The 72,089-nt window shown below is 35.6% G+C and overlaps 1 protein-coding gene and 3 long non-coding RNA genes across 4 annotated transcripts; all 4 read right to left on the bottom strand.

The window, feature by feature from the left end:
- Positions 1-20,889: 20,889 nt before the first annotated feature.
- Positions 20,890-28,424, bottom strand: LOC140888767 (uncharacterized). Its single transcript, XM_073296465.1, has 8 exons — positions 28,327-28,424; positions 28,029-28,269; positions 27,676-27,857; positions 27,566-27,621; positions 26,891-27,009; positions 26,710-26,803; positions 26,167-26,628; positions 20,890-21,179 (listed from the first exon to the last, which is right to left on the bottom strand). The coding sequence occupies exons 1-8, from the start codon at positions 28,422-28,424 to the stop codon at positions 20,890-20,892; spliced, it is 1,542 nt and encodes a 513-aa protein (XP_073152566.1).
- A 1,400-nt stretch (positions 28,425-29,824) lies between these two features.
- On the bottom strand, positions 29,825-30,541 carry LOC140886548 (uncharacterized). The gene is made up of 3 exons (XR_012151601.1): positions 30,459-30,541; positions 30,254-30,290; positions 29,825-30,087 (listed from the first exon to the last, which is right to left on the bottom strand). It is a non-coding gene; the product is annotated as an uncharacterized lncRNA (long non-coding RNA).
- Positions 30,542-36,462: 5,921 nt separating this feature from the next.
- On the bottom strand, positions 36,463-37,263 carry LOC140886328 (uncharacterized). The gene is made up of 3 exons (XR_012151523.1): positions 37,137-37,263; positions 36,924-36,960; positions 36,463-36,754 (listed from the first exon to the last, which is right to left on the bottom strand). It is a non-coding gene; the product is annotated as an uncharacterized lncRNA (long non-coding RNA).
- A 32,691-nt stretch (positions 37,264-69,954) lies between these two features.
- Positions 69,955-71,340, bottom strand: LOC140886429 (uncharacterized). The gene is made up of 3 exons (XR_012151553.1): positions 71,207-71,340; positions 70,487-70,523; positions 69,955-70,210 (listed from the first exon to the last, which is right to left on the bottom strand). It is a non-coding gene; the product is annotated as an uncharacterized lncRNA (long non-coding RNA).
- Between the last annotated feature and the right edge of the window lie 749 nt (positions 71,341-72,089).

Below are 72,089 nucleotides of genomic sequence, written 5' to 3'. Positions count from 1 at the left end.
GTAAATGCTAGCATGGTTTACTTTCAAGTATTTACTTATATGATGTTGTATTTATTTTATTTGAAAGTATGATATGATGGTTAAAGACACATGTTTCTTGGAATATCTGACATGATTCAAGCATGTGTTATGTGGTTTATGACATGTTACCCGACTATCTGAATTGATTGGCAGCATGTTTTGGTATTCTTACCTTGATTATTTATTTAAGATTGAATCAGAACTGATTCTTGATCAGAGGTAAGATGATCAAAGGAGGACTGAGATAGATTTGTTGATTATGGTATCCTAACCATGTTGATAATCAGATATGTCTCGACGACAAGGACGACCAACTACTAGACAGACAGTGGCAGTTCCTCAGCCTGAACAGGCAAATGAAACACAGACATTTCCAGAACAGGTGAATGTAGCCCCGACAGTGCCAGAACAGGTGAATGTAGCCCCGACAGTGCCACAAGCACCAGAAGCACCGAGAATAGAACAGGGCATTATATCCGATGATTTGATGAATGTTACAGCTTCACCTATGGAAATACTGTTGAAACGGTTTCAGTCTTTTAAACCGCCAACGTTGAAGGGGACAGAAAATTCATTAGCTTGTGAGAGTTGGCTTGATGATATAGAAATGCTGTTTGAATCTCTTGATTACAGTGATGAACGGAGAGTCAGACTGATAGGCCATCAATTGCATGAAGTTGCAAAGAGTTGGTGGTTTACAACCTGTTGAAAAACTGGCGTTCAGATCAATCACGATTGATACCCGGTGCAGCGGAAGTTTAAAATTTTTATTATGGAACAATTCCATAGTGTGGGTATCAACCGTTCAACGATTAAATTATAAGTGTGTGTAAAATTTAAATAACAATTATTAAATTTTACCTTCAATCTCGAATCGAGATTATTGGACTCCAACAGATTTCTCTGCTCTTGTTGTCTCTCCCTGGAACCGATGAACTCCTTCAATCAGGTCCACGAATAGAGGTTTAAACCCTCTGATAGATTGCACTAGAAAATCTATCAGAAGTTTTCTACGAAGAGAATAAACGAATTTGATTCGCTATTCCAGACTGCAATTCAAAATCACAGACCGGAATTTCTCACGCAGAGAAGGGAGGGGCGGCCGAATTTGAGAGAGAGGAGACTAGGGTTTTCGAAATTTTGCTCTCAAAATTATGACCAATTGTGTGTAATTTCTGTACTGCAATAACTTATTTATAATGCAGGCCACTAACAGCTTAGGGCCCATTAGTCATAAGTTGAGGCCCGACAAGCAAAGCCCGCACGTTCAGAAATTAATATAAAATTCATCGTGACTCCGATTGATGAACCGATTTCACCAATGTGCACAGAAACCATTTCTGCACATTATAAAGTCAAGATAAATTTTCCTGAATCCGAATTCAGTGGTTTCCAAAAATGTCCATCCCTATGTCATTTTAGAAAATCCTACTCCCTTACTCTTATTTAAGAAGTCCAACTTCTTTATTCATTAAATTTAACTCTTTAAATTTAATTATCTCAACGGGGATTAAAACTCCATTACACTGTGTGACCCTCAATGGTTCAGGGATACAGCTAGCCGTGGGCTCACAACTCCTTGTGACTCGGAACAACACTTTTCGACTTGCCCAACGAATCATGGTAAAGCGCCTAGCAACATCGCCCCATGATTCCCTAGGTATCACTGATAGTGCCTACAAGAACCAGTAGATTTTGGTTAGCGTACAGTACGGTCCCTTCATCCATATATCCCGATCGAATCAACAACCATTGGTATATCGAGAGTCGCTCAAGATTCGATAACTATGCAATACATCTTGAAGATCAAATTAGTGACATCGCATGTGCTACTAAGAAACCATTTCTTAAATCACATCAAGTACTCTGGCCAGAGATTCGTCACACTAATATCTCCTCAGATCGCATAGGATATCCACACTCGCAAGTATGTGGTGAATCCTTGACAACAATGCATCGACTCCTATATGTGTTGTAACTGTACCCAATCCCGACACCTGATGACCCCCATAGAGTCGGTAAACGAGTCAAAGCACAGTACTAGCATATAGAGTCTCCATGATGTTTCAAGTAGTAAGGACTAATGGTGTACAACCAAAACCGCGGACTTTATCCACTCGATAAGTGATAACCACTTGGAAAGTCCGGATAGGGTAGTTCGATTATTCATCCTATGAATATCCATTTGCATGCTTCGAACATCTCCATGTTCCCTACCAATGAAACGTGGTACTCCGCATCGCAAATGCTAGTCTCAAACTCGAGCGATCCTTATCCTTATTCTCGGACGGCTCAATCGACTAGGAACATTTAGAATATACAGTGACTATAAGATGTATTTCATGATAGACATCCCCATGTTCTACCACATCTTACATACACTATAGTATATTCAAGGTCTTTATCAAAAAAACAATTGTATATCACAATATAACAATATGAAGAAAGATAAAGTCATTGCCATTAATAAAAGTGTAAATTACATTAAACAAAAGATCGTTTGTACAAAGAGTCATCAAAGCCCATAGCCACAAGTTGGCTCACTGGGCACCCACTCTTTCAATCTCCCACTTGCCCTATAGCCAACTAGTCATACTACGTAGACCCATTGCTTCGCGATGTTTGTCAAACAATGGTCCTGGCAAGGGCTTAGTAAGCGGATCAGCGATATTGTCTGCAGAGGCCACTCGTTCGACAGTGATGTCTCCTCTTTCCACAATCTCCCGGATGATGTGGTATTTCCTCAGTACGTGTTTGGATCTTTGATGAGACCTTGGTTCCTTTGCTTGAGCAACGGCACCCGTGTTGTCACAGTACACCGGGACTGGACCAACAAATTCAGGAATGACGCCCAACTCTTGGACGAACTTCCTCATCCAAACGGCCTCTTTAGCAGCAGCTGATGCTGCAATGTATTCAGCCTCAGTGGTGGAATCCGCTGTGGTGTCCTGCTTGGAACTCTTCCAAGAGACAGCACCGCCATTGAGCATGAACACAAATCCAGAGGTTGACTTCGAGTCATCCACGTCACTTTGGAAGCTAGAGTCGGTATAGCCTTCCAATTTCAGATCTCGTCCTCCATATACCATGAACATATTCTTAGTCCTTCGTAAGTACTTAAGAATGTCCTTCACGGCTTTCCAATGCATTTGACCAGGATTAGCCTGATATCTGCTCGTGACACTCAGAGCAAATGCTACATCCGGTCTGGTAGATATCATCCCATACATGATACTACCTAAAGCTGACGCGTATGGTACATGTGTCATATTCTCTATCTCTGCATCAGTCTTGGGACACATAGACTTGGATAAAGAAACTCCATGACACATGGGTAGATGTCCTCTCTTGGACCCATCCATTGAAAACCGTTTCAATATGGTGTCGATGTAGGTTGATTGAGTGAGTCCTATCATTCTCTTAGATCTATCTCTATAGATCTGTATCCCAAGAATGTAGGATGCCTCACCCAAATCCTTCATCGAGAATCTACCTGATAACCATATCTTTGTTGACTGCAACATCCCTACATCATTCCCAATGAGTAGGATGTCATCAACATAAAGTACTAAGAATGTCACAGCATCCTTAACTACTTTCTTGTACACGCACGGTTCCTCCGGGTTCTTGATGAAACCAAAATCTTTTATTGTTTCATCAAATTTCTGGTTCCAACTTCTTGATGCTTGTTTTAGACCATAAATTGATCTCTGAAGCTTGCATACCTTATGCTCGCTTCCCATGGATGTGAACCCCTCAGGCTGCTTCATATAGATTTCTTCCTTAATGTCTCCATTAAGAAAGGCAGTCTTCACATCCATTTGCCATATCTCATAGTCATACCATGCAGCTATGGCAATAAGGATTCTTATGGACTTGAACATTGCAACTGGTGAAAAGGTTTCATCATAGTCAACTCCTTGCCTTTGAGTATAACCTTTTGCCACCAATCGTGCCTTGTAGGTCAATACCTTACCATCAGGCCCAAGCTTTCTTTTGTAGATCCATTTACACCCTATTGGAACAATTCCATCAGGAGGATCTACTAAAAACCAAACTTGGTTTGTATGCATCGAATCCAATTCAGACTGCATAGCTTCAAGCCATAAATTTGAATCCGCATCAGAAATTGCTTCCTTGAAGTTTCTTGGATCACATCCAATGTCGGGTTCATCTTGATCCCCTTCAAGAAGAAGACCATATCGAACAGGAGGTCTAGAAGTCCTCTCGGATCTTCTAGGTTCAGGCGTGTCCGGTAATGGTTCCTGAGGCGTAGGATCGTTATTTTGTATTTCGGGTTCTTCTCGAACTTCTTCGAGTTCCATCATCTCGCCTTTCTTATCCAATAAGAACTCCTTCTCCAAGAAGGTGGCATTCCTAGAAACAAACACCTTTGTTTCAGCAGGATAATAGAAATAATATCCGATTGAATTCTTCGGATACCCTACAAAATAACATAAGCTGGATCGACTATCCAACTTATCTCCCACTGTCCGCTTCACGTAAGCAGGACATCCCCAAATCCTCAAGTACGAATACTTAGGAGCTTTGCCATTCCATAACTCGTATGGTGTTTTGTCCACTGCTTTAGTGTGGACGTTGTTCAACAACAATACCGCCGTTTCAAGCGCATAGCCCCAAAACGAAGGTGAAAGCTCAGTGAAGCTCATCATGGATCGAACCATGTCCAACAAAGTTCGATTACGACGCTCCGATACACCATTCAGCTGTGGTGTCATAGGAGGAGTCCACTGAGGGAGAATCCCATTCTCTTTCAGATAGTCCAAAAACTCGGTACTCAAGTATTCTCCACCTCGATCCGATCGAAGTGCTTTAATACTTTTACCTAGCTTGTTTTCTACTTCAGCCTTGAATTCTTTGAACTTTTCAAATGCTTCAGACTTATATTTCATTAAATATAAATACCCATACCTTGAATAATCATCAGTAAAGGTAATGAAGTAGGTGTGGCCATATTGAGTCCCAACTCTAAATGGACCACAAACATCTGTATGGATCAAATCCAACAGATTTTGACTACGCTCAGGTTTCCCCTTAAAAGGAGATTTAGTCATTTTTCCTTTTAGGCAGGATTCACAAGTAGGTAGAGAGTTAATATCAGACATATCAAACATGCCCTCTCCCACTAGCTTGTTCATCCTCCTTGAGGAAATATGACCTAGCCTAGCGTGCCAAAGGTTTGCCGGGTTTTGACTATCGATTTTTCTTTTGTTTGTTGTCGCCGGTTTATCAATATAATTTATTGGAACGTCTTTTAGTTTTAAGTTGTATAGATCGTTTTTAAGTTGTCCATTTCCAATCAAACATTCATTCTTGTAAATATTGCAAATCCCATTCACAAAATTGCAAGAATAACCATCTCTATCTAGCATAGAAACAGAAATAATGTTTTTAATTAAATCCGGAACAAATAAAACATCTCTTAAAAATAACTTAAAACCGTTCTGCAAAATTAAACAAACATCTCCAATGGCTGTAGCTTCAACTCTGGAACCATTCCCGAGCCTCAGCTGGGTCTCACCCATTCTAAGCCTGCGACTTCTTGTCATCACCTGCAAATCATTGCAAATGTGAGATCCACATCCGGTATCCAATACCCAAGAAGTAGTATTAAGTGAAATGTTTATTTCAATATAGAACATACCCTTTGCAGTTCCCAACTGCTCTAGATATTCCTTGCAGTTGCGCTTCCAATGACCGGGCTTCTTGCAGTAATGGCAAACATCCTTGGATTTTCCATTGTTTGAAGCCTTTGTCTTGTGCTTCTTCTTGGGTTCGACTTTCTTGGGTGGGGCAGAACGTTTCTTACCCTTCGTACTTGGCCCCTTCTTAGCAGAAGATGAGGAGCCCACCAAGAAAGCTGGTTTATCCTTCTTTAGTGTGGATTCATATGTCACAAGCATATTGACCATCTCTTCAAGGGTGGCCTCTATCTTGTTCATATTAAAATTTACCACAAATCCGTCAAACGAAGAAGGAAGAGACAGAAGCAGTAAATCCACGTTGAGTTCATGCTCCAACACCAAATCAAGGGTCGCTAACTTTTGTATGAGCCAAATCACTCGTACCCCATGATCACGGACCGAAGTCCCTTCACGCATGCGACACGTCATCAGCTCCTTAACAGTAGCGAACCTTTCAGCCCTCGATTGAGCCCCAAAAAGTTCCTTGAGTTGAGCGTGAATGTCAGCAGCATTCACGGTGTCCTCAAATCGCCTCTGGAGTTCATCAGACATCGAGGCTGCATATAGCATTTGGTCTTGATGTCATGGTCCCACCATGCATCAAGTTTGGCCAATTCCTCCGGACTTACGTCAGCTGGTGCTTCCTTCGGAGGTGATTTCTCTAACACGTAGAGCATCTTCTCCGAAGTCAAGACAATCTTCAACTTCCGAAACCATTCCGTATAGTTTGCGCCAGTTAACTTGTTTTGTTCGAGGATCGAGAATAATGGATTACGCGAATTCATTGTATGAAATACTGAAAAGAAAAACAGACATATATCAATGATTGTTTAAGCAATTTACTAAGACATAAAATAGGCGAATTTAATTTTATGAATCTCACTCCCACTATTTTAACGATTTCACTACCCTCTAGTGAAAACGGGAAACTTTTTCCTTAGTGAGAACATGAAGTCCAATTGACAAACTTATGGTCCCGAATAATATCAGCCAACCATAATTCTCAAAAGGTAGAGCCCAATTGCTTCCAAAGCAACCCCCATGTTTTTACCTCATGTCCAATAAGGGCCCAATAATATGACGCCGTTTATAGTGACATGTCAAGATGACCCATCAATATTAAGTTGTGATGGACGGTCGCCATGTGGATCCCCCAATAATATGAGCCGATCCCATGGGAGTTCCACCCAACTTACAACATTTGTCGATCCAATGTACAGCTTTCCGACGGACGGGCCCCCCCAATAATATGAGCCGGACCGTATCCGCGGGTAGCATCACATACATTGACCGTTGATGGAAGGTAGGAACATTTAAACAAATTTAAATTTCCTTTATTTATCTTGATATCAATTTTAAATCATATTTAAAATGAGGGATTTTTAATTATAAAAATTTGTCTCATCAATTTCAAATTATTGCATGCTTGCCGGATTCACGCAATTATGTCTAAAACATGCATACAATCATAATATCATATATTATATATAGGATGATCGATTCCATTTCTAATTGACTCGTGGTTGCCAATCACGAGTCTTAGTCCAATCCTAGGTAATATGCAGTATGCAATGCAATCCTATTACATTAGCTTCCAATTTACATTTCTTCGTCTTTATTGTCTGCTGGGCCCACCATCTTCAAATCTTGATCTCCCACTAAATCTAATGTATTTACAATAAATAGCAATGACAAGTAGGGGATACATTTTAGGGGTGGGAACGGGCCATAAACCAAGCCCACTTTTATTACATATGACATTCATATTGGGCCATAAACCAGGCCCATTAATAAAACCAACAACAATAAAAACAAATGTAAATTCCTAACATACACCTACAAAATTGGTCATGGCAATCGATCATCCTTATCCAATAACATTTAATTCAAAATTAATTTATTGGATAACATGCAGTGGCAATTCAAATTTAAACAGGATAAAATCATATTTTATATATAAAATCTCATTTTACATATAAAATCATATTTTATCTCTTTATCAAATAAAATCATATTTTATCTACAAAATCCAATTTTATGGATAAAATCATATTTTACTCAATATATTCATAAGATCAAATCTTATCATCAATTGTACCAAAAATAATTGATTTCAAAATTCAATTTAAGGATAAAATATTAAAATTTTCCAAAAATTCAAATTTATCCAAAAATCAATTTTAAAGTTTACGGACTCGAACAATTCGATCCGAAATCTCGTGAACCAATCAAAAACAATTTTTGACCGGACCAAAAATAAAATTTTAACACATTAAAATTAATTTTAAATAAAAATTTAATTTTTCCCGCGGGCCGCCCGAGACACTCCCGGGCCGGCCCGCACCCGTGGGCGCGGGCCGGGGCAGCCCGGCTGCCCCTTTAGGGCAGCAACAGTACGGCGCCGCCCTGGGCGGTGCCGAGCGTCGCCCATGGGCGGCGCCGTGCGCCCCCTTTGGGCGGCACCGTGCGCCGCCCGGGGCAGCAACAATTGCTGCCCCACCGGGCAGCGATCCAATCGCTGCCCGGGTTTTGCCCCGAAAAAAAAAATTTTTTATTTAAAAATATTTATTTTGTTTCAAAAACCGAGACTCAAAAATTTTGTACAATCGATTAATTTAATCGTTTGATCTGAGCAACCTGGCTCTGATACCACTGTTGGAAAACTGGCGTTCAGATCAATCACGATTGATACCCGGTGCAGCGAAAGTTTAAAATTTTTATTATGGAACAATTCCATAGTGTGGGTATCAACCGTTCAACGATTAAATTATAAGTGTGTGTAAAATTTAAATAACAATTATTAAATTTTACCTTCAATCTCGAATCGAGATTATTGGACTCCAACAGATTTCTCTGCTCTTGTTGTCTCTCCCTGGAACCGATGAACTCCTTCAATCAGGTCCACGAATAGAGGTTTAAACCCTCTGATAGATTGCACTAGAAAATCTATCAGAAGTTTTCTACGAAGAGAATAAACGAATTTGATTCGCTATTCCAGACTGCAATTCAAAATCACAGACCGGAATTTCTCACGCAGAGAAGGGAGGGGCGGCCGAATTTGAGAGAGAGGAGACTAGGGTTTTCGAAATTTTGCTCTCAAAATTATGACCAATTGTGTGTAATTTCTGTACTGCAATAACTTATTTATAATGCAGGCCACTAACAGCTTAGGGCCCATTAGTCATAAGTTGAGGCCCGACAAGCAAAGCCCGCACGTTCAGAAATTAATATAAAATTCATCGTGACTCCGATTGATGAACCGATTTCACCAATGTGCACAGAAACCATTTCTGCACATTATAAAGTCAAGATAAATTTTCCTGAATCCGAATTCAGTGGTTTCCAAAAATGTCCATCCCTATGTCATTTTAGGAAATCCTACTCCCTTACTCTTATTTAAGAAGTCCAACTTCTTTATTCATTAAATTTAACTCTTTAAATTTAACTATCTCAACGGGGATTAAAACTCCATTACACTGTGTGACCCTCAATGGTTCAGGGATACAGCTAGCCGTGGGCTCACAACTACTTGTGACTCGGAACAACACTTTTCGACTTGCCCAACGAATCATGGTAAAGCGCCTAGCAACATCGCCCCATGATTCCCTAGGTATCACTGATAGTGCCTACAAGAACCAGTAGATTTTGGTTAGCGTACAGTACGGTCCCTTCATCCATATATCCCGATCGAATCAACAACCATTGGTATATCGAGAGTCGCTCAAGATTCGATAACTATGCAATACATCTTGAAGATCAAATTAGTGACATCGCATGTGCTACTAAGAAACCATTTCTTAAATCACATCAAGTACTCTGGCCAGAGATTCGTCACACTAATATCTCCTCAGATCGCATAGGATATCCACACTCGCAAGTATGTGGTGAATCCTTGACAACAATGCATCGACTCCTATATGTGTTGTAACTGTACCCAATCCCGACACCTGATGACCCCCATAGAGTCGGTAAACGAGTCAAAGCACAGTACTAGCATATAGAGTCTCCATGATGTTTCAAGTAGTAAGGACTAATGGTGTACAACCAAAACCGCGGACTTTATCCACTCGATAAGTGATAACCACTTGGAAAGTCCGGATAGGGTAGTTCGATTATTCATCCTATGAATATCCATTTGCATGCTTCGAACATCTCCATGTTCCCTACCAATGAAACGTGGTACTCCGCATCGCAAATGCTAGTCTCAAACTCGAGCGATCCTTATCCTTATTCTCGGACGGCTCAATCGACTAGGAACAGTTTAGAATATACAGTGACTATAAGATGTATTTCATGATAGACATCCCCATGTTCTACCACATCTTACATACACTATAGTATATTCAAGGTCTTTATCAAAACAACAATAGTATATCACAATATAACAATATGAAGAAAGATAAAGTCATTGCCATTAATAAAAGTGTAAATTACATTAAACAAAAGATCGTTTGTACAAAGAGTCATCAAAGCCCATAGCCACAAGTTGGCTCACTGGGCACCCACTCTTTCACAACCAAGAGAGCCTTGGAGCATCGAGGTACAGTGATCACCTGGAAAGTCTTCAAAACTGAGTTTTACCAACGTTTCTTTCCAGTATCTTATCGCAAAGACAAGGGTGCTGAATTTGCCAATCTGAACCAGGGGAATTCAAATGTTGAAGAATATGTTGCAAAGTTTTCTACCTTGCTACGCTTTGCTCCACATGTTGCTGATAGTGATGAGGCAATGGCTGACCATTTCATTAATGGACTGAATTCTGATGTGTTTACTTTGGTGAGCACGGGGAGACCGAATACTTTTGCTGATGCGATTGATCAAGCAAAGGGAGCAGAGGCTGGATTACTTAGACAGCGAAGAACATCGATTGTCTCACAGCCACCACTACAGCCACAACAATCAGCTCAGTTTCAATCTCCATTCCCCAAATATGAGAGCGGTAGCAGCAACAATGGGAGGAAAAAATTTCTGAAAGCTCAAGGGAAACAGTTCAAGAAAACAGAGAGTAGTTTCCCCAGTTCTAGTGGAAGACAGGTGAGTTCCAATTATACCGGTATGTATTGTAATCGATGTGGAGGAAGACATCAGACTGAGCAATGCCAAGGAGTCTCTGGTAATTGCAACATATTTCGTCAGCCAGGCCATTTCGCAAGAGTGTGTCCCCAACGAGACTCTCGAAGATCACAAGGTATGGAGTCTTCGAAATCTGAGACTCAGTCAGAAATACAAACCTCAGATGATGTTTAGCAGGTAATTGTTCTATTGCCTAGTTTTATATTGCAAGATACCTATCCTTCTCATATGTTCTGTTTGAGCACTTTGTCATGTTGCCTGCATTACCTCTGAGCCATTATGTTCTGTAGTTGTGATCTCTTTACTTAGGAGGGGAGGTTTTATTTCTGTCAGAGTTGTCAGGAAATGTATACTACAGTTTGAAGGTAATGTGAGAGATAGAGACTGTATTGTGCTTGATTTGTCAGATTATGACTGAATTATCAGTTTAGATATGTTAACCAAGTACAAGGATGTCGTATATTGATTCAGAAAGTATGAGATTTAGAACTGAATTGATAAAAGGATGGGAATTCTACGATAAGAGTTTGAAATTTTGAATTTCTTTGATATCTATCTATCTATTTGTGAATCGATGATTGCAGAAAGAGCAAGGGAATTCTTTATTATGCAACAGATATGATGAAAGCTAGTCCAAAATTGACTAATATGTCAATGGTTAGGTAATTACTGATATGTTTCAGATGAAATTCTTGGATTACTTTCAGTCTGTGAGATGGACTTCGATATGTAACTGATGTCAGGTATCTTATTTACTTTGAAAGTACCTTTTAGAATGGCACCAATAGAACTGCAAGAATTGAAAGAAATACAGACCAGTGAGATTTTGGGCTAATGATCAGAAATTGAATAAGGCCACAATGATGACTTGCTATTGTTTGCCTTGACTAGCTGATTGATTTGAGCAGTTACAGAATTTATCGATTCTAACAGATGAAAAATGAATGCAGATTGGATAGAATTCTTGGTTCTAAAGCCTAGACTGTCAATTAATTAGACTGAGCAAGATCAATTGAATGCTTTATGAACATATTTGTAGTTCAGAATCGAAAGAAGATTAAATGCCGTTGAATTTTATTCTGAAAACTATCTATATTGGTATGAGATTGTGGTATCGTATTTGATAGTTCTTACAGATAAACGAATATGCAATATTGGTTATGCTACGGATAGGAGAGGATAGCTGTAAAGAAGTTAATGACATGATGAGATGACAGGAAGTATTAAAAATCTATTGTCGAGTTAGAGACTTTAGATTTATTTGATAGACTGTGACATCGATTGTCAGATATTTTTGAGTAATTGGTTGTATGTAATTTCATTCTACCATCCTCTTATCGATGGATTGTCTGAATTGACTATCCAAAAGTTGAGGAGATGCTCAGAATCCTAATACCTGATTTGGTATTAGCTGACTAATATTGCCACTTGGAGATGATAATTTCTGGAACAGCTATCAGATTTTTTTTTATGTGTCGCAATGAAGGTAGAGAACGAGAAGCTTTTTCAAAACAGAATGAAGATAGTTGATGATCGAGAAGCAAAACATACGCAGATTAGACACCGATTTTGTGCTTTGAACAGGGAGATTGAGTATGTTTGCAAATTTTTTGATTTCGAATGTATTGTTTGATTTAACAAGCAATGACTATTATCTCCGAGAATTGTTGAATCCGATGACACTTCTGAAGAAGTAGGAAATCTTGTCTGTTGACTTTTATTTCCTCCATTTCTATCTGATATTCGCGACATATTAGAATGAGACTGCTTATGTACTTCAGTCAGATGGAATTGAGTTTGACGAGACATTAATCTATGTCGAGCAAATGATATGACTATTTGATGAGGAAGAAAAGCAACTTAGATTTGAATCAGTAGATTCGTCGTAGAACTGAAGAAGTTATTGAGAAGATGAATATGATATGAGACAGTGTTATTCTGAGTTATTCTCCTGATCTGAGTTCTTATTCAGTATTTCTCCTATTCCTTATCTTATGTGCGTATCGATTGCAAGAGATTTCGAGGACGAAATCCGATCTTAGAGGGGGAGAATTGTAAGGCCCGGGATTATTTGATTTAATCCGAAATTAATTAATTTTAATCCGAGTATATTTAATTTGAGAATTTTGGAGTTTTGAATTAAATTCTAATATTCTTAAATTATTTAGGATTGAAATTGAATTAAAAAGATTTGGCGAGGACCGATTTGCAAATAAGCAAGAATTGAGGGGTCAAAGTGCAATTTCAGATTTTACTTGGACACTTGGCTTGAATATGTAGTGAACGTGTATACACATGTTTTATCATCAATTATGATCAGAATTATCATCTTCCTCAATAGCCAAAACCGAGACCTTCAATTCTTTGTTCAAATTTGATCTTTTAAATTCGATAACTTTCGCTCCGGTTGTTCGATTTCAATTCCGAAGATAGTTCTGAAATCCTTGCAAGAAGGGCTATCTATTGATGTAAGTATTGATGGGATTTAGCATGTTTCGAAATTATGTTTTTGGGCAGAAATCATAATTGGTCATGGTGTTGTGTTCTTGAGCTTATATTGTTTGTTATATCGAAACCGGTTTGAAGATTTGATACCATTTGTATTTGCTATGAATTTCCAGCTTATACTCGAGATTTGTAGGCTTTTAATATGCTGGTTATTCAGAGTTTATTGCTGATATGGTATGGTGATGAAGTTGATATGAATGTTAGAATTGATAGAAGTTAGTTTCGGTTACCGAGTTTGTACCGTTACTCCGCCGGTTTAGAATTTGAAACTGTTTTGATGGCTTATGATGGAACTGTGGATGAAGTGAGTTATTTTTGCTGTGTTTTCAGTTTTGAAAACAGGGGGATCGAACTCGAACCTTCAGCTTCGAACCGGGATCGAATGGGGCCAAGATTTATGACGTTGAGCCTTGAAAATCAAGTAGTGTTTGAGCATATTTTTTATACAAGGTTGTGTTGTATGGCTTGACCAGATTTGGGAGCAGATTTTGATAGCCTTGAAGAGCTTGAAACCAAGACAAGAAAGGTATAAACCAACATCGAACCATGGGATATATAACTCGAGTTAGATTGACTTGAGTTTCCCTAAACCACATACTTATTTGTTTCTTGTTGGAATTGATTTATTTTCAAGTCCATAGATATATGCTCTTGATTGTTTAATTGATAGATGAATTGTATGAGATAGATGATGGCATAGATAGATAAGTCTATTGCCTTTCCTTGCTAGATTATCTTGTCTCTTGTAGGTGGCTTAGATTAATGCTTCTAGAATTGGTTGCATCTTGATAAGCCACTAGATCTTAAAGATTTGAAGGCGGATGTGCCATGTCTAAGGAAGGCAGATGTGCCAAATTACCGAATGTTTGGACTTGTATCGATATGCGTAGGAGTAGATCGACTCCTATGACCGAAGATCGATATAGTAGACCAAAGTTTGGGAATAAGAACGTACCGCCACCTCGAATGGGAGAGTAGGTGGGAGATTTGTTACGTTCTTATTCAAACCGGGATCCCTAGATGAGAGTTGAGAAAATAGTCAAGTCTTGGTCTAGAGTTAAGACTAAGAGTCAAGATCAAGAAGTCATACAAAAACAAAAGTAGAGTCAAGACTAAGACACTACTTAGATTTGATAGATGACTTTGTGTGGCTGAATATGTTATGCTTTGAATATAGCATGTTTTTGTGCTACGCTTTGATTTATAGCATGCCTTTGTTATATGCTTTGAATTATAGCATGTATTGTGGTTCATGAATATTTTTATGAATTAATTATGATAGTAATTACACTTGAAATTAATAGCATGCTATATGTTGCTTATACTGGGAAATGTATTTCTCATCGGAGATATCCGGCTGTTGTTGTGTTTGTATGTGTGCATGACAACAGGTAGTTTGGGATCAGGACAGAGGCGAGCATGAAGAACAGAGATTGAGAGTTAGAGTAGAGATCCGAGTTTAGATGTTCATTGTGCTGTCAATGTTTAGTGTAAACACTAGAAGCATGATTATGTTGTAGCTACTATTACCAAGACTTATTGTCTGTCATGTTGTTGTGTTGTTGATGTTCATAGGATATAAATGATGATTGTAAATTCTTAAGACAACATGTTGTAGCCTCATGATTCTAGTATGAGACTTTATTCTAGTATATGGTGATCTTGTTCCTCTTTAACTATATCATGTTATAATGCATGTTAGCCTATGATTATGTATAGATTATACATGAGATGATGCTAAATGGAAAAGAATAGAAGGGACTCACTTTGGACAGCAAAAGATCTTCTGTTTATTTTCTGCACATTGAGCCTGCTCGATCGGTGAAGATTGACCGATCGATCAAGGCCCTTATTTCTGAGGCAGCGAGTTGAGAATTTTGGGCTCGCTCGATCGGTGAAGATTAACCGATTGAGCGAGGCCAAAATATTCCCAACCCGAGAAGTTGGCTTCAGGGCTCGCTCGATCGGGTGTTTTTCACCGATCGAGCGAGGTGCTCTATTTAAAAAAAAAAAAACTTTATTTTATTTAGTCTTTGATTCTTGACTAATTATTATGATTATTTGGTTATTTGTATTGAAATAAGATATTAGTACTCGGATCCTCACATGCTTCAAGTTGAATTACTTGAGTTTATGCATGTTTATGTTGTTTTATACTGGGATTAAATTCTCACCGGAGTCTCTACGGCTATTGTCTTGTTTGTATGTGTGCATGACAATAGGTGGGACTGGAACGAGTCCGAGAAGACCGTGAAGAAATGAGATCGAGCAAGAGTAGAGTGGTGATCCGGTATAGAATTGAAGTTGCTGCCATTTATGTTAAGAATAAGAGTTGAAGTTATGAACTATTAGACTTGAACCTTAATCTAGAGTGTTGTTAAGTGATCTTGTAATCACACTTGAACTACATGTTTTACTCTTGTCTTGAGATGCTAATGTATATGTTGGTTGAATGAATGACTTGGTAGAATGGTTAAGAAGGACCTTGGTGAGTATTTGTCAGCAGCAGAGTTTTAATTTTTTTTTCTGGCTGCTTGCTTGCGCGCGCGCAGGCCAAGCCCAAGGGGTCGCTGCCCCATTCAACAGCGCACACGCGAGGGGGAGCCCTGCGCGCGCGCAGGTCACTATTTATAAAAAAAAAAAAAAAATCTTTGAGGCTTTGATGCTTGGCCTTAATTTATGTTTTAGAGATTAGTATTTGATTTGAGAGATTAAGAACCGGGTCGTCACATCTCCCCCTGAATTTTAAAGTCTCCCCCTGAAGTGTTGTCCCTCGTGTCGTAACACGGTGGATAACATGGACAATAACATATGAGATTCTTTAATTCATATATCAGAGCATAAGTGGGGTAGAAGACGTTAGTCTAGTTAAAGTATGTAAGAGCACTTAAAGCACATAACTAGAACGAACAAAAACAATTATATTATAATCAAAATGAAACAAATAAGCAAAGATGAGAGAAGAAGCAAAATCTAAATTTGATCACTATCGGATCCCTCTTGATCAGTAGCTTCATCCTCATCATCTTTAGTCTCAGATGGACCAGCTTCAGCTTGTGCACTATTATCTCCCCCTGTTTGGCCAGAAAGTCCAAGTTGTCTCCGACAATTAGCCAAGATCATGCTGTAGAACGCAATATCTTCCTATGCTTGCGCAATTTTCTCTTCAGCACGAGTAATCAGCAGCTGAATAGTGACAGTGGTGAATTCCAGGGTAGTAGGAGTAGGCACTGTTTCTTCAGTGTTGTCACCCGTGTTGGCAACACCAGGTGCAACACCAGCAGCTTCAGCAGCAGGAGTAGGAGTAGCAGTCCAGGGCAAATCCAGAACTCGATTTCCCTTGAGAAGTCCAGCTGCTAACTTCAAAATCTCAGGTTGATCAGTGAGATCTTCTGTAATATTACGGATGAAAGCCTGAGATTCCAAAATGTCGTAGATCAAGGATGGGAATGGCAGCTTTGTAGATTTGAGTCCTCCATCAGCAAACTGGAGCACTGTCTTGAATACCATCTTCCCAAAATTGAAGGGACTCCCAGTCCCAATGGCATACAAAATGACCGCCTGTGGTCTTGTGATAACTGTTGAGTTGGATGAAGGAGTCCAATTCCTTACAACTATCTTATGCAACACAGAATAAAATGAGGTGAGCTTAGCTGCAGAAAAATGGTCAGAGAATTTTTTGACCATACCACCAGTGAAAACAGTAATCACTTCATTGATCTCTGGAGGATTGCCTTCATCAACGTCTGGGGTGGAATAGAGAGAGTTGATCAGGGCTAGAGTGAATTCGAACAGCCGACCCCGTAGATACACCAAGCCATATTTTGCAGATTCTGGATCTTCAATGCTAGCAGTCAGGTTGGCATAGAATTTCAGAATCACCATTTTACAATAGGGTATCACGGCAACAACAGTAGAATAGAGCTGTCGAAGCTTCAAAAAATCAATCAAATTGTACCTATCATAGGAGAGTACATCAATGTTCCTCTCATCCAGTTGTCCTCTATGAGCGAAAAGAGTCCAAACAGCACCAGCATCACCAGAATAAAACATGAGGGAATGAGCAGCATCCATGTCATAGTCCTCATCAATAGTGTTGTCCATGGTGTTGACGACACCAACAGCAACACTGGCATCAGTAGCAGAAACATCCTCTGTCTCTAAAGGCTCTTCATCAGCATCCATGCTGGAAATATCTTCAGAGTCTTCTTCATCTCCAATATCAGCACTCTTATCAGAAGAGTCAGCATCAGTGTCGGCAGAAGAAGAAGAGGAAGAAGGATCATTAGCTTGATGGGCTTTGCTTGCAGCAAACTCCTCCATCATCTCAGCATCAGGCTCATCATCGGAGAGATGAGCAGAGGGAGGAATAGACGAGGAAGCCTTTCCTTGCTTCAGGCTTTCCAAAATTTGAGCCAGAGTGGCATCTTCATCAGAACCAGCAGGTTCCTGAGGTACAATTTTTTCAGGAGCATCCTTAGGCAGAGCATCACCAGAGGTGTTTGAATCATCACTCTCAGATGCAGATTCAACAATAGGAGCTGAGGCAGAGGTAGCAGCAGAACCAGAGGGTTTCTTCCTCGCCACAAATTCGTAGTTGGCATCATCAGAATCGTCACCGGAGCTGCGATCTTCTTCAGCCATGGAGATGCGAGGACCCTTGTAAAACCTTTTAGACTGGGTGAAATCAGGGTTGTAACCTGCCTGCCTTTTTGATCGGCGAGCCATTGGTGGAGGAGGATTAACCCTATTCAAAATGGAGAAATCAGGAGGATTCTCCAAATCAATCGCGTTCCCTGGTTCTCCAGGCATGAGAACAGCAAGAGGAACGGGTTCCATGGGTACTGGAACGATCGACAGAGAAGGGTTGGAAGTTGGGTTCTCCGGTGTTGCAACATTGGCGGCAACATCGGGTTCTTTATGACCCATCTCGCTTCGAATGTCTTGAGGATCAAGGCCTGCCATTACAATAAAATTTGAAAGTGAGAGAAGGGTAGGGTTTGCAGAAAACTCAATCGGGTAATGAAAAAAATTAGGAGAATGATAACACCTGATTAAAAAGGGAACCAAATATATAAGAATCCCATCACAAAACGGTAACAATTTCCCTCTAATAAACTCTTAATTGCCCTGATCCCTGATCTCCCTCAAGTTACAATGGTAACTTTCCTAAACGGCCAAAATTTTAAAAGCCGAGATTTAAGAGATAAAATTCCATAAATAAGGCAATAATCCGAGATAAATATTTCAGCCCAAATCTTCCAGAATTACCTTCACATCAGCCTAACTCCACTGAAACAAAAGACAATCACAAAAATTCAATTTTTAGTAAATAGTGTAAATCATCAAAAATTCGTCTATTTAGAACCTTACCCAAAAACAGAACCATATTAACAAAATTGCATATGCATGGCCTATTTTATGTCTAAACAGAATGTAACATAAAGTAAGAATGCAATCACAAGCAAACAATATGTTGACAAGTGTAGTGTTGCCTCTCATGTTGCCAACATCATCAACAACACCATAGTTTTTCAAAAAGAATTTGAGACTTACACACTTGATTACCCTTGTTTTCAGAAAAAATTCCAGAAGTGGTAGCATGCACACTAAAAGAACAGTCTTCATTGGACTCAATTAGGTAGCTTTTTCCATTTTCTTCCGATTATTTATAAAGCTTGTATATATGACATTGGTCATCAAACTTTAAAAAACTGAACACTGAATTTGCGAAACCACCTTTCACATGGGACAAGAACATGGAATACACGTACATCCCTCAACTACTTAGTGGTTTAGTTAGAGTTCGATTTGCAAGGGCCAGTGTGTTTCAATAAAATTTTGCAGAAAAACTTGGCATCGATTGAATCAATGACACAGAGATTTAAACATTACACATAACAGAGTGAGTGCAGAATGCCTAAAATCCTAAATATGCATGACAAGAAAAACAATAGTATTATCGGTAGTGTTGTAACACCGCATACAACACATGCAATGAATTATAATGCACACATGATGAGTGACCTCCGAAGAGTTGAGAATCTCTCATGATCTAATGCTTTAGTAAAAATGTCTGCCAATTGGTTATTGGTTCCAACAAACTCCATTCGAATCATACCTTTTTCTACTAAATCTCGAATAAAGTGATGACGAATGCCAATGTGTTTTGTGCGTGAGTGTTGAACTGGATTTTTTGATATATCAATAGCACTCGAATTATCACAATAAACAATGGGGGGTTCACTCTTAAAACCATAATCTTTAATCATTTGGTTCATCCAAAGAAGTTATGAACAACAACTTCCGGCTGCCACATATTCAGATTCAGTAGTCGAAAGTGACATACAATTTTGCTTACGACTATACCATGAAACCAAATTATTTCCAAGGTAAAAACACCCACCCGTAGTTCTCTTTCTATCATTCACATCACCAGCCCAATCAGCATCACTAAAACCTACAAGGTTAGTGTTGGTTTCCCTCGTATACCACAATCCCAAATCCAATGTACCCGAAACATATTTCAAAATTCTCATAACGGCTTTTAAATGGGTTACCTTTGGATCAGATTGGTACCTAGCACATAAACACACACTGAACATGATATCAGAACGAATAGCAGTCAAATACAAAAGACTCCCTATCATGTTGCGATACATGGTGTTGTCAACACCAGCCGCAACACTGTCTTTTCCCAATTTTTCACTCGAACCCATTGGAGTTTTCATGTTCTTAACATTCTCTTTGCAAAACGTTTTTACCAAATTCTTTGCATACTTACTTTGACAAAGAAAAATCCCATCATTTGATTTCTTAACTTGCAGTCCAAGGAAAAAATTTAACTCTCCTACCATGCTCATTTCAAAAGTAGAAGACATGCATTCAACAAAACTATCAACATGCTTTTGAGAAGAGACACCAAATATAATGTCATCCACATAAACTTGACAAATAAGAATTTCACCTTTGGTCTTTTGAATAAAAAGGGTTTTGTCAACCTCACCTCGTTTGAAGCCAATTTCGAGCAAATACTCGGTCAACCTACCATACCATGCTCGTGGAGCTTGCTTCAAGCCATAGAGTGCCTTCTTTAACTTGTAAACATGATCCAAGTGGTGTGGATCCTCAAAGCCTTTGGGTTGCTTCACATACACTTCCTCATTTAAAATACCATTCAAAAACGCACTCTTCACATCCATTTGGTAAAGTTTTATGCCCATATGACATGCAATAGCTAGCAAAAGTTGGACTGACTCAATGCGGGCAACAGGAGCGAAGGTCTCATCAAACTCAACCCCCTCAACCTGTGTATACCCTTGAGCAACCAACCTTGCTTTGTTCCTAATGATGTTTCCTGATTCATCGGTTTTATTTTTGAAAATCCATTTTGTACCAATGACATTACCATGATCAGGAGGTGGAACCAAAAACCAAACATTATTTCGAACAAATTGCTCAAGTTCTTCATGCATGGCATTTACCCAATATTCATCATTCAAAGCATCATTGACATTCTTGGGTTCAATATTGGAAACAAAACAGGAATGCATTACCTGTGAGTACACGAAACTCATGCATACTAACCCAACCATCTTGCGGTAGTCAATTTTGTCCTTAGCACAGGTTTGCCTTGTTCCATGAACATCTCCAATAATATGTGATGATGGATGATTCTTCTGTATCTTGCTTGGAATGTCCTTTCAGTAATCATCTCAGCTTCCTCAATATTTTGGGAATTTTCCTCATGAACAGTTTCTGGAGAAACCAGTGTTGTGTTTGGTGCTGCAACATCAGGAACAACACTGTGTTCTTCGTGAGGAATTTCCAGCAAGCCTTCAATATCATTTTCAGCAGTTTTTCCTTTGAGATCTGCACCATCATCAAAAACAATATTAATAGATTCCATAATTGTTTTGGTCCTAAGGTTATACATCCTATATGCACGACTATTTGTAGAATAACCTAGGAACAAACACTTATCACTTTTGGAATCAAATTTTGATAGGTGATTTCTATCAATCAAAACATAGCATACACAGCCAAAGATATGAAAATACGTGAGATTTGGCTTCTTTCCCATGAGAATTTCATAGGAAGTCATCGAAGAACCACTTCTCAAATACACACGATTGGAAATATGACATGTTGTGTTTAATTTTTCTATCAAAAATCTCTTGGAGATATTTTTTGAGCTCATCATCACCCTAGCCATCTCCTGCAACGTCCTATTCTTCCTTTCGGCAATTCCATTTTGTTGAGGAGTTTTTGGGGCAGAGAACTTGTGAGAACCCAACATTCCAACAGCAATGTTGAGCCATAACCGAAGGAATGTTGAGCAGATTTTTCAGATTCAAAACTTTATGTGCATGAGTTGTAACAGCCAAGAATTGTAACATCCAAATTAAAGAAGAATGATGGATGTTAATGGGTATTATTGGCCATGAATAGGAGGCTTTTCAGCTGCATTTACAGCCTATAAATGGTGGCCAGAAGCTGAGTGAAGATCACACCCAAATCAGTCATTCTCGAGCATCAAGTTGCTGTCATTTTCAGTTTTCTCAAACACCAAGTTGCTGCTGTTTTGGTTGCGTAGCAGCTGCTGAAATTGAAAGATTTCAGTGGGGATAGAAAGAATCTGATAAGATAAAATAGCTGACTGGTGGAATAGATTTGTTGAGACTAATCGGATTCTAGAATGAACTTCAGTTTTGTCCTTGAATGTGTTATGGACATACTAAGCTTATCACTGAAAGGATGAATTTTAATTCATAGATCTATCACACAATATCTTGTGTGTTTAGTTAAGGGTATACCAATTAAGAATGATTCTAGATAAGAAAAACTCAGTTAAAGGAATTTAGGTTTGAACTATTGAAAAATATGGTTCGTGCTATATTTAGAGAGGAATTCAACTATTAGTGATTCATCTAGTAGGAATTTGGTACGTAATCCTCAAAGATAGAATTAAGAAAAGTCTGGCTAAAAGAAACATGCCGAGAGGATGATTATTTTTTTTTGGGAACTTGATAGAACCAAGTAAGATAATTAAGTAAATTGGGTTCAACTAGTTGAGATATGCCAATAAGAAATTTTTTTTTATGGAGATCAATTTTATCAAAAATTATTTTTGGGTTTAAATTAGATTGAATACAAAATAGTTTATTAATATTTAAAAAAAATGTGTATTAATCTTTATGAAGTTATTTTTCCTCTATCAATTAATCTATTAAATTGATTTCTCCTTTCATCTTGCCCAAAGGTTTAGACATGGAATCTGTCTATACCATATTTTGTATATATTTTTTTTTCTTTCGCCTCCGATTATACACTTTGAGTAACACTTCTATTTTGCCAAGCCATCATTCATCTTGATCCAATAAGTCCGTTTGACAATATATTTTTTTTAGTTTTCTTGTTTCAGTCTACATAAATCATTTCAGTTTTATCTCTGATATTCATATCGAAATTTGTTACTTTCCGACTTGCATTTTTTTTAGAATATATCCTGTTTGCTTGTTATTATTTTACTCAACCATGTTATCCAGTCATATGATAAGCTTTATATGATTATCAGTCTCACCTATTTGCTAATATTTTTTACTCATAGTCTAGATAACCCAATATTTTTTCTTATTATTAAATATATTTATCATCATAATTTTATTTGTTTGATTGAGTTATTCTGACATTTTGTTTGAGCTACAAGGTTTTGTAGATCGTTATTCAACTAGATTTATCTCCTCACAATTGACTACGTTTTTGACTTAGCTAATTCAGTTGTTTAACTGATATGGTTAATTTTTTTGATAATTCACTTGTCCGAGCTTTTCAGAGTCACTGCCCGTCTACATGATAAAATCCATAACACACTTCTATAATCCAAATCATTTTACTTAGTTTCCATAGTCATATTGGTTATACTAAGTAAATTATTTTTTATTTCTTTTCTATCGCTAATTTGTTTCAGATATCAAAATCCTTGGTTTATGATGAAATAATCATAAATACAATAAATATTCTATTTCATTATTTCATGATGAAAAATCTATTCAATTCTCTTCCATCATTGTCACTTCTGAAAACTAAGATTTGAAATTTTAGAATACGATCCATTAATATTTTAAGTGGATATTAGGAAACAAGTCTATATATTAGGATTATAGTTGTTTACGCAAATGACAATTCAGAATTTACAAAATAGGTAAATCATGTTCTTATTTAGTCTAAGTTAAGAATATATTCTTCCAATAGAAGAATTACCTATAAGGACGAATGTAAGTTCAAATAGCTTGATCAAGATTATGATCCAGCAGTTGTTAAGCGTCAACCTCGCATCAACTTCAAATCAAGATCTGATATCACAAATATGGAAGAATGTCCAAAAGGATATGGTTTCCATGGTGACTCTTAGTTGTATATTAACCGCAATTCAATGGGAAAACTGGGAAATTAAACCCAAGGTACGTCGGACCATTTGAGATTTTGGACAAGGTGGGAACATTGACATATAGAATGGCATTACAACCGGATATGTCAAGGATTCACAATGTTTTCCATCTGTCTCAGTTGAGGAAGTACATTCCGGACAGGAGACGGACCATACCATATGTTAAAATGCAGTGGTCTAATCATTTTGAAAGGGAAGCCACATGGGAACTCGAAGAGAAGATGCAGAAACAATATCCTTATCTTTTTGAAAAGGAACTCGACTCAAGTTTCGAGGACGAAACTCTCAATAAAGAGGGTGGGATGTGAGAACCCAACATTCCAACAGTAATGTTAAGCCATAACCGAAGGAATGTTGAGCAGATTTTTCAGATTCAAAACTTTATGTGCATGAGTTGTAACAGCCAAGAATTGTAACATCCAAATTAAAGAAGAATGATGGATGTTAATGGGTATTATTGGCCATGAATAGGAGGCTTTTCAGCTGCATTTACAGCCTATAAATGGTGGCCAGAAGCTGAGTGAAGATCACACCCAAATCAGTCATTCTCGAGCATCAAGTTGCTGTCATTTTCAGTTTTCTCAAACACCAAGTTGCTACTGTTTTGGTTGAGTAGCAGCTGCTGAAATTGAAAGATTTCAGCATAATCTTGAAGACATAGCATGTCCAAATATTAGAGATCTTAACCAACTTTGTTCCTGCCCAAATTCGAAACACAACAGCAGGAGTTTGAACTCGGAAATCTCTTCAAGGCTGAACCAGAAAACTCGGAACTCGGCATTCGTTTCGAAGTAAACTTGCTGTCCATTTTTGAAGAGATTTCTGTTCATTTCAAGAGCAAGGTTTTGGCCGTTCCTAAAGGCTTGTGGTCTGTCCAGGTTCGAGCAATCACCTACAATAATCTAAGCAAGAAAGTGGCTGAGTTCAATCCAAGAGGCAGCGCATAATCGAGCAAGGAGTTGCACTTTCTATCCAAAGTCGAGCAGGTTCAGTCCAACGTTCGAGCCGAGTTCTTGTCCACGGTTCAAGCAAATTTTATGTTCAAATTCGAGTAGACTTTTTGTCCAAGTTTCGAGTTATCATACACATCAACCCAAAGCCAAAAATCTGTTCGAGTTTAGTTCAGGAGCAGCGCCGAAACCCGATCAAGAAGTTGTCTTTCTCTGTGCAAAAGATCGAGTAGCTTAGCTTGTTCTAAGGTTCAAGGCTCCAAAAACACGTTTGCTCCTACACGATTTCTTGAAATCAAAATACTGTAAGTGGGCTTCTACGTTTCTTTTGTGTGATATAAGTTTCTACACTTATATTTATTTTTGCGTGTGAGTTAAGTTTTATAACATAAATACTTATACTTTTGAAAATTCGATCGGCATGATAATATTCGTTTCACTTTGATATATATATTATTTGTTGGCTATTTGTGATATTATTTGAATCATGTTAGAATTATTTGGAAATATTTGAGATGCAATGTTAAGAGTCGATTTAAAAATGGTTAAGGAATTTCCGACGATTTGATTTGATTTGATATGGCCCTGATGCGGTGGGTTATAATAACCGTTCCTTTGGCCTTGCCCCTTAGAGGAGTAACATATAGGGGACTGATCAGTAGAACCACGGAAAATGGGATAATTAACAGTGCAATATTTGCTTCGTATTTGTTCGAATTCAGCATGCTTATTTTGTTTCGAGATTATAAAATATACATGAGTACATGTAAATATATTTTGGTGTTTATCATGCTCGATCGGCCCCCACTTGCTGAGTGTTTTCCAAAATACTCACCCCCTTACTTTGCTCCCCATATAAGAATGAAGATGAGTTAGATGACGAAGAACAAAATAAGTTCTGAGGTTGGTGAGGATGGATCAGTTCAAGTTGAAGAAATATTTTTACTTTAAATTTCAGTTTCGCTTCTGCATTGTTGCACTTGTGCTTTTTTCTCTGTAAAAACAGTTATGGTTTATGAAATAGACTGGTTTTTGGCAAGACTTGTACTATGAGGCTTGTTGTTTCAATGTTAAATTGTTAAACAACGCCGATGTCAGCTAGGCCCGATTTTGGGGCGTGACAGAACTCTTGTGAGATGCCCTTCTTATCACACAAAAAAAAAAAAAGATGAGTTCTCAAATTCCTTTCCATGATCAGTTCTGATCCTTGCTACAGTCAAAGTATGTAGGTTAGTAATCTTGGTAAACAACTTCTTAAAAACATCAAAAGTATCTGATTTTTCTCTAAGAAACCTTACCCATGTAAAACGAGAAAAATCATCAACACATACCAAGGAATACATTTTACCTCCATAGCTTTCGACTTCCATGGGACCCATCAAATCCATGTGCAAAAGTTCAAGACACCGTGTTGTCCCACAGTGTTGTAACACGGGGTGCGCAATACGGGTTTGCTTACCTTTTTGGCATGCACCACAAACATATGGAACACCAGACTTTAGATTTGAAAGACCTCTGACAGCTTCAAACTTACTCAGATTTTTTAAGGTCTTGAAATTCACATGTCCAAGCTTTTTGTGCCATAGACTAAACTCATCAACCTTTGAGTGTCTACATGCCAATTCCTCACCAAGTTGGTAGCAATTATCCACTGATCTTGTACCTGTTATAACACAACAATTAGTATTATCAAAAACTTCACAAGTATTCTTATCAAACTTCACATGCAAGTCGTCATCACACAGTTGACTAATTGAAATTAAGTTTGCATTAAGTCCTTCAACGTGTAAGACGTTATGAAGCTTTGGAAACCCTTCCACATTGAGTGTTCCTTTGCCAACAATTCTTTCCTTTGCACCACCTCCATAGGTCACTCTACCACCATTTTGTTCAACGTAATCAGTGAGGTGATCTTTCAAGCCTGTCATGTGCCGAGAGCTTCCACTATCAAAATACCAATTACCTGCAGTGTTAGCTTTCAAGGAAGTATAAATAAAAAAACATCTAACATCAGGCTTTTGTATCCAAACTTTCTTCACAGTGGGCCTCTTTCTGCCAGTGTTGCTCTTGGTGTTGGGCAACACGGGGGGCAACACCTGCTTAGATTCCCACACCACATAGTCATTTTTTAGCTTTCGACAAAAGGGCCTGATATGACCAGATTTGAGACAATAGTAACATACAAAAGGACACTTCCATTGTTTTGGCTTAGGGACAGAAACATTCTTTTTAACAATGGGTTTCTTACCTTTCGAAGCAGTTGAAGGATGGTTCAAGGAATCATTACCTTCCTTCACAAACACTGGTGTTTTGGAAGATTCACCAGTTTCAAAAACACTTTTTTTAAAACCAAGACCAAACTTATCATTTTTACCCATAGTCAAAATGGAATCAAGTTTGCTTGAACTGGAATTAAATTTATCAAGTGTTGTTTTTGCTCTTTCAAGTTCAGAATTCAGCAACCCTAATTCCAGATCTTTCTTACTCATGAGAACTTCCAATCTAGCCACAGCAGCTTTCAATTCAGTATTTTTTTTTTGCGAGGGTTGTGTTCAACTGATTCCTCTTGTTCCAATCACAGTACAACTCTTCATAGAATTTTTGAATACCTTCCATAGTATAAGGATCAGCTACATGTTCTTCATGATTACTGGAACTATCAAGGTTAGAAGCAACAAAACAAACAGATTTTTGAACTATGTTGCGACCAGGTGTTGCAACACCGGAGCCAACACTGAGTGGATTGATCTGAAAATTTTTCTTACTTTCCAGTAAAGCAGTAAAAGATATGAGATCTTCCGGTTCAACCTTTTCTTGTTCTTCTTTCGAATCATCATCACTTAGAGAAACATTCATACCTTTCCGAAGGCGATTTGCGTATTCATAAGCATAGTGGTCATATCCCTTACATTCCCTGCATTGAACATTATCAAAATTTTTACTTGAGGACTGAACCTTACCTTCATACCTTTGTCGAGATCCCCGAGTAGCAGCATGTTTTTGAGGCTTCTCTGAAGTAGGCAATTTAGGAAATTTTGAAGGTTGTGCACCTTTCACATCCTTCTTTTCTTTCATTACCTTGAGATAATCAGTGAACTTCTTCGAGATCAAAGCAATTGAATTCTCTTCAAGATCAGATTCCTTTACTTCCTGTTGAACTTCAGAAAAATCATTGTAAACATCATTAGAAACCTGAAAAGCAATAGACTTACCTTTGGAGTCATCTTCGGCTTCTAACTCCATCTCATATGTGCGAAGAGAACTTATTAACTCATCCAAACCCATTATAGATGTATCTTTGGATTCATCTATCGCACAAACCTTGGTGTGAAATCTTTTGGGGACCAAACGAAGCACTTTGGATACGAGTCTCTCGTTTGAAATAGGATCACCAAGAACAGATGCTTCATTTGCAAGGCTCTTCAATCTTCCATTATATTCCATGATGGTCTCTGATTCCTCCATTCTCATTTTTTCAAATTTTGAAGTTATGAGACGCATCCTTGTTTTCTTAACACTTGGCGAGCCTTCACAGTGGGTTTGCAGTTTCTCCCAAGCATCCCTAGCACAAGTACAAGTACCAATTAGATTAAACATGTTCATATCAACTTAAGTGAACATAGCATTAAGAGCTTTAGCATTATAAATAGCCGTAGTATTCTCATCGGCTGTCCATTGTGATCTTAGCTTTGGTCCTGGTACATCATCATCTCTCATAGATGGTGACCAACCGTCAAGAACATGTTGTCAAGCCCTGGACTCAATGGATTGAATGTACATGCTCATCTTCAATTTCCAAGGGCCGTAATTTGTTCCATCCAAAATAGGTGGACGAATTGCACTTGTGTACGGAGTGTCCATAACTAACCTGTAACACAAACCAGGAACTCACTTAGTAAAGTCAAGTGGTGGCTCTGATGCCACGTGAAAGAAACGGTATACGTGGTTGGTTATGTAAAATAGGCAGTGTTGTCCTTTGTGTTGTAACACCACAGACAACACAGTGTAGCAGAAATTTAAAGCGTAAATAAAATACAAGTAAATAATTTTGCACGAGTATAAAAACTCATGCGGGTGCCTTAGGGCTAAATATTACTAGTAAACGTAAAAGAAATTGGATGCAACTCCCGTAGCCTAAATTGAAGACAGAAAAGATCTTCAACAACACAGTTTTCACAGTGTTGCCTCTGATGTCTTCAGCACGAACGGCAACACGAGGACATGCAACAACGATGGTTGCAAACCTTGCTTCAGAGTTCTTCAAATTCTTCAACAGAATTCTTCAGAGTATGCGCAGTGTATTATCGTCTGAAGCCACCTCTCATCTTGTGCGTGAAATCCCCTTTTATAGATTAGCTTTCAAATCTTGAGGATTTCCTTATATAGAGTCCTACAAGAATAAGAAACTCTATCAAATCTTGCAAATCAAATCTTGATAATATCGAATTATATTATTTCAAATAATCACCTTATCAAGACATGATTTAAACTTGGCAAATATATCTTTAACATAATCGATATATATAGGATATTTACCATATATTTTATCTTGTCTAGAAAGCAAAATCTTATAATATCCAATTAATTAAGGGCTGGAAATATCAAGGAATGCGGTCGATCGAGAGAAAAGAATTGAGCCAGAGATTGTGATATAGCGAGATATTTTTATCAATTATATATTAATTATTAATCCCAATTTATAAAATCACATCAATTGATGTAGTCTCATGAAGCTTAGAAATCATGTTGACGTAGCAAGTGCTGAACAAAGTTTAACAATGATCAAGTTTTTCCCGATCAACCATATCATAATATATATTGAATTGATGGATTATGTTATCAATTGAGAAAGAAATTACGAAAAAAAAATTGATAAAACGGACATAATTAATAATTTTTAGGGATCATTTTGGATGTATTTGATCTGATTATCCCGTTATAAAGAAGTATTCTGCCTATTGTGCATAATTGCTCGATTTCTTAATTTATTTTTGAAAGTATAATTTAATTCAAAAAATTTGTTATTGAACAAAAGATTACAAACCACATTGTATTAATTTATAGAACATTTTTATAAAATTGGACTTGGGCCAAAAAAATTGTCAGAATATATCACCCAACATCCTAATTGTAATCTCAAATCTAATTACAATTTTATTGAATGAATCCTTGATGTTAAAAGTGGTCAATTAAGGGCAGTAGTGACCCCCATCACCAGATTTCTTGTAATTGTCGTAGCAAGGGCAACATTCACGGGAGTTTCCGACATATCCCGGCGGCACACACACGCATGCCTTGCAGCATTCCATACAGCTATCCTCACACACCTTCATGTGATTTGGTGACGCGAAACATCTCTTCCCGCATTTTAGGGCGCATTCTGAAAAATATTTACATTATTTTTATAGGAAAATGATATGCGTTATACGACATGCATGATAGATGTTATGAGATGGGGTCTTGTCGGATTTATTTAACTAAACATAGAAATATTGATGTGATTTTATAAATTGGGATTAAAAAATATGTGTGAATGAAAAACTCACGATCTGGAGAAGCTCCACAGCCTTGCACAGGGAGACCCTAATCAACATATAATAATATAAAATTGGCGTTGGCAAATTTAAAAACAAATTCGTTGAGTTCTTCCATATAAACACAAATTAGAACATATATACACGCACAAAAAATGGAAGATATATATAGAAGCATGTAAATATATATTGATGTAATTAAATAATAAATACTTACAAGTGAAACTCGAAGGATCGAAGACGAAAAGACACACAAGAAGAGTAAAATAAATTGAAATCTTAAAGAGAAAGCCATTCTTAGATATGAAAATTATTAAGTGAATATTCAAATTAATGGCGAGCTAGCTTATATAATATATATAGAGGACACAGGTCAAAACTTTGGTTGACTAAATATCAATCTAATTATTGTTATCGAATTTAAGGTTTAGTTATTCAAGGAAAAAAAATCATTTATTGATGTAACATGGATGCATGGAATATTTTTACATGTATCATTTTGTCACAAAAGTCGACATTTTTCCGTTGTTCAAATATTCACTCGATCTAATGAATATTCTTTTCCATTATTGGTTGATTTGTGTAAAATTCAAATCAAGTACTTTTATTTTGGTGATCTTCAAATCCTTCAATTAGTTTTAATTACAATTAATCTTTTTTTTTCTATAAAAGTGAGATGTTTTCAAATAATCAATCATGGAAATAACTTCAAATTCAATATTCTTAATGACTTCTCCAACAAAAAATTCCAATGCATGTAATTCAATGCCAGCTCCAGGTCGTACGCTGTTTAGAGATTTCGAATTCTGTATTTAAATATATTTAAGAAGTGTTTGAGATAACTTTTAATTAGAAAATAGTACTTCTTTCTAATTTGATGAATATTTTCGATTCAACTCTATTAATTTTAACCAAAAGCTTAACTTGAGTCAATGTTGTGATGTTTTTTTTTTCTTTTTTTTTAAGCTGCGTGTATGTGTCTATATGTGTGTATGTATATGTGTAGTACATGTCAGCAGAAATGGATCTAATAATTTTATTGAGGGAGAGCAAAATTATAAAGAAGAACACACATATATGTTATATATATATGATTATATATAATCACTGATAAAAAAATTAAAATATATATAATAAAAAAATATAAATAATATTTTTTTATTTCAGATCTAACTAAGAATGTATCTTACGACGACATGAAATTTTTCAAAAATAATTACGACTAACTATATCCGACATGATACAAAAAAAATTATGAATAATTACATTATCGATCATCAAATATTCATTTTCTGTTCGATTGATGGATGAAAACTTTGTTTGGAGTAACAGTAAAATGAATTAAATGAATGACGATGAAAAATTTTATTGTCACTCTTCAAACACGGGTTGTTGGTTAATTGTATAAAGTTTTGAACAATATTTTAATGGCTTATTAATAATAATTTATGTGTATGATTTTTAAAAAACTAAGAAAACATGGAGCCACCGTTTATGTGTAAGGCCCGAAAATATTAAATTATTAATTATGGGATTTGAGAATTAAATTCCATATTATGGGCTAATATTGATTTGAGAAGTTATGGAAATGATAGATTTAATTTCCGAGCCGAAAATATTTAATTTGAGAATTTACGGGTTTTGAGAATTAAATTCCGAGAATTCTTAAATTAAAAGAATAAATATTCGATTTGAATATTTATGGGATTTAAGATTAAATTCCATGTTTCGGGAATTAACGAAGATTAATTTTGAAGATACAACCCGATCAGGGACTGATTTGCAAATATCGACGTTTGAAGGGCTGAAGTGCAAACGGTCGGGATTATTTAATTAATCCGAATTTAATTTATTTTAATCCGAGTATATTTAATTTGGGAATATTTAGAGTTTCGATTTTAATTCTAATATTCTTAAATTATTTTGGATTGAAATTGAATTAAACAGAAAGTCGAGGACTGAATTACAATTAATGAAGACTTGAGGGATTAAATTGCAATTATGCCATATATATCTGATTTTAATCAGATTATTCAGCGTTATACGTGTATGTGTGATAAGGAATTCAGAATTGAAGAACAGAGTCGAGCTTCTCCTTATTTTCTTTTGAATTCGTTTTGTTCGAAACCCCGTAACTTTTGCGTCGGTTGTCCGATTTCGATTCCGAAAGATGTTCTGGAATCCTTACGACAAGTACTTCGATTTGATGTAAGTATTTAATCCTTTCAGCATGTTTTGAAGAATGATATATGGCAGAGATCAGTACTTTGGTATATGATCATGTTATTGATGTGTTATACCGTTTAATTTCGAAACCGGGTTGAATATGGATTAAGAAATTAACTTATAAGTATTTCAGCATGTTTTTGATTTGTTAACATGTGATTATAGTTGCTGATATGTGAAGCATGAATGATATGAAGTGATTAGAAGTTGATAAGAAGTTCATAATGAATTCGATACCGAGTCGGTTACCGAATTTTAATCGCTACGCCGCTGGGTGATGTTTTAGGATCAGTTATGATAATCAAAGATTGAATTGAGATGTTAGTGACATGGTAGTGATGATATAACATTTTTATGTCTCAGTTTCAATCATGCTTAAAAGACGAACGATGCAAGACTCCGAGTTGTACCGACTAAGAAGAAGTTGAAGTTTGAAATGAGGTTGATTACATCTATATTGATGATTTTGATTCAATTCTGAAATGATTTAATAGAATGAGGTTTGATATGCATATTTTGATGATATGTTTCAGAGTTTAATAGGAGACTATTGACTCAAGAACCTCAACTTGAAACAAAAGAAGAAGTGATCAAGATGAAGTGTATTGATTGAAGGGTGATTGATGTTGAAGGATCAGATGTTTTGTAGAAGTTGATGTACTTCCTATCCAGATGTGGAATATGATAAACTCGAGAATGACAGGTATAAGACGATATCGAGATTCAGGACTATGATACTCAGGATTAATGAATCTTGAGTAGTCCGCCAAATCACATACTAGTTATGTTTCTTTTGATTGAGAACTTGTTATTGTTCTTATCGATCCATCCCAGGTAGTGGATCTTTAATTTTGAGTCGATGTGATTATGATACGAGAATGATACGAATTGATTCTATGCCGGGGTTGGAGGACGCCCTTATTTTTGAATTCCGGAATGATTTCGATAGATGGATATCCATGTCAAGATCGTTTACGAATCTTGATGGCAACGAAGTGATAAGAATCAATTCTTGAGTTAGCGCGCTATATAAATTGAAGTCTTGATTTGAAGTTGAGTCGATATATGCGTTATTTTTACTCTATTCTTGAGCTGATATGTTTAGAGTTGTTATGAATTTATTTAATGCATTTATATGTCGATTATACTAAGAATTATTTCTCACCGGAGTTTATCCGGCTGTTGTTTTGTTTTGTATGTGTGCATCACAACAGATGGGGCAGGAGCTACTTTGAGATGACATGGATAGCTCGGGAGCGAGATTTAGCAAGTGTGGACTCGGGTTTAAGCGGATGAATGATAGTGATATTACATCAACTTAGCAAGAACATTAGAAACTTGTAGTCGGTATATGACGTCTTGAATAGTTGTAGTTTCTTAATGTTTATGGGATTCGTTTGATGTAAGAATCGCATGATTAGATGCTTAAATTGTTGTAAATGATTATATGCATGTTCCTAGATATTATAGCATGCTTTTGATCGAATTTATTGAGAATATTTGGCATGGTTCCAAGTTTGACAGCAAAAAATGTCTTCTGTTATTTTTCTGAAATTAGTGCTCGCTCGATCGGGTGATTATCACCGATCGAGCGAGGCATAATTTTGGTGAGCAGAAACATGAAATTTCTTGCTCGCTCGATCGGTAGCTTTTGACCGATCGAGCGAGGCCAAGTTTTGTACAGACCCGAGAATTTTTGATTTCTTGCTCGCTCGATCGGTTGTTTTTGCCCGATCGAGCGAGGCTCGGGACTTTTAAAAAAAAAAATTCTGCTCTTGATTTATTATTTGTTAATTGTTTGATTAATTATTTAATTAATCGTTATTTGTCCTAAGATGAGATTAGCAACCCGAGGTCCCCACATTATGTGTGTGTGTCCGTCTTGCAAAAGTTTTTTGTGAAATTTATATAGATCGATATATCTGTGAAACTATGTCACAAAAGTCCTAATACTATATATACACACACACACATGTGTGTTTATATATATATATATATATGTGTGTTTATATATATATATATATATGTGTGTGTGTGTGTGTGTGTGTGTCTATATGTGTGTATCTACATGTGTAGTATGTGTGTTTGTGTCTCCGTCTTGCAAAAGTTTTTGTGAAAACGTGTGTGTATAGTAGATCTCTTTTGTGTGTGTGTGTGTATGTGTGTGTGTATATGTGTAATATGTGTGTATGTATTCCAACAATTGGGACGTACTAGTAGAAATCAAAAGAAAATAGAATGAAATTATCTTTAATAATAAATTATATTTTAATTACATATATCAAAATAATAATTATTCATATAATTATTATTATTATTATCATTGATGATGATGCATTAATTATTATAAAATTATCATTCTGAAATTTAACTAATATCCTAATTTATATTTTATAATTATTATTTTATTAAAATAATAATATATAATTATAATAATATTTTTTAATAATAATAATAGTTAAATATTATTATGATTATTTATTATTTTAAAAATTATATTAAATAATAATAATATTTTATAATAAATAATAATAACAACAATTTTGATTAATACTATTATAAATAATAATAATAATAAATAAATCATAATACTAATAATTAATATTTAAAAAATTTATTATTAATATAATAAGCTAATAATAATAAAATATATTCATAATTATATTATTATAATAATTATTATAATTACATAGGTTAAGATTAGTTCAAATAATCTAAAAACGAAAAAAATATTGTATATAAAAATAGAAATAGAAGGTGGGATTAATGACCATTTCCATCCAAAACCTATATGTAATAATAATAATAATAATAATAATAATAATAATAATAATAATAATAATAATAATATACGAGGGTCTTAGAGTAACCGTTTTTTGTCTATTTAATAGTCATACCAAATTATCCATACTATTATTCACTAAGGATGCATTTACTTTAAATGATGTGATTGAGCAAGGGTAGATTAAAATATGATTATTAAGATAATTTGATAGGATATATAGTGGTTATGAATAAATAATAATATGTTTAGTTGGATGGATTAAAAAAAAATTCACTCTCCAACTTAGTAAAGATTTATAATCCCATGAAAAATTTAGAACTAAAAATCATCTGTGAATTCTATCATTAACGGGTCGAAAGATTTATACTCATTTTCAATTTTGCGAGTAAACATAAGATTAGTCGATATTAATTATGTAATCCTTTATAAGTAAGCGCAACCTAAAGATATATATATCAAACGAAACATATGTATATGAAGTGAGATGATAATTCTTATTTCATTCTAGCTCACATTATTCTCTTACCAAATATGCACTTAGTGTTAGATGCTTGTGAGTTTAAATCATACATGATTATATTTCTAGTTATGTTTAAATTACTATTAATGTTACATAAAGCTTTTGGTGTATATTTCCATGAACTAACCCCGGGATTTTAAGTAAACCAACACTTTCATTTTGTTGTGGCCCAACTCTTTATTTTATATTTACTGTCGCGGCCGATCGAGAGAAAAGAATTGAGCCAGAGATTGTGATATAGCGAGAGATTTTTATCAATTGTATATTTATTATTAATCCCAATTTATAAAATCACATCAATTGATGTAGTCTCGTGAAGCTTAGAAATCATGTTGATGTAGCAAGTGCTGAACAAAGTTTAACAATGATCAAGTTTTTCCCGATCAACCATATCATGAATTGATGGACTATGTTATCAATTGAGAAAGAAATTACAAAAAAAAAAAAAAAAAAAAAAAAAAAAAAAAATTTGATAAAACGGACATGATTAATAATTTTTAGTGATTATTTGGGATGTATTTGATCTGATTATCCCGTTATAAAGAAGTATTCTGCCTATTGTGTATAATTGCTCGATTTCTTAATTTATTTTTGAACGTATAATTTAATTCAAAAAATTTTTTATTGAACAAAAGATTACAAACCACATTGTATTAATTTATAGAATATTTTTATAAAATTGGACTTCGGCAAAAAAAATTGTCAGAATATATCACCCAGCATCCTAATTGTAATCTCAAATCTAATTACAATTTTATTGAATGAATATCTTTGATGCTAAAAGTGGTGAACTAAGGGCAGTAGTGACCCCCATCACCAGATTTCTTGTAATTGTCGTAGCAAGGGCAACATTCACGGGTGTTTCCGACATATCCCGGCGGCACACACACGCATGCCTTGCAGCATTCCATACAGCTATCCTCACACACCTTCATGTGATTTGGTGACGCGAAACATCTCTTCCCGCATTTTAGGGCGCATTCTGAAAAATATTTACATTATTTTTATAGGAAAATGATATGCGTTATACGACATGCATGATAGATGTTATGAGATGGGGTCTTGTCGGAATTATTTAACTAAACATAGAAATATTGATGTGATTTTATAAATTGGGATTTTAAAAATATATGTGTGGATGAAAAACTCACGATCTGGAGAAGCTCCACAGCCTTGCACAGGGAGACCCTAATTAACATATAATAATATAAAATTAGCGTTGGTAAATTTAAAAACCAAATTCGTTGAGTTCTTCCATTCAAACACAAATCAGAACATATTTAATTACACGCACAAAAAATGGAAGATATATATAGAAGCATGTAAAATATATATATTGATGTAATTAAATAATAAATACTTACAAGTGAAACTCGAAGGATCGAAGACGAAGAGACACACAAGAGGAGTAAAATAAATTGAAATCTTAAAGAGAAAGCCATATGCAAAAGTGAATTAGTTTGAATAAGAAGATGTAGAAGTGAATTAATTTGTGATTGCGTGATAGCTTATATATATATATTATGAGGACACAATCTAATAGTCAAACATTAATAAATCGGTCCAATATTAGGTCAAACAGATATTATGTTGATTAATAGTCAATCTAATTAATTATTATTGGCATTAAGGGTTCACTTTGATACTCAAATATTAATAAATCGGTCTAATATATAATACTGGAGATTCCCAATGGGTGATGGATTTAAATTTCAAACCCACTTTCATTTATTTTTTGGTGATATTCAAATTTGGAAAGTGGTATTTTTGGTTGAGTATATTTTAGTTTAAGAAAATTAACAATATTTGATTGTAATATTTTTGGAGGATTACGAAAAGATTTGTCATTACTTGATGAAAATATTAGGAGATATTTTCAGAGTATATTTGGTTGTTGATTTGTGGTCGTTTCTAATTGTTGCTTTTAGGCACAATATTTATTTAGACATATATTCTTCGCTCTTCAGACATATATTATGTTAACTTTTCAGGTTATATGTAACAGTAAGCAATTTTTTTGGAGAAAAAAAAAATATATATATATATATATATATTGTTTGTTTTTTGTTGCAACAAGTCGTGAGACAACGTTTTTGTAATGTCTGAAAAATCCATAAATCCACTCATATGTATCAAAGAAACTTTAAATAAATTTTAAAAGAATTTATTTCATTTAAGCGTGATCTAAAGATAATGTTTAATTAAAAGATTTTAATGTGATGTATCATGATTTAAAAGATTGTATTTAAAATATTTTTTTCATGCTATTTTTTTTTTCAGATATGTATTTAATTCCAGTGACGAAGGAAAATGAGACTAGCTCATGAGCAAAGTTAAAAGAAAATTTACATCAAGTATGTTTTATAAATATTTTTATTTTAAAAGTAGTACACGATATTCAATTTTTAAGTTTATGGAGAGATATTTTAAAAGTTGTATTTTTAATTTTTCGGGCCAACTTTAGGCCCAAAAACTTACTACAGATTGTATGTCAAAACTTTCTCCCCATAATCTCTTTGTTTTCATGACGTCTCTTTCCCTCTCCCCTTACCCCTTCACACCAGCAGCCGCCTCACTCCACCACCCTAGGTTTTTCAAATTCCTTCTCTCAATTTTTCAAGGATTTTCATATCGCTTGATCATGGAAAGGGTAAGATCGTGTCATGCATCGGGCCCAGACCCACTTCTGCGCTACTGCACAATGGGCCCTATAACAAATGCTTCGTATTCGTCCTCGCTTTAAAAAAAGATTAATCCAAGTTGTTATAGAAGTCCATTGTAGCCCATGTATTATAAACTCATTTTAAATCTTTCATTTTTCTAATGCAGGACAGGGGTCTCACAATCATCCCTACTTCAGAATGTGACGTCCTCGTCACGACCTGACATTCGATCCACCAGCACCGAGAATCTAGAGGTGACTTCTACAGGTTCAAGAGGTGGCTCCCGTTACGTAGCACTTTGTCTTGCATAGCACTTATTTTCCCAGGGTTCCTGATGGTGACCGTCTCTGATATTATTCTTTCACGCTCTAGGCCCAGGCTTGTGCCTGCGCGACTTCACAATGGGCCTTATAGCATCTATTACATTTTTGTCCTTGCTTTACGAAAATGATTAACTCAAGTTGCTATAGAATTCCATTGTAGTTCATTATAAACTCATTCTAAAGCTTTCATTTTTCCCATGTGGGACAGATGTCTCACAATCTGTCATGCTCCGGGCCCAGACCCGCGTCTGTGCGACTGCGCAGTGAGCCCCTATAACAACTACTTTGTATTTGTACTTGCTTTACAAAATGATTAATCTAAGTTGTTATTGAAGTTCATTGTAGCAATTATAAAGTCATTTTAAAGCTTTCATTTTTTCCATATGGGACAGGGGTCTCACATAGATCGTGTTCCTGGAGTCCGCATTTTCATACCAAGCAAGAGAAAGACATGTTTTAAATGCTTTTGAAACCACCAAACGAAAATATATGTAATTTTGATATGAAAAAGATGTATGTTGATGTGTATGTGTTATATATTGCATTATTTTAAGATATTTTGAAGAGCATAATGTAGAACTGTGAATCGTTCTTGATATTTTGGTTAAAGATATTTAAGAATGTTAAAGATTTTTGATAAAGATGTTTGAATATGAGTATTTTTTATGTATATATTTTTTTAAAGCTTTTGAAGTTTTGGTGTTTTTGATCGAATCCTTTCAAGTTTTGAAAATTTTTTATGTGGGAAATCAAGGTTCCAACGAGTGAATGTTTCGTCTAAAAATTTTGGGAAAATTGCAAATTTGGTCCTGTATGTTTGTCACTTTGCAATTTTGGTCATCTATATTTTTATATTTTATTTTTAGTCCTACATGTTCCGATTTTTTGCAATTTTGGTCTTTTTTTTCAAAAATTCTTACGTGACACTATACACTTCAGCTCCACATCAGCACTGAATTTGTGTCACGTTAGCGCCATGTCGGAAAAAATACTAAAATTGCCAAAAAAAAATATAAAGATAGCGGACTAAAACTGAAATCTGAAAATATAAAGTACTGAAATCGCAAAGTAACAAACATACAAGACCAAAAAATCAATTTTCCAAATTTTTTTTAGAATAGATAAAAAAAATTTGTGAATCTGAGAATTTTGGTACATGTATTTTGAATGTAAAGTTTATATGTAAATATTTTAAAGATGGTTATTTTCGGATGAATCCTTTTCAATATTTTGAAGTTTTTCATCTGTTTGATCATAATTTTTAATGGGTGAGTGAGTAGGTTTGAAAAGGGAAAGACAAAGACAGAAAAACTCATGGAAAACTAGAAAAAGGCACCCCCGTGTTGGGGCGGAAAGTCCCGCAATTATAGTACGTGTTTTTAAGGTCCTAAATTCATGTTTATGATATTTTAAGGTGTTTTAAGTATTTGTAATATGCACTATGAAAAACGTTTCGAGTTTTAATGTCGAGAACATAAATAACGACTCACGTGGATCGATTTAAGTTATGTAATGCATTATATGTTAGTATGTTCTCACGAAAATTATGTTCATTATGAAAGTATGAAATTTTATTTATGTAAAGATGATGTTGAAACGACCCTAACTCTATAATTAATAAATAAATATGCGGAATTTTTTTTTTTTTTTATACTTACTAAATAAAATATGTACATATATGCCCATACATATATGCACAGAATAAAAAGTTTTAAAATAAATAGATAAATAAATAAACAACTAAATACTTAAATAAAAATGCATTCTTTAAAATAAAATAAATATCTGAGTCAAATGTTTAATTAAAAGTACTGCATAAATAAAATGATTAAAATTTTCATGCACTAACAATATTCCATAAAATATTCAAAATTCCCAACCACTGAAAAAAAATAATATAAAATGTAGCATGCTGAAAAAAATAAACATGCACGTGACTCAGACATCTATCACGGTCACGGGGTCACTGCATGTCTGTTCATACATCCTCGCCTCCGGTGGGTACAACATCATCCTCAACGCCCTCACCTGCACCATACCAGTGTAGTGAGCCTAGGGGCCCAACATGCTAACATAACAAGGGTTTAAAAATAATTTAAAACAATTAAATACTAATACATACATATACATGAATGAGCATGCTTAAAAATTCATAACATAACTTAACTTAAATAAACTTAAATAACATAATACATAACATTGTTGAGCAAATTAATTTTTCTAACATAGCATGGTTATATCCATAGTGTAACCTTAAATCATACATTAAATACTGATCAGCGTGGAAACCAACGTACGTGGCCGGTGACGAATCACCTCTTAAATTGGCAGTAAACTGCCCTTCAATCATATGGGGACGAATCCCCCTTAAATTGTCACACTACTTCAACTTCCAACATAAAATATTTTCTTGCTCAACCTTAAACATTAAATCATGCATAAAATATTATTTCATGAATGCATGTACTTGAATAAAATGTGTGTCCTTCATATATATTTAATTTTAATTTATTACTAACATATAAATATTAAAATTACTTAAATGCATAAAAATAATTAAATATATATTCAGGACACATGCAAATTTCTCATGGATCGTACTGGACTACTGGCCCTAACTCTCAAGCCCAATTACTTAAATCTGGCCCATTAACACTGAGACTGGCCCATTAATATGCTTAAGCCCAATAAAATTGTTCTAAGCCCAATTAAATTAATAAAGCCCATTAAAACACTCTAGGCCCAATAACAACTCAAATTGGCCCAATGGACCCAAAAGCCCAAAGACTGGCCCAATAACTTTCACGGGCCCTAAAGCCCATAAAAAATTATTGAACTCACTTAATTAATTTAATTAAGCCCAAATAAATTAAACTTAACCCAAAATAATTAAATTGAACCTAATAAAATTTTAAGATTTAAATAGGCCCATTAAACCTTTAATTAAACTTGAAAACTTAAAAATAAAAATACCCGAGCCCAACTAACTTAACCCGGACCCGGACCCAACTAACTTGACCCATGACCCAAGGACTCGACCCGGACCACCGAACCCGGCCCGAACCTATCTGCAACCCTAGCCCGAAACCCCCACCCATCTCCCGTTTCTGCCGCGGCCAAGAGCAGCAGCCACTCCTTGGCTGCTGCCGGCCTGCTCCGGCCGCCCCTGGCCGGAGCGCCGCCGCCCAGTCGTAGCCCACGTCTGGGCGGTTCGAACCCAACCCTTAAACCCAAACCATGCAGCCCCAGCCATCACTACCGAGCCCCCTTCCCACGAACCCTATTCTGCGCGTCTCCTCGGCCGAACCCTCCTTGGCAGATTTTTGGGCTCGTTTGGCTCGAGTCACCCGAGCCACTCGAGCCTAGACCCAACCTAGACCACTTAACGACAGTAACCAGCAGCTAGGAACGATCCATGAAGGACAAAAACGTGAGATGAATTAGCAACGAATACACATGCTTCAATCCAACAAAACCCACCGAGTTTTCTGAAAATTCTTTGAAAAATCCTACTGATCACGCACACACCCACATAATCACTAACATGGCACATTAAAAATGAAAAGAAACATGCCTTTGATTTTTTTTTTACGAAGATATACGCGTGTACGGGCCTCGGGACGACGGGACGGTGAAGAATCTCCAAGAAAGCTCAAAGGAACACGGCTATGGAGGCTTGTATGTCTGCTGAAACGTGAGGATGGTGGAGGAGAATTCTGATGGTGGCGGCTAGGGGTTTTGGGTCGTGGGATTAGGGAGTGATTTTTGGGTAGATGGTTAGGATAATTAAGATATGATTTGATATAATTAAATTTTGATAGATAATATACCATAAAAACACAAATTTTTAAACTTTAAAAATACATACAAATCTGATAATAATTAGTAAATCTCGAAATAATCATTTAGGCTATTTATAAAAATTAATAAAAGTCAACAAAAGGACTTATTTTGGCTAAAAATAGGCCATTAAATAAATACCTAAATAAATACTAAACTTTTCTTGGCAAAAAGCCTTAAAATAATATTTTAAGGCTCAAAAACGTATAAAAATATTTTTGGCTAAATATTTTGGTATCTCGTCCGTCCACGGTCCCGTCTACGCGATCAAAACAATTAAAATACTAAAAATCGTAAAATCACTAATTATGGGTTAAATGCTTAAAAATAAATAAAATAATGCACAATTAATTCACATAATTATTTAACCCATAAATCTAAAATTTAAATAATTAAATATCCTAATTATGCATGCGGATTTACGTATTTTAAAATACCGGGTGTTACAATTCTCCCCCCTCCCCCCCCCCCCCTTAAATTGAATTTCGTCCTCGAAATTAAAGTACTTACCCGAACAACTCCGGGTAGCGATTCCTCATATCTGCCTCGGTCTCCCAAGTAGCTTCCTCCTCCGAGTGATTCAGCCACTGGACTCTGACCATCGGTATGACCCGCGTCCTAAGCCTCCGCTCCTCCCTTGCCAAGATCCGCACTGGCCTCTCCTCATACACTAGATCTGGTGGCAACTGTAAGGGCTCGAAATCCAACACATGCGACGGGTTGGAGACATATCTCCGAAGCATGGATACATGGAAAACGTTGTGCACTGCCGCTAACCCTGGAGGTAGAGCTAAACGGTAGGCCAACGTGCCAACTCTCTCCAAGATCTCGAATGGCCCTATATATCTCGGATTAAGCTTGCCTCTCCGGCCAAAACGCACTACTCCCTTCATAGGTGACACCTTCAGGAATACGTGATCACCTACAGCGAACTCCAAATCTCGTCGTCTGGCATCTGCATAACTCTTCTGCCGACTCTGAGCTGTCCTCATCCGATCTCGAATCTGAGTCACTATGTCAGCTGTCTGCTGCACAATCTCAGGACCCAACAAAATCCGCTCACCAACCTCATCCCAATGCACATAAGATCTGCATCTCCTCCCATACAATGCTGCATACGGAGCCATACCTATAGACGACTGAAAGCTGTTGTTATAGGTAAAGTCCACTAATGGTAGTCTAGTCTCCCAAGAGCCCCGAAAATCAATGACACAAGCTCTCAGAAGATCCTCGAGAACCTGGATCACTCTCTCAGACTGACCATCTGTCTGGGGATGAAACGTTGTACTGAACAAAAGCCTCGTCCCCAAAGCTGTGTGTAGACTCTTCCAAAACGCTGATGTGAATCTCGGATCTCTGTCTGACACAATAGACACTGGTATGCCATGCAGTCTAACAATCTCTCTGATGTAAAGCTCTGCATACTGTGTCAAAGTATAAGTAGTCTTCACCGGCAAGAAATGAGCTGACTTGGTGAGTCTATCCACAATCACCCAAATCGCTGTGCAACCTCTGGCGCTCCTCGGTAAGCCAACCACAAAGTCCATCGTAATATTCTCCCATTTCCATTCCGGAATAGGAAGAGGTCTAAGAAGTCCTGCTGAACGCTGATGCTCTGCCTTGACTTGCTGACAAGTCAAGCACTCTGACACCACTCTCCCGATGTCACTCTTCATCCCGGGCCACCAATACAATAGCTGTAAATCTCTGTACATCTTCGTACTTCCGGGGTGAATGGAGTACGGAGATGTGTGAGCCTCTGCCAAAATCTCAGCTCTCAACTGATCGACGTTCGGTACCCACATCCTACCACGGTACTGAACGATGCCATCCTCCACTGTATACAAGAGGTTACCTCTAGCCTCATCTCTCTGTCTCCATCGCTGCAACTCCTCATCAGTAGACTGTCCCTCTCTAATCCGAGCTCTCAGAACTGGCTGCACCGTCAACACTGACAAGCTCGATGCATGGCCACTCGGATAACACTCCAAGCCAAATCTCTGAATCTCACTCTGTAGTGGTAACTGTACAGTCAAACATGATACCACTGACGACTTCCGACTCAAAGCATCGGCCACCACATTAGCTTTACCCGGATGGTAGCTAATGTCACAGTCATAGTCCTTCACCAACTCCAACCATCTGCGATGTCTCATGTTCAACTCCTTCTGTGTGAAGAAGTACTTGAGACTCTTGTGGTCTGTGAAAATCTTGCACTTCTCGCCATACAGATAGTGCCTCCAGATTTTCAAAGCGAAGACCACTGCTGCTAACTCCAAGTCATGCGTCAGATAATTCTGCTCGTGAATCTTCAGCTGTCTCGACGCATACGCAATAACCTTACCACACTGCATAAGCACTGCACCTAAACCTAGTTTAGACGCGTCGGTGTACACCACTAACTCCTCGTGTGGTACTGTCATCGCTAACACTGGTGCAGTAGTGAGTGCTTCCTTCAGCTGATCGAAGCTCCTCTGACAGTCTGAACTCCAGATAAACTTCGCATTCTTCTTGGTCAAGGAAGTCAAGGGTACTGCAATAGAGGAAAAACCCTTGATAAACTTCCTATAATATCCTGCCAAACCCAAGAAACTGCGAATCTCTGAAGCATTCTTCGGAATACCCCAATTCTGCACTGCCTCAACCTTAGACTGATCAACTGCAATCCCATCTCTCGAAATAATGTGGCCAAGAAATGCCACCTGCTCAAGCCAAAACTCGCACTTGCTGAACTTGGCATACAACCGATGCTCCCTCAAAGTCTGCAAGGCTGTCTGAAGATGCTGTCTATGCTCCTCGATGCTCCTAGAATAGATCAAGATATCATCAATAAAGACTATGATGAACTGATCTAAATACGGCTGAAAGACTCGGTTCATGAGATCCATGAAAACCGCTGGAGCATTGGTCATCCCGAATGGCATCACTAAGAACTCGTAATGCCCATATCGTGTCCTGAAAGCAGTCTTGGACACATCTGTATCTCTAACACGCAACTGATGATAACCAGATCGCAGATCGATCTTGGAGAACACCGAAGCTCCCTGCAACTGGTCAAATAAATCCTCTATCCTCGGCAGTGGATACTTGTTCTTCACTGTGACCCTGTTGAGCTCTCGATAATCGATGCACAGTCTCATACTGTCATCCTTCTTCTTCACAAATAACACCGGAGCTCCCCACGGAGAAAAGCTAGGACGAACAAAGCCTTTCTCTAACAACTCCTGAATCTGCTCCTTCAACTCTTTCATCTCGGTAGGAGCAAGTCTGTAAGGTGCCTTAGAGATAGGCACGGTGTCTGGCACTAAGTCGATGCTGAACTCCACCTCTCTCACTGGTGGAATTCCGGCAACATCCTCCGGAAAGACATCCGGAAAGTCACGAACCACCTCTATCTCTGATAATGATCTGCTAGATGGCTCTGAAGTCGTGACAATACTCGCTAGAAACCCCTGGCAACCCCGTCTCAACAACTTCCTCGCCTGAATATGAGATATCACCTGAGGAATATCACTTCTCTGAGATGCATGAAAAGTGAACGGGTCGCCTACTGTAGGTCTCACTGACACTGATCTCCAACGAAAATCAATCGAAGCTCCATTGACTGTCAACCAGTCCATGCCCAAAATCAAATCGAATCCACTCAAAGGCAAAACTACTACATCTGCTCGAATGGAGTGTCCCTGCAGCTCTAACTCCAGTCCTCGAATAACCTTCGAGGTAGAAATAATCTGCCCTGACGGCATAGTAACATCATACCCACTGTCACTACTCTCAGGTATGATGCCTACCCGCCTGATAAAATCCAGGGAGATAAACGAATGTGTAGCCCCTGAATCTAGCAACGCAAACGTGGAGTTGCCTCCAACTAGAATTCTCCCTGCACGCAGAAAATTCCCAACAGTTTCATACCACTACTAAATTTTCCCCAACGAGTCACTACAAATTCTTAATTCTAATCACAAGTAAAACATGCTTCCTATTCTAACATGCAGTTAAATAACCCAAATAACAAGAATTCCAAATTAAAGACTAAATTTTTAACCAAAGGAAAATTATTAAAATGCTAGGGATAAGATATACCGGTGATCAAGGAGGTGTCTGGATCTACCTCCTTAGCCTGCATCACAAACACCCTACCAGCGGTGTTCTTCTTCCTGGGGCAGTTAGCTATCTGATGCCCTGGCTCCCTACAGTGGTAGCAAACTCCTGTTCCCAATAGACAAGGTCCCGAATGCATCTTCTGGCACTTCGGGCAGGTAGGATAAGCTATGGCATTAGGGGCCCCGCCCCTCTGCTGCTGCGGCCTCTGCTGCTGTGGCCTCTGCTGCTGATTCGGGCCCTTAGCCGGCCCTGTATACTGCTTCTTCGCAGGAGGCTGCGAAGATGGTCGCTGGTACCCAGCCTGAAACTGCCTCTTCCCCTGCTGCTCTCTCTGGATCTCTCTCCGACCCTCCTCGGAACGCAAGGCTCTACTGACTGCAGACTCATAAGTAAGGACGTCTGCCATACGAACATCATGCCTGATATCAGCCTTCAGGCCCTCCACAAACTGTCTCATCTTCTCCTGCGGACTATCAGCAATCAAGGGCACAAAGTGACAGCCCCTCTCGAACAGCCTCACATACTCAACCACGGCCTTGTCCCCCTGACGGAGACTCATAAACTCACGGATCATGCGACTGCGCACATCCTCAGTAAAGTACTTGGCGTAGAAGATACGCCTAAACTCTGCCCAGGTCAGTGTAGGAAGGTGAACTCCCCTGGCTGCACCCTCCCACCAGAGCGCTGCATCACCCCGCAGCATGTACGTCGCACCGTTCACCCTGTCAGTGTCTGAGATCCCCATATAAGCAAAGATGGACTCCAGAGAGCGAATCCATCCCTCCGCCACCAAAGGATCGGTGGTCCCCACAAACTCCTTGGGTCCCTTCTTCTGGAACCTCTCAGCAACGTCCTCCTCATGGGACAACCTGGGACGAGTAGCCTGCTGCTCTAACAGAGCAGTAATCCCTGCCATCATATTTGCATTGGCCTGCTCCAATGCTGCAATAGGGTTCTGCGGAGGTGGAGGTGGAGGTGGAGGTGGAGGTGGAGGTCCCCTACGTCTGTTAACTGGTCTCGGAGGCATTCCGCACCACCACATATTTATTTACGTAAATCGCCATGCATAACTAAGTTGTTTAAAATTTAATGCTAACTTAAATTCTATAAATTAAATCATGCTATAAACACTTAAAACTTACAGACCGGTAGCGTGGATTTCTGAGCTCGCATAGCAGTAATGACCCCTCCAAGGACCGTGCTCTGATACCAACTGAAACGACCCTAACTCTATAATTAATAAATAAATATGCGGAAAAATTTTTTTTTTTTTTTATACTTAATAAATAAAATATGTACATATATGCCCATACATATATGCACAGAATAAAAAGTTTTAAAATAAATAGATAAATAAATAAACAACTAAATACTTAAATAAAAATGCATTCTTTAAAATAAAATAAATATCTGAGTCAAATGTTTAATTAAAAGTACTGCATAAATAAAATGATTAAAATTTTCATGCACTAACAATATTCCATAAAATATTCAAAATTCCCAACCACTGAAAAAAAAAAATATAAAATGTAGCATGCTGACAAAAATAAACATGCACGTGACTCAGACATCTATCACGGTCATGGGGTCACTGCATGTCTGCTCATACATCCTCGCCTCCGGTGGGTACAACATCATCCTCAACGCCCTCACCTGCACCATACCAGTGTAGTGAGCCTAGGGGCCCAACATGCTAACATAACAAGGGTTTAAAAATAATTTAAAACAATTAAATACTAATACATACATATACATGAATGAGCATGCTTAAAAATTCATAACATAACTTAACTTAAATAAACTTAAATAACATAATACATAACATTGTTGAGCAAATTAATTTTTCTAACATAGCATGGTTATATCCATAGTGTAACCTTAAATCATACATTAAATACTGATCAGCGTGGAAACCAACGTACGTGGCCGGTGACGAATCACCTCTTAAATTGGCAGTAAACTGCCCTTCAATCATATGGGGACGAATCCTCCTTAAATTGTCACACTACTTCAACTTCCAACATAAAATATTTTCTTGCTCAACCTTAAACATTAAATCATGCATAAAATATTATTTCATGAATGCATGTACTTGAATAAAATGTGTGCCCTTCATATATATTTAATTTTAATTTATTACTAACATATAAATATTAAAATTACTTAAATGCATAAAAATAATTAAATATATATTCAGGACACATGCAAATTTCTCATGGATCGTACTGGACTACTGGCCCTAACTCTCAAGCCCAATTACTTAAATCTGGCTCATTAACACTGAGACTGGCCCATTAATATGCTTAAGCCCAATAAAATTGTTCTAAGCCCAATTAAATTAATAAAGCCCATTAAAACACTCTAGGCCCAATAACAACTCAAATTGGCCCAATGGGCCCAAAAGCCCAAAGACTGGCCCAATAACTTTCACGGGCCCTAAAGCCCATAAAAAATTATTGAACTCACTTAATTAATTTAATTAAGCCCAAATAAATTAAACTTAACCCAAAATAATTAAATTGAGCCTAATAAAATTTTAAGATTTAAATAGGCCCATTAAACCTTTAATTAAACTTGAAAACTTAAAAATAAAAATACCCGAGCCCAACTAACTTAACCCGGACCCGAACCCAACTAACTTGACCCATGACCCAAGGACTCGACCCGGACCACCGAACCCGGCCCGAACCTATCTGCAACCCTAGCCCGAAACCCCCACCCATCTCCCGTTTCTGCCGCGGCCAAGAGCAGCAGCCACTCCTTGGCTGCTGCCGGCCTGCTCCGGCCGCCCCTGGCCGGAGCGCCGCCGCCCAGACGTAGCCCACGTCTGGGCGGTTCGAACCCAACCCTTAAACCCAAACCATGCAGCCCCAGCCATCACTACCGAGCCCCCTTCCCACGAACCCTATTCTGCGCGTCTCCTCGGCCGAACCCTCCTTGGCAGATTTCTGGGCTCGTTTGGCTCGAACCACCCGAGCCACTCGAGCCTAGACCCAACCTAGACCACTTAACGACAGTAACCAGCAGCTAGGAACGATCCATGAAGGACAAAAACGTGAGATGAATTAGCAACGAATACACATGCTTCAATCCAACAAAACCCACCGAGTTTTCTGAAAATTCTTTGAAAAATCCTACTGATCACGCACACAGCCACATAATCACTAACATGGCACATTAAAAATGAAAAGAAACATGCCTTTGATTTTTTTTTTACGAAGATATACGCGTGTACGGGCCTCGGGACGACGGGACGGTGAAGAATCTCCAAGAAAGCTCAAAGGAACACGGCTATGGAGGCTTGTATGTCTGCTGAAACGTGAGGATGGTGGAGGAGGATTCTGATGGTGGCGGCTAGGGGTTTGGGTCGTGGGATTAGGGAGTGATTTTTGGGTAGATGGTTAGGATAATTAAGATATGATTTGATATAATTAAATTTTGATAGATAATATACCATAAAAACACAAATTTTTAAACTTTAAAAATACGTACAAATCTGATAATAATTAGTAAATCTCGAAATAATCATTTAGGCTATTTATAAAAATTAATAAAAGTCAACAAAAGGACTTATTTTGGCTAAAAATAGGCCATTAAATAAATACCTAAATAAATACTAAACTTTTCTTGGCAAAAAGTCTTAAAATAATATTTTAAGGCTAAAAAACGTATAAAAATATTTTTGGCTAAATATTTTGGTATCTCGTCCGTCCACGGTCCCGTCTACGCGATCAAAACAATTAAAATACTAAAAATCGTAAAATCACTAATTATGGGTTAAATGCTTAAAAATAAATTAAATCATGCACAATTAATTCACATAATTATTTAACCCATAAATCTAAAATTTAAATAATTAAATATCCTAATTATGCATGCGAATTTACGTATTTTAAAATACCGGGTGTTACAGATGTACTCATTTCATTTAATTAGTACGCATGATCTTCAAGCACAAAAGAATTTTACGAGCATGACATGATAAGTTTCAAGTTATTTTCAAGGTTCACGATGACATGATTTTAAGTTATTTTTAAATATGTTTCATTATCGATAAGAAATTTTATGATGAAAATGTTTCATGATGTGTATAATGAAGTTATGAGAAAGTTTATAAAGAAAATGTTTACAACGATGATGTTTATGATGTAAAATTATGATGAATTTTATGATGATGATGATGTCATGTTGATGAATGAAAATATTTTGATGTTGTATGTGTTTTGTAGTGGCAATACGGGACTGGTACTCCGGTTTGAGCCTCGAAAAGGCCTTTCAAAACTATGTGATCACAAGACGGAATGATAGGACTGACGCCCTAGAATAAGCCCGGGGAGGCGTTTTCCAAATAATGAATGTTTAAATGGCCGACACCATATAGTTGTACATCAAATCCGTGATCACAGAAACCAATGATGTTCTCATAACGATGGTTGTCACAAATGCATATATCTCATCATCTTAAAATGACAAGATTTTACGATATATTTATGTTATGTCATTGCATTAAATTTTATGCTTCATATATGATATATGCATGTATATTATTTTTCAATCATAATTTAGACTCACAATGCTTGATTGGTGCAGTTGAATTTGAGATGTGAATGAATTAAAAGATTTGGTAGAAAGGCTGAAGAGTTTAAGAGGCGAAGGCATTTCATGACACGACTGTTTCGAGTCTTTGATATTTATTAGCGAGAATTTTTGCATATGTTTATTGATATTTTGTTGTTACATTATTTTATGCATAACCTTTAAAATCAGTTTTGAGTGGAGCTTAGATTTAAGTATTTTCATTGACGGTCTCGTGAGGATGAGTTTCGTGATTTTAAGTTGTAACATTTTATGTTGATTATTTTATTTGATAGTTTATGCTTGATTTCACGAATGTTTTTAAAGTATTTTTCGCACTAATTTTATTTTATCAAAACTCACGGTTCGTTTAATTTGCTTTATTAAGATTTTAAATGTCGGTTCAGATTTTATATGTAAGTAGTAGTTTTTTTTTCCCGTATAAGAGTACCGATCGTTGACTATAAAGTTGCATCATTTTTTCAAATCTTTTACATACATTAGAATCATTATATTTTTAAATGTTAGTACATAGATTTTAAATTTCAATCACGTATTTAAATCTTTTGTATTTGAAAAAATTTTCCTCACTTTTCCGTATCTTAATTCTTATAAATGTTTAAAAATACGGGATGTCACATTTTCATTTTCAAGCCACGTACATGATATTCATGATGTCTTTGTGAGCAACATCCAGTGGTGATACATAACAGATTTGGAATGTCTTGATTCATTTTTTATGATGTGATTTATATATACAATTGTTTTTTGACGGTATATATGAAATTGGTTAGACGTTACTTATGAATACATGACATTCGGATCTCTCGACGACCAAATACTCGATCAGTAAATAGAAAATACATGTTTTTAATCCAACAAAGACCGGTCGATACTAAAATATAACTTCTCATTCAATGTATTATTGAAGTTAATAAAAATATATGTATTCGATCGATCGTTCTATATAAATTTCATGATTGACAAGAATCAATATGACAATCAAAAGTCTCGATCTTAAGATACTATGATTAATTAAAGGTTACTTCGAGGCACATGAATCAGGAAGTGCCAACAATTCACTGAATGAATCTTGTAAAATCGTCAAGGGCAAAATAGACCCCTATCACTAGCTCTCTTTGAGTTGTAACAAGGGCAACATTTGCGGCTGTCTCCGATAAATCCCGGCGGCACACACCCGCATTCATTACAGCACTGGACACAACTATCTTGACACACCTGCACGTGGCTTTCTGAATTCATGCATCTGATCTGGCATTTGAAGTTGCATTCTGAATAATAATCACATTTTCATCAGATTATATATCATAGTGGGAAAAAATCAAATATTTCTAACATTTTAGTGCTGATATGGAGATGACGTGTATAATGTCACGTAAGCATTTTCGAATAAAAGGACTGAAATTGTCAAAAATCAAAACATGCAGGACTAAAACTAAAATATGAAACATAAAGGATCGCGCAAAGTGACAAACATAAATGACTAAAATTTTAGTTTTTCCTAATTATATATTTATATAAATTTCATTTATTGATAACTGGGATTTTTTTAAAAAAATGGATGAAAAACTCACGATCTGGAGGCGTTGATCCACATGCACCGGCAACCTGATTTACGTGCATAATATTATAACTAGAGTTAGTAAATATATTTAAAAAACCAAATTTATCGAGTTCTTCCATTCAAACACGTACAAAAAAACGAGAGATAGAATTAAGCATGAAAATATTGATGTAATTAAATATACTTACAAGGTAAATTCGAAGTGAAGAAACGCACAAGAAGAGTAAAATAAATTGAAATCTTAAAGAAAGAGCCATTCTTAATTAGATATGAAAATTAAGTGAATTTGCAAATGGCGTGCTTACATATAATTTAAATAGAAGACACAAGGTCAAAAGCACTTTTATTAAAAAAAAAATAAATAAAAAAGCATTTTTCTTAAAAGTATTGTGTATGGTTATAAAAGTCATTTAAAAAATCACTTTAAAAAGTACTTTTTTAAAAGTTAAAATTTCTAGTTTTTTTGGGCTTTTCCTTCTAACAATATTTAAAAATTTAAATAAAAACATATCAACATTTCAAAACACTAAAATAGTTTCTGCTTTTTTAAATAAAATAATTTTAAAAAGTTGATATATTCAAGCACTTATTTAAACTTCCATATTCTGTATTCAAACTGGCTTTAATATCAATTAATTTAATTATTGTTATATGATTCAAGGTTTAGTTATTCAAATTAAGGGTGAAAAAAATCATTTATTGATGTAACATGGATTATTGTTACGTCATTTCGCCACAAAATATTTTTTTCAGTTGTTCAAAGATTCACTCAGTCTAATGAATATTCTTATTTTAGATATTCCCATTATTGGTTGATTAATTTAAAATTCAAATCCAATACTTTTATTTTGGTGATCTTCAAATCCTTCAATTAAATTTAATTACACTTTTATAATTTTTAACCAACAGCTTGACTTGAGTCAATGTTGCTATGTTTTTTTTTTCGCTTTTGCTACTTTTTTGTTAATATTTTTTTAATATAATTTGACATTTATATTCACTATCATATTTTATAAGTATCATCAATTGTTTTTATAACTCTTTTTTTCTCAGATTACGCTCTTTTATAAATACTAAAAGATACGTGTGATGTACGTGAGAACACTTTTTTTATTATCGATAAGCGTTGTTAAATAAATTAAATGTGTTGAGATAAGCTAAGAAGAGATCGATGTGCAGTAAATTAATTATTTTCATATTTTAGTCAATAGTAATTCATTAATGTAATATAATATGTGCAATAAATATATATATATATATATAAAATAAAATGAGTTCGAACAATATTTGTTCAAAAATTTTATGTGTTACAGATCTAATTGAATTTATAGTTGTTGAAAATCAAGGTTGTAAAAAATATTATAATTTTGTATAAATTAGACATTGAGAAAAATATAGAATTTGATGTTGTTACGCCTTAAACGCATATAAATCTCGAATTATGAGATTAATGTTTTTAATGCATTAACAAGTCTTATTTCTCTATGTTTTGATGATTAACAAAACTAGGTTAAAATGTTACTAATATTTACATTGAGCTTATTACAGAGTTAAAATTTTCAAGATGAATTAAGACTAAATTCATACTCAAGATCAGAAACAAAATTTGAAGAAGTTTACTGCTACAGGATCGGAAGCTCCGATTGGAGATCGGAACCTCCGATCATGATCAGAAGCATCTTCGGAAGCTAAGGGTAGATCGGAAGATCCGATCATGGTTCGGAAGCTCCGATCTATTTCAGGGATTTTTATATTGTTCGGAAGGAAGAACGGAAGCTACGAAGAACAGGTTCGGAAGCTCCGATCTATGATCGGAAGGTCCGATCATTTTTTAAGGAATATTATATTGTTCGGAAGCAGATCGGAGGCAACGAAGTGAAGCAGATCGGAAGCACCGAACGTGATCGGACGTTCCGATCCATAACGGCCGCCTGATAATCTTGTCCGGAAGACTTTTGTCCGACACCACATTTATTGCGCCGATCGGAAGCTCCGAAGTGGATCGGACGTTCCGATCTAGTACACCCGCGTGTCTCAAAATTCAAATTTCGGAAGCTCCGATGCAGGGATCGGAAGTTCCGATCGATGCCAAAATTTCAGTTATAAAAGGAGGCATTCCGAGGCCATTCAATTCATCCCAACATCTTCAAGTCTCTCAATCCTCTCAATATTCAAGCCATTTGTTGAGCAATTTGTAGCCCCTTTTGAGTGTTCAAAATATATTCACATATCGAGTTGTATTCGGGGTTGTAATATCGAGGGTTGTTAGTTTGTGAGTTGGTTGCTCGGTTTTGTAAACACTTGTGTGTGAAGCCAAGTATATTTTGCGAGTGTTGAGGCTATCCTTGGAGCCCTTAAGGCCAAGAGTGTTGAGTTGTATCGGCGCGGTGATCATGTCAAGTTGTAAGGCTATCCTTGGAGCCATCAAGGCCAAGACGTTCGAAGTGCTAGTGGATCCTTGGTTAATCGACTTAACCAAGAAGGGGAGACGTAGACGATTTATCGTCGAACTTTCATAAACATCTCTTATCCCTTTTTACTGCTTTATTTACATTACGCATTTATTTACCGCACTTATTATTTGATTGCTTTAGTCTTCCGCTTGCGTACTTGCATAATCGCTTTATATTGCTAAAGTTGCCAATAGAACCTAAATCCCCCCCCCCCATTAGGTTCTAACAAGTGGTATCAGAGCCATTTGAAAATACTTTTCAAATCCTTTTTATGGCAAACCTAGCGAGTGATTATGCTCAAGGGCAATCTACTAATCGTCCTTCTCTTTTTAATGGCATAAACTACGGGTATTGGAAAAATCGTATGTCCCTATATATCCAATCCGTAGACTATGACCTATGGAAAGTGACGGTGAAAGGTCCCTATACACCTATGAAAATAGTTGATGGGGTTTAAATTCCTAAGGGAATGGATGACTTTTCAAAAGAGGACATGAAATTAATTTCACAAAATGCTAAAGCTATGAATATCTTGCATTGTTCCTTAGATATGAACGAGTACAACCGGATATCGATGTGCTCATCCGCTAAAGAGATATGGGACAAGCTAGAGATATGTCACGAAGGCACCAACCAAGTGAAAGAGACAAAGATCGACTTACTCCAACTCAAATACGAAACATTTGAGATGGAATCCAATGAAGATGTTGACACCATGTTTCGAAGGCTTACTCAAATCATCAATGAGTTAGCACAATTGGGAGAACAATATCCTACCAAGCAAGTTTGGAGGAGAGCTCTTCGTGCCCTACCAAAAGAATGGGATGCAAAGAGAACCGCCATCATCGAATCCAACAAAGGGGACACTGCCGCCTATGATCTTGATCAACTACATGGGACCCTAAAAACCCATGAGTTAGAAGTGTCCACGAGAAAAGAATCAAAGAAAGAAGATGTCAAGTACAAAGGGATAGCTTTGACTACACAAGTCGAAGAAGATGACGATGATGACATGGCTCTCCTCGCAAGAAAATTCAAGAAATTCATGCGAGGAAACAAATTCAAGAAAGACAAGAAACCTGAGAGAGAAGTGACCTGCTACAACTGTCAACAACAAGGTCACTACGCCAATGAATGCCCACTCAAGAAGAAAGTGGACAAAGAAAAGAAGAAAGCCCTACTAGCTACCTGGAGTGATAGCGACGACGACGACGACGACGAGAAAGCAAACCTCTGCTTCATGGCTAAGAGTGATGACATCGTCTCTGACGACGATGACGAGGTACCTACTTACGATGAACTCTTACATGCTTATAAAGATATGTTTGATATGGCTAAGGTTCTTAGAAAAGAGAATAAAAATCTTAAAAAGGAATTAGAAACTAAGGAGCATGATAATCTTAGACTTAAGGATGACCTAGATCACTTAGAAAAATCATTCGATAAATTCAATGTGAGTAGCAATAAATTGAACAACCTACTTAGCATGCAGAAATGTAGCTTTGATAAGGGAGGAATAGGCTATGGTAAGAAGTCTATAGACTTTGCTAGTCTAATAGCTAAGGCTAAGATGAGATCACCCCCTACTTGTTCTTATTGTTGCAAATCTGGTCATGTTAGACATAAATGCAGATCATTGAAATATCAATATGTTCAAAAGAGCTATATGAAATGGAGGCCTAAGAGTACTTAACAACTCATTAGTCGGCATTATGAGATCACAATCTAAGGGAGTTCAATATAGACCGGCTTAAAAATGCCTTGACTTGCGGCTGGTCTCCCTGTTGAACGTTGCTCTGTCCAAGGAAATAGGTTTTTAAAGTGGCCATATGCCCTACCTACTACTGGGAGAACTCTTAGAAAGTGGCGATGATGTTGCTATGAGAGACTGAACTCTTAGAAGTCTATTTTGTATCTCTCTTTTCTAACATTGTGGACCCAAAAGAACTAAAGGGTACCAAAATAATTCTTTTCAGGGAACTAGGAAAACTGTTCTCCCTAGCATATGGTATCTAGACAGTGGATGTTCTAGACATATGACGGGAAACAAGGATCTACTCCAATCAGTCAAACCTAAGGAGAAGGGAACAGTCACCTTTGGAGACAACAGCAAAGGAGTCATTGAAGGCATCGGCTCAATAGGTATATCTAATTCTTGCCTAATTGATGATGTACTCCTAGTGAAAGGGCTTAAGCATAATCTACTAAGCATAAGTCAATTGTGTGATAGAGGTTATGAAGTCAAATTCACTCCCCAACACTGCACTGTATCATTTATTAGTGACAAATCCATAAATTTCAAAGGATATAGAAGTGAAAATGTTTACAAGGTTTCTTTAAACAATTTATCTTTATCAAATATTAAAAGCCTTGTATCCTTGAATGTTGATGACAACATTCTTTGGCATAGACGACTAGGTCATGTTGGTCCTAGTACCGTAGAAAAACTTTTTAAACTTAATTTAGTTGTTGGTATGCCAAAACTCAATTTAAAATTAGATTCTATTTGTGATGCATGTCAACTTGGCAAACATACAAGGGAATCTTTTAAAAGCAAAAATTTTATATCAACTTCTATGCCCCTTGAACTTCTTCACCTAGATCTATGTGGTCCCTCGAGGAACGCTAGCCTAGGAGGGAAGCTTTATGCATTTGTCATTGTGGATGATTTCTCACGATTCACGTGGACATTGTTTTTAGCCCACAAAAATGATGCCTTTGATTATTTTAAAACTTTTGTGAAACGTGTTGAGAATGAGAAAAATCTTTCAATAAAACAGATCCGTAGTGACCACGGAACTGAATTTCAAAATGAGAGTTTTTCAAACTTTTGTGAAGAGAAAGGCATCGGTCATAATTTTTCTTGTCCCAGGACTCCTCAACAAAACGGGGTCGTTGAGAGGAAAAATATGACACTTGTGGAGATTGCGAGGACCATGATATGTGAGCATTCTCTACCAAAATATTTTTGGGCTGAAGCAATGAACACTGCCTGTTACATTATCAATCGCGTATCAATAAGGCTAATTCTCAAGAAAACTCCATATGAATTATGGAGAGGGAGAAAGCCTAACATTTCTTACTTTCGAGCTTTCGGTTCCAAATGCTACATACATAACAATGGTAAGGACAACCTTGGCAAATTTGATGTCAAATCCGACAAAGGTATCTTTCTCGGATATTCTACCTCAAGTAAGGCCTTTAGAGTTTTTAATAAACGCACTTTACTTGTTGAAGATCTATGCATGTTATTTTTGATGAATCTATGTCTACTATTGTTCGCACTAACATTGATGATGTAGAATTACTCGAAGAAGAGTTGGCTTCCTCAAGCCTAAATGATATAGATGTTTCCGTTGAGGAAACACCACTTCCGAAAGATTGGACGCTTCACAAAGATCACCCAATGGATCGTATCATCGGAAGTCCTTCGAAGGGAGTAGCCACTCGTTCTTCTCTTAATAATATTTGTAATCATCTTGCCTTTGTTTCGCATGTTGAACCTAAATGCATAGATGATGCTTTGTTAGATGATGCATGGATAATTGCGATGCAAGATGAGTTGAATGAGTTTAAACGCAATAATGTTTGGAATCTTGTTCCTAGGCCGCATGATAGATCTATCATTGGTACTAAATGGGTGTTTAGGAATAAACTTGATGAGCATGGTACTATCACTAGAAATAAAGCTAGGCTTGTTGCTAAAGGATATAGTCAAGAAGAAGGCATAGATTATGATGAAACCTATGCGCCTGTTGCTAGACTAGAATCCATTCGCATGCTACTTGCTTTTGCTTGCTCTAGAAATTTTAAGTTATTTCAAATGGATGTCAAAAGTGTCTTTCTTAATGGTGAATTGAAAGAAGAGGTTTATATTGAGCAACCTGATGGCTTTGTTGATCTTTCTTTGCCTGATCATGTGTTTAGACTAAACAAAGCATTGTATGGTTTGAAACAAGCTCCTCGAGCTTGGTATGATAAACTGTCTACTTTCTTGCTTTCAAATGGTTTTTCAAGAGGAAAGATCGACATTACCTTATTTACCAAAAATGTCAAAAATGATCTTTTGATTGTGCAAATTTATGTTGATGATATAATTTTTGGTTCTACTGACGAAACTCTTTGTCAAGATTTCTCCAAGCTTATGCAGGAACACTTTGAGATGAGCATGATGGGGGAACTTAACTATTTCCTTGGATTGCAAATCAAACAGTGTAAAGATGGGTTCTTTGTGAACCAAAGCAAATACATTAAGAAGATTCTAAAGAAGTTTGGGATGGAGAACACCAAATCATCATTCACACCGATGAGCACAGCAATCAGACTCGACAAGGATGAAAATGGTAAAACTGTAGATCAATCTTCCTTTCGTAGTATGATTGGCTCCTTATTATATGCTACTGCTAGTAGACCGGATATTATGTTTAGTGTTTGCTTGTGCGCACGATTTCAATCATGTCCAAAGGAATCACATTTGTTCGCCTTAAAACGCATTTTCAAATATCTTTCAAATACTCCAAATCTCGGCTTGTGGTATTCGAAAAATTCTTTCTTTGATTTAAAAGCTTATTGTGATGCCGACTTTGGTGGATATAAGGTGGACCGAAAAAGCACTAGTGGAACTTGTTTCTTTTTAGAAAACTGTTTAGTTTCTTGGTTTTCAAAGAAACAAAATTGTGTTGCGTTGTCAACGACCGAAGCCGAATATATGGCTGCTGGTAGTTGTTGTGCGCAAATTCTTTGGATGAAGCATCAATTACTCGACTATGGCGTCTCTTTTTTAAAAATCCCTATTTTCTGTGACAACACTAGCGCCATATGTCTAACAAAGAATCCGATTCAACATTCGCGCACCAAACATATTGACATTCGTCATCATTTTATTCGTGACCACATCGAACGAAATGAAGTTGAACTTCAATATGTTGACACAACTAATCAAATTGCTGATATCTTTACAAAACCACTAGATGAAAATACTTTTATTCGTTTGCGTGGTGAACTTGGCATGATTGAGTTGTAATCACTTGTAGGCATAAATTAAATTTAATTTCATATTAAGGGGGAGCTTAATATTAAATTCGAGCAAATTAATTTTGGATAATAGAAATCAATTGTATTTATTCAAAATTAAGAAGCTCACATTTTTATGTGAATTATTTGCTTAAATGTTAAATAAAATAAATTTTAAAGAGTCGAAATCATGCATTCTTCCTAAGGCAGATCGGAATCCCCGATCCAGATCGGAACTTTCGATCTGTATCCCGCCACTTTTCATCTTGCGCGGTAAATTTTCCCTCCAAGATGCGGATCGGAACCACCGATCACGATCGGAACGTCCGATCCCCATTTGATCCGACTTTTCAAATTACTTTTCACCGCTTTATCTTTAATTATCGCCTCAGGATCGGAACGTCCGAAGCCTGTTCGGAGCTTCCGATCGACACGTGGCCTTACCTCAGTGGACCGCACGATCGGAACGACCGATCCAGATCGGAGCTTCCGATCGTTCCATCCCCTATAAATATCAGATCGCTCATTCCGATTTCTTGCACCTAAATTTCTTCTCTTATCTCTATTTCATCCGATTCCAACCTATAAAAATGCCTGTCAAACACCGTCGCGATCAGGCGAGTTCTAGTCGCCCTATTATTGTCCGTGATCCTACCCAACCAGCTGTTTCTAGTCCCATTCCTGATGATTATTTACATCGTCAGATTCATCCGGGTCGTATCTTAGATACTACCTACTTGGCCCAATCACATCTCCTACTGTTGAACTTAATCAATGCTCAACATTGGGAATCCTTTTTTCAGCCATCTGTCCCCGACCGAATCTTTCCTCCACTGATTCACGAGTTCTATGCAAACCTTGAACTCGAATTAGGGCATGGTGATATCACCATTGCCACCATTGTTCAAGGTAGGCATATCATTTTTTCTTCTGCTGATCTGTCTTCCTGGTTTGATCTTCCCAGGAATGGACCCGGTGAATACTTTTCCCAAACTTGGCCACAAAATGATCCAAACTTTGATCGTGATCTCTTTATTTCTACTATTCTCGGTCGTCAAGCCACTGCTGCTGACGATCGAATCCATCTCAAGAGTCTTTGTCCTGATTTTCAAATCATTCAAAAACTCATCACCACATCCATAGTTCCCCGCAGTGGAGACCTCTCCACTTGCAAATATCTAGATTTGTATATTCTTTTTCATATCATCTCCTCTCGACCTTTTAACTTTCCGTGCCTTGGTATGCAGACTATGCATCACACGGCAACGACGGCTAAAAAGGTTTCCTTTCCTTTTGCCCGGTTTATTAACCGGATTTTGAGTCGTTTTGATATTGATTTTGAGGGGATCTTTTCTCTTGAAATCCAGTCGAGTCATATCATCAACCATCAGTCTATTATCAGGATGGATTTATCTTGGAATCCTGTGTATTCTCGATGGGTTGATGATCCTAGTCGAGCTTTTTCTAGATTTTCTCCTATTTCTGATTTTCATCGAGACTTTTCTTCTCTTCCTCACTCTATCCAAACCAAAGGCTTTCCGACTGGTCCGCCCAACACTGATATTCCATCCTCTTCCAGTTTTGAGGCCTTTGCGTCTACCATTGGTGATCTTCCTTTTCAGGCTCCTGAGGTTCCTCCTACACCAATAAACCAATTTCCTAGCGACCGACTCTTCGAGACTCTTCATCGCATTGAGACGAGTATGCACACTCATTTTACCGAGTTGACTGCTAGAGTTGCCTCTTTGGAGACTCGATTTGATGACTTCGCCGCTCGCTACCCTCCTCCGCAGCATGATGATGACTCTTAGATTTTTATTTTATTTTTATTTGTATTTTTTTCTTTCTTGCGTTGTATTAAAAATTTATTATTGTAAATGAAATTGTTGCGTACTTTTTTAATTCTATGTTTCATTACTTTTTGTTTATCACAAAGGGGGAGAATTAATGGTTAAAATATTAATTGGGATAAAATTTGTTTATCTGATAAAATTTGTTTATCCGTTAAAATCTGTTGCTTATAAAAATTGTTTATGATTATCGTATATTTTATCTCCTGTTTTTAACCAAGTTTTGTGATCATCAAAAAGGGGGAGATTGTTACGCCTTAAACGCATATAAATCTCGAATTATGAGATTAATGTTTTTAATGCATTAACAAGTCTTATTTTTCTATGTTTTGATGATTAACAAAACTAGGTTAAAATGTTACTAATATTTACATTGAGCTTATTACAGAGTTAAAATTTTCAAGATGAATTAAGACTAAATTCATACTCAAGATCAGAAACAAAATTTGAAGAAGTTTACTGCTACGGGATCGGAAGCTCCGATTGGAGATCGGAACCTCCGATCATGATCAGAAGCATCTTCGGAAGCTAAGGGTAGATCGGAAGCTCCGATCATGGTTCGGAAGCTCCGATCTATTTCAGGGATTTTTATATTGTTCGGAATGAAGAACGGAAGCTACGAAGAACAGGTTCGGAAGCTCCGATCTATGATCGGAAGGTCCGATCATTTTCTAAGGAATATTATATTGTTCGGAAGCAGATCGGAGGCAACGAAGTGAAGCAGATCGGAAGCACCGAACGTGATCGGACGTTCCGATCCGTAACGGCCGCCTGATAATCTTGTCCGAAAGACTTTTGTCCGACACCACATTTATTGCGCCGATCGGAAGCTCCGAAGTGGATCGGACGTTCCGATCTAGTACACCCGCGTGTCTCAAAATTCAAATTTCGGAAGCTCCGATGCAGGGATCGGAAGTTCCGATCGATGCCAAAATTTCAGCTATAAAAGGAGGCATTCCGAGGCCATTCAATTCATCCCAACATCTTCAAGTCTCTCAATCCTCTCAAGCATTATTCAAGCCATTTGTTGAGCAATTTGTAGCCCCTTTTGAGTGTTCAAAATATATTCACATATCGAGTTGTATTCGGGGTTGTAATATCGATGGTTGTTAGTTTGTGAGTTGGTTGCTCGGTTTTGTAAACACTTGTGTGTGAAGCCAAGTGTATTTTACGAGTGTTGAGGCTATCCTTGGAGCCCTTAAGGCCAAGAGTGTTGAGTTGTATCGGCGCGGTGATCGTGTCAAGTTGTAAGGCTATCCTTGGAGCCATCAAGGCCAAGACGTTCGAAGTGCTAGTGGATCCTTGGTTAATCGACTTAACCAAGAAGGGGAGACGTAGACGATTTATCGTCGAACTTCCATAAACATCTCTTATCCCTTTTTACTGCTTTATTTACATTACGCATTTATTTACCGCACTTATTATTTGATTGTTTTAGTCTTCCGCTTGCGTACTTGCATAATCGCTTTAAATTGCTAAAGTTGCCACACTTTTCTTTTATTCATGATTTTTCGTTAGTCGTCCGTTTTTTATTATTTATAAAAAAGTAATTTTATTTCAATAACATATCTTGTGATGTTTTATTCATCAATTATTTATATTTAAATTTTTAGTTTTTTTTATTTTTTTATTAGACGACTCTTTTTTATCATTATTTTTTTTATGATGACAATAATTCTTTGCAAGAATAGAAATAATTTCTTTGTCTCTAACCTTCATTTTTGTGTTATTTTCTTCATTAGTTGTAAATTAATATTGTTAATGACCAATGATGTTATTGTACGTTCTTTTTTATTTTTAATTTCATGTTACGCTGTTCGAAATCTATTATTGCTGTAATTTTTTTGCTAATTTTTTTGCTTGAATTTTGAATTCTTTTGATTAAACGTGCTAACATGCCTTCTTTTATTTCAACTGCCTTGTCTATTTTCAGAAGAAAAAAATATTTATTCTTGATCTTTATTTGGAACTATCTCTAAAAGTTTGTAGTATATGAAGTGTTGCTGTCCTATAGATAAAATAAATTTTATTAATAATTGATAATAATATATACTTTTAAAACAAAAAACTATTTACATGTCTTAATGATACGTACAATCAATATTAATATATATAATTTTCAATGCTGCAACTAATAAAAAAATTTGAAATATTTTATAATAATGTAATATTTACAGTTTCAATGTACGTTCATCATTTGCGGCAATCATTATACTATTTCTTCAATTAAAAATTTAAAATATGATATTACCAATAACTAATGTATAAGCTTCTAGATATAATGATTAGTATAGTTTTACCTTGGCACAAAATACAATATTGATATTGAAGCTTATTAAATTATTACAGCTCGGGTTTTCTTTCATTTTGTTGATTAATCTTGATAAATTATGGCATGATTCGTAGATGAATTCATCTCATTCTATCTCATGTATGTATGCCTTGAATCGATATAAATATTTTATTCTGTATTTGTTAATAAGTGAGATATGTAATCAAATTAAATATTGATTTTGTAATTTCATATCTTATGTATTGATTATTTATTTTGTGACTTTTGATTTATTGAAAAAAAAATATAATATAGATAATATATTCTAAATCTTAATTGTGTCACGTATTTTTTTTTTATATTTTGTAATTTTATTTTTTCACAATTTTTTTCATTTGCCATCCATTTTTTTATTCTTTGTGTAGGAATCAATATTCTCGTCATATTAAAATCGATCATTTTCTGTGATGATGTCTCCACCAATATTCATTTGCATTTTTCTATTGTCATCATTAATTTTATTCTTTTGTTGGACGGTCTATTTTTTATGATAAAAATAATAATAATTACTTGCAAAAATAAAAATAATTTCGTAATTTTCAAATGCATTATGAGATCTTATCATTTTCGACTTGTATGTCAATTTGGTCAACGATCGATATATTTATTGAAAATTCTCTCTTTTTTTAATTTCTTGTTTTTTGAAATATGTTGATCTTTTTTTTTTTTTCTTATAATGCTTAAATTTTTGATTGAATTTTGAAAGCCTTTAATTATAATTATTAACATTACATTTTTATTTTAATCATGTTGTCTATTTTGATAATAATGCAGTCATATTATTCTTTATTTGTGTATCTAAATGCTTGTGGTATAGTGAAATGTTAATATCAATCTTATAGTTTTGTGAAAAACAATCAAAGATATTTAAACACACGCACACACCCATATATATATATATATACATATCTATCTATATATATATATATATATATATATATATATATTCTATGTAAGACAGATTTGTGAATCGTTGTTGTTTTGAGCTGAACATTTCTTACTAGTAGTGATAAGAAGAAATTAATATAGTGATCAGTGATGTTAATATCTAATTTTAATTAAAAGCCTTTTATATATATATATATATATATATAAAAGTTTGTTCTATAAGATTTGGGGTAAATACCATAAGATCAGTCGTGCATGCAATAAATTAGACAGGATCGAGAATTAATCATGATGCGTACGTTACGTTTTTCTATCTTTTATGAAATGATTTAATATATATATATATATATATATATATATATATATATATAAAAGTTTGTTCTATAAGATTTGGGGTAAATACCATAAGATCAGTCGTGCATGCAATAAATTAGACAGGATCGAGAATTAATCATGATGCGTACGTTACGTTTTTCTATCTTTTATGAAATGATTTACACAGTTGTTTTCTTGACCATATACATGTTACTGGTCAAGCATTAATATGCATGTATGGCATGGGGATTCCATTTTTTTTTAATTTCAATTTCAATTTTTCTTCATCGATATGCTAACGTCACATCAAATGCATGACATGTCACCCAAAATCACTGACTGAGCTCGTCATGTGATATAAATTAAATAAAAATAATCATAAAATAATTATAAACTAAAAAAAGCCTTCTCAGAGTACTGATTATAATTGATTGTGGGCTGAGTCTAGCTAGTTTCTAAGGGCAATATCTTGAACCATCATCGGCCGTCCAATTAGCGTAACAGGGGCAGCATTCCATGTTGTCCTTTGGCGGCACACACCAGCATTTCTTGCAACATTTGTTGCAAGCTTCCAAACATATTTCGATGTGGCTACGTGCTGTTAAACATCGAATGTCGCATGCACCTCCGCAAACTAATCACCCAAAAAAAAAAAATTATTTATATGATTTTTCCCCCTAATTTAAGGAGGGTACGTGAGTAATGACTTCATAACATTATTACACAATTAAATATAAATAATAAAAATCGCAAAATAATTTGTTTTCTTAATTAATGATTTTTCTTAATCCAGTGGAAAAAATAGGTGTATATAATTCGAGACAAATGAAGTACTACTAATTAAAAACTTAATTTTAATATAATTTATCAATAGTTAATTAATGTATTAATTGATTTAACTACAAAGCATGTAAACGTACAACATGTGCAAAGGCAATTTGTGTATATGTGATTAGTAGAGAGAGAACTCACGCCTCGGTGTCGTCACACATAATGGTAAGAAATTAGCCTGATATAAGGAAAGGGTTAGTGAATTGCTCTTCACGATTCTTGGGAGAAAAACAAACATGCATGCACATATATAAAACAAATAAAACGAACCTATTAGGTAATTTTTAAACTGAAAATATATATTTAATTAATTATTTAATATATATATACACAAAATGTATGTGGGCATTGCGTGTGGCTAGTTATTTTTTTCACAAAAATTTATATGAGACATTAATCTTAAAAATCAATTTCGTGATATCGATATCCAATCTGACCCAACCCAAAAAAAAATTATTATTTTTATGTCAAAAATATTAGTTTTCACTATAAATATGGATTGAATCGACTTGTCTCATATATACAAATTTGTAAGACGTCTCACAAGATACATATATGTGAGGTAACTAAATATATACTTACAAGTGATACTGGAAGGATGTAAGATGAAGAAACACACAAGAGGAGTATAAAAATTTGAAATCTTAAAGAAAATGCCATTCTGATTATAAAAATATATAAAAAGTGAATTTGCAAACGCTCGCTTATATAGAGGACACAAGCCAGTCAAAGTGTTTGTTCACTCACATCAAATCTTAATTTATGATATATTCCCCAAATCGTAAATTCAGACCCCCTTTTATTCGGGTGATTTTCAGATCCTTCAGTTTCAATTAGAAATTAACTTTTTTTTACCAAAATTAATTAGATATTTTCATATAATCAATATTAGAATCAATAACTTCCAATTCAATAATATTCTTCAACTTCTCAACTAATTAACAAAAAACAAAATCAGTACAATGCATTTTTAGGTTATGACGTTCGGGTGAGGAGATTTCATATTTTGGGAAGATTTCATATTTTGGATTCAAATATATATACATTAATTGTATGAGTATTTATAGAATTTAATTTAAATATTTCTTGTAACATTTATAATTTTTTTGAACCGTACGTAGAAAATTGTTCAAAATCCTTAATAATATGTCTAAGTTGAAGCATCTTGACCAAACGTACGTAGGTTTTAATTTATTGTCTTTATGATTCTTATTACATGCTGATTATCAAATCATCCCAATATCGTAATAAATTAATTAATTAACATGAAGAGATTGAAAATCTTGTGATTCAAATTTTGTGTGTACGTAAATTAATCTCATAAGATTATTAAGATGCATGCATGCAATATTAAAGACAGCATCATGCACGATGTGTGTGTGTGTTTTTTTAAAATTTTATTACACATCTGATTATTTTCTCGACGATTTGCAACAGCAAATCAAGCGTTATATATATATTTTTTCTGAAAAATAAGAAAAACTCTAAGTTTGCGATTGGATTGAGAAATTTGGATTCGTGGAAAACCTCCATGTCAAACACACTGTTAATTAATCTAAATCTCTTCCGGTCACTTTCTTATAAACAATTTGTTGAATAAAGACATCCTTGATATATAAATTAAATATGAAAGGAATAATTATTCCTTAATATATTTCCATGTTTTAAAAGATTATAATATTGTGTTTTGTCTTTCTAGGATTGATAGTTAATATTGTGTTTTCTATCTATATGTTTAATATATTTTAAACTAGGAAATGTTTTGACTTGAATTGAGATAATATAATATTTCTAGATTTAAAATATGGTTTCTTGGACTTGAAGTTTAGATCTTTTTAAATATCTTATTGTTTGAAATATTTTAAATTAGGAATTGTTTTGAATTGATATAATATAATTTTCCTATATTTAAGATAAGATTGATTTGTTTATATGATAGGAATTATCTTATATTAAATAACTAGATTTAGTCGTTTGATATTTTTGGTAGGAGATATATTTGGACTTATCATAATATATATCTATCTCATAACTTATCTTTATTTCCTTATCATTGTAGATTCAAGTTTGAATTAAGAAAACAAGATCAAGACTCTTTTTGAAGATAAAATTTGTACACGCTTAAATAGAAGAAGAGGATGTAGAGATCGGTGGCTTGGAGAAAAACGAGAGAGCGCAGAAAAGAGAGATCAAGCCGTAGATGAGGATTTGAGCGTACAAAATAAAAGACACGACCAAGTGAGATTTTCTAGAGAGCTTCTGAGCGTACATCACGAGAATTCAGAATACATATTTGAAGCTCGTTTCTACAACCATTGGTCGTGGTCTACTTGATTGCCGTTGAAGATTTGAGAGTATTGAAGATTCAAGAGTGTTGCTCTCGTGTGTTCGGCATCAAGGATTCATCTCCGTGTTTCTGTTTATTTATTCTATTTCGTATAGAATTTTAGGAGATGCTTTTATTTGTTTATTTTCTCTCTCGTTCTTGAGAAAATTGAGTTTTGAAATAATTCACTAGTTTTAGGATTTTGTAAACTCTTTGATTTGTTTTCTAGTGAAAGTTTTGCCCTGAGCGCGCAAGAGTATTTTATACTCTTGCTTAAATATTTGAGTCTGATTTATTTGGTTGTTTATTTATTTTATTAATGTTTTCAAAAATTCTGATGCATGTTAATCAAGGTGTTATTGAAGATGTTGTCAACACCTTGTGATAACATCTGAATGTGTTTGTATGTGCAACTTTTTATTACTTTAGTAATTGTGCATATTTACACTTGAGTATTTTTATTGTTGGTTTGCTGTTACTATTCACGTTTTAATATTTTTGCTGCATGTTGTGTAGGATGTTGTCAACACTTAGTGACAACATCTGATTCTATTAATTTTTATGAGCCATGATATCCCTTACAAAATATTTGGTCAATATTAATGTAATTGCACACTCGATCTTTCGTTTAAAACGTGATATATATTGGCCTTGATTAGCATAATAGATTTTAGGCAAAATATCAATTTTAGTCATATACATACATATGTATTATGGTATAATATTTTGTAAACTTGTATCTTTCATTGAAGTAATTTAAATATTATTGTAAATATGTTTCGACGATCAATTCTATTTTTAGTCAAAATCATGTAATTAAATGAATAATATCATTGTTAAATTTTTATAATTATGTTTTGAACAAAATTCATCGTCGGGATATAATTACGTACAATACTAAATATTATTGCACTCAAAATCTCGAATACTCACGCAGGACTAAAATTGATGTTTTGACTACATTTAAAAATTATATATTTACTATAAAGAAAACCCTTTTTTTTTTTTGGGTACACAATAAAGATATATTCGGTGCGCCGTGCATGTTCCATATATATACCACAAGATCATTTGGAGGATTTTATTAGCAAAGAGAATATTACTTTGATTAATTTATAGCAATTTATTGAATCATTAATCTTTTCATACATTTCAAGGGCAGTAGTTACGCCCATCACCAGATCTCTTCCCGTCGTAACAAGGACAACATGTACGGCTGCTGCCGGAAAATCCCGGCGGCACACACCGGCATTCCTTACAGCATTCGACACAGAATTGCACACACAGCTGAAGGTGGTTTTCTGCGTTCGAGCATTTGTCCCGGCATTTGCTGCTGCATTCTAAAATTCATCACATTTAATCAAATCAAAACAATCACATGTCCATTATATTAATTATATTGGTCGACGTCCTATAAAAAAAATTTAATTTAAAAATAAATTAACAGATATATATTGATCATATCTGTTCTGTCGATGCTAGCATATGAGTACTCTGACGGTTTTTTCTTCTCTTTTTTTTTTTTCGCACGTGATCACCTCGTTTGTAAAAAAAATGAGTCCTTGGAGTACCATCGACAGAATCTGGATATCTATATATATGGATGAAGAACTCACGATTTAGAGTCACTCGACAGGATGTATTGTCGCCAGCCTAGTTTATACAACACGAGGGTAAGTAAATGATATCAGAACATGAAATTAGGTTTAGTTTGTATCCAAGTATTTCATTTTATGTGAGCAATGAATTTAGGAAAATTCATTTTAAATTATACCTACAATCAAGAATTTGTGATACTTTTTCAAAGTAAAAAATTATATTTAAGAGTTGAAAAAGTTTGAAATCCATGAATTTGAAACTATTCTATAAGTTGGATTTGAAATCAAAATTCGTAGGATTCTTTCATTCTAATTAAAGAAGGAGGGGTACATATTTAATATAAAATATATGTTATAAATAATTTTTTTCCAAATATATATATATTTTATACATATTAATAAATATAAAAGTAATATTTTAATAAATGATCTTGGTCAAACTATCTTATTTTTTTTCGAAAACTAACCCTTTTCAAATACACTAGAGATAAAAAAAAAATTGTTTGACCAATGTAATTTTGCAAACTATAGCGATTAATTAAGGACTTAAGGTAATTAAATATACACACAAAATCTTGTGAAAACGCCATACTGGTTAAATTTGTGAGATGGATATGCTACTCGAACCGATCGACCTTTGAAAATATATTTTTTTATGCCAAAGTATTAATTTTACTTTATATATGGATCGAATAGACTAATCTCACAGATAAACGCCCAAACTAAATATATACTTACCAGTGAAATTCGAATGATGGAGGATGAGGAAACACACAAGAGGAGTAACATAAACTGAAATCTTAAATAATTAAATGCCATTCTTGATTTTCAGCCCTTCAATCTTTTAATTTGATCGCGTAATTCCAATTCTAATTTATTTACTTTGTGAAAATGAATTCACAAATATTGCCATCTATATAGAGGACATAATTAAATTCAAACAATTTATTGAATACATATCAACTTAATCATTATTCGGTTCGATCAATTAGGGATAATGCAAATATCCATTTAATCTTATCTAACGTTGAATAGGTACTCCCTATACTAAAATGGATTTCATAAATTTAAAACTTATAATTATTTGACTCAAATCCACACTTATCGGGTACATAATTATATTTATTCTTCAATTTCGATGATCAATTATCATTTAACATAAGAGATTTTGTAATTTTCGGAAAAAAGTAAGAGATTTCAAATATTGATCAATAATAGAAATAGAGTCTGCAATTTGGATACAAAATTTGTAAATTAAAAAAATCGTTTAAATAAGTTCAGTCTTTAAAGAGTTTTTATTTTTTTAAAAAAAAAACTTAAACGATTTTGACGTTTAGATAAATGTTAAAAAAATATTTTTTTTCTTTTAATTTTTAAATAGAACTAGAAGCAAAGCCCAAAAATTAGAAATTTTATCTTCTAAAAAACACTTTTTTCAAAATGATTTTGTAAACAAATAGTACAAATTTCAAAATAACATAAACAATTTTGGTATTTAGATAAATGTTAAAAAATAATGTTGTTTTTATCTTTTTTTAAAAAAAATATTTTTGCCCGTTGACTTATCTATCCAAACATACTAATTCATTCTTATAAATAAACTTCTCAAATAAATTGTGTA

This window comes from Henckelia pumila, chromosome 3 (genome assembly GCF_033568475.1).
Source record: "Henckelia pumila isolate YLH828 chromosome 3, ASM3356847v2, whole genome shotgun sequence".
Taxonomy (NCBI): domain Eukaryota; kingdom Viridiplantae; phylum Streptophyta; class Magnoliopsida; order Lamiales; family Gesneriaceae; genus Henckelia; species Henckelia pumila.
This window is presented reverse-complemented; position numbering and strand designations above follow the sequence as displayed.

Bases quoted from the DNA above. Each gene is read 5' to 3' on its own strand.
- LOC140888767 (XM_073296465.1), bottom strand. From the start codon at position 28,424: ATGAGAGATGATGATGTACCAGGACCAAAGCTAAGATCACAATGGACA. The intron at 27,858-28,028 runs GTTTGTGCGATA...GAAGTTCAACAG, and splicing joins CCAAAAGATTTCACACCAAG to GAAGTAAAGGAATCTGATCT. The intron at 27,010-27,565 runs GTATGAATGTTT...CCAAAACACCAG, and splicing joins CGCAAATCGCCTTCGGAAAG to TGTTTGTGAAGGAAGGTAAT.